Raw genomic sequence first — 72089 nt, forward strand, 5'->3', positions numbered from 1 at the left:
GATTTACTTCTTCTTTTCCGATTTAGATTCCTTTTATTTTCTTTTCTTCTCTGATTGCTGTGGCTAAAACTTCCAAAACTATGTTGAATAGGAGTGGTGAGAGTGGGCAACCTTGTCTTCTTCGTGATCTTAGTGGAAATGCTTTCAGTTTTTCACCATTGAGGATGATGTTTGCTGTAGGCTTGTCATATATGGCCTTTATTATGTTGAGGAAAGTTCCCTCTATGCCTACTTTCTGCAGGGTTTTTATCATAAATGGGTGTTGAATTTTGTCAAAAGCTTTCTCTGCATCTATTGAGATGATCATATAGTTTTTATCCTTCAATTTGTTAATATGGTTTATCACATTGATAGATTTGCGTATATTGAAGAATCCTTGCATTCCTGGAATAAACCCCACTTGATCATGGTGTATGATACTTTTAATGTGTTGTTGGATTCTGTTTGCTAGTATTTTGTTGAGGATTTTTGCATCTATGTTCATCAGTGATATTGGCGTGTAGTTTTCTTTCTTTGTGACATCCTTGTCTGGTTTTGGTATTAAGGTGATGGTGGCCTCGTAGAAGGAATTTGGGAGTGTTCCTCCCTCTTTTATATTTTGGAAGAGTTTGAGAAGGATAGGTGTTAGCTCTTCTCTAAATGTTTGATAGAATTCACCTGTGAAGCCATCTGGTCCTGGGCTTCTGTTTGTTGGAAGATTTTTAATCACAGTTTCAATTTCAGTGCTTGTGATTGGTCTGTTCATATTTTCTATTTCTTCCTGATTCAGTCTTGGCAGGTTGTGCATTTCTAAGAATTTGTCCATTTCTTCCAGATTGTCCATTTTATTGGCATAGAGTTGCTTGTAGTAATCTCTCATGATCTCTTTTATCTCTGCAGTGTCAGTTGTCACTTCTCCTTTTTCATTTCTAATTCTATTGATTTGAGTCTTCTCCCTTATTTTCTTGATGTGTCTGGCTAGTGGTTTACCTATTTTGTTTATCTTCTCAAAGAACCAGCTTTTAGTTATATTGATCTTTGTTATCATTTCCTTCATTTCTTTTTCATTTATTTCTGATCTGATTTTTATGATTTCTTTCCTTCTGCTAGCTTTGGGGGTTTTTTGTTCTTCTTTCTCTAATTGCTTGAGGTGCAAGGTTAGGTTGTTTATTCGAGATGTTTCCTGCTTCTTAAGGTGGGCTTGTATTGCTATAAACTTCCCCCTTAGAACTGCTTTTGCTGCATCCCATAGGTTTTGGGTCGTTGTGTCTCCATTGTCATTTGTTTCTAGGTATTTTTTGATTTCCTCTTTGAATTCTTCAGTGATCACTTCATTATTAAGTAGTGTATTGTTTAGCCTTCATGTATTTGTATTTTTTACAGATCTTTTCCTGTAATTGATATCTAGTCTTATGGCGTTGTGGTCAGAAAAGATACTTGATACAATTTCAATTTTCTTAAATTTACCAAGGCTTGATTTGTGACCCAAGATATGATCTATCCTGGAGAATGTTCCATGAGCACTTGAGAAAAATGTGTATTCTGTTGTTTTTGGATGGAGTGTCCTATAAATATCAATTAAGTCCATCTTGTTTAATGTATCATTTAAAGCTTGTGTTTCCTTATTTATTTTCATTTTGGATGATCTGTCCATGGGTGAAAGTGAGGTGTTTAAGTTCCCTAATATGAATGTGTTACTGTCAATTTCCCCTTTTATGGCTGTTAGTATTTGCCTTATGTATTGAGGTGCTCCTATGTTGGGTGCATAAATATTTACAATTGTTATATCTTCTTCTTGGATCAATCCCTTGATCATTATGTAGTGTCCTTCTTTGTCTCTTTTAATAGTCCTTATTTTAAAGTCTATTTTGTCTGATATGAGAATTGCTACTCCAGCTTTCTTTTGGTTTCCATTTGCATGGAATATCTTTTTCCATCCCCTTACTTTCAGTATGTATGTGTCTCTAGGTCTGAAGTGGGTCTCTTGTAGACGGTATATATAGGGTCTTGTTTTTGTATCCATTCAGCCAATCTGTGTCTTTTGGTGGGAGCATTTAGTCCATTTGCATTTAAGGTAATTATTGATATGTATATTCCTATTCCCATTTTCTAAATTGTTTTAGGTTCGTTATTATAGGTCTTTTTCTTCTCTTGTGTTTCTTGTCTAGAGAAGTTCCTTTAGCATTTGTTGTAAAGCTGGTTTGGTGGTGCTGAACTCTCTCAGCTTTTGCTTGTCTGTAAAGGTTTTAATTTCTCCATCAAATCTCAATGAGATCCTTGCTGGGTAGAGTAGTCTTGGCTGCAGGTTTTTCTCCTTCATCACTTTCAGTATGTCCTGCCACTCCCTTCTGGCTTGTAGGGTTTCTGCTGAGAGATCAGCTGTTAACCTTATGGGGATTCCCTTGTGTGTTATTTGTTGTTTTTCCCTTGCTGCTTTTAATATGCTTTCTTTGTATTTAATTTTTGAGAGTTTGATTAATATGTGTCTTGGCCTATTTCTCCTTGGATTTATCCTGTATGGGACTCTCTGTGCTTCCTGGACTTGATTAACTATTTCCTTTCCCATATTAGGGAAGTTTTCAACTAGAATCTCTTCAAATATTTTCTCAGTCCCTTTCTTTTTCTCTTCTTCTTCTGGAACCCCTATAATTCGAATGTTGGTGTATTTAATGTTGTCCCAGAGGTCTCTGAGACTGTCCTCAGTTCTTTCATTCTTTTTTCTTTATTCTGCTCTGCAGTAGTTATTTCCACTATTTTATCTTGCAGGTCACTCACCCGTTCTTCTGCCTCAGTTATTCTGCTATTGGTCCCATCTAGAGTACTTTTAATTTCATCGTTGTTATTTCATCTTTATTTCTTCTAGGTCCTTGTTAACTGTTTCTTGCATTTTGTCCATTCTATTTCCAAGATTTCGGATCATCCTTAGTATCATTATTCTGAATTCTTTTTCAGGTAGACTGCCTATTTCCTCTTCATTTGTTAGGTCTGGTACATTTTTATCTTGCTCCTTTATCTGCTGTGTGATTTTCTGTCTTCTCATTTTGCTTATCTTACTGTGTTTGGGGTCTCCTTTTTGCAGACTGCAGGTTCGCAGTTCCCGCTGTTTTTGATGTCTGTCTCCAGTGGCTAACGTTGGTTCAGTGGGTTGTGTAGGCTTCCTGGTGTAGGGGACTAGTGCCTGTGTTGTGGTGGATGAGGCTGGATCTTGTCTCTCTAGTGGGCAGGTTCACATCTGGTGGTGTGTTTTGGGGTGTCTGTGGCCTTATGATTTTAGGCAGCCTCTCTGCTAATGGGTGGGGTTGTGTTCCTGTTTTGCTAGTTGTTTGGCATAGGTTGTCCAGCACTATGGCTTGCTGGTCGTTGAGTGAAGCTGAGTGCTGGTGTTAAGATGGAGGTCTCTGGGAGATTTTTGCCATGGAGCTGGGAGGTCTCTTGTTGACCAGTGTCATGAAGTTGGCTCTCCTACCTCAGAGGCAGAGCCCTAACTCCTGGCTGGAGCACCAAGAGCCTTTCATCCACATGGCTCAGAATAAAAGGGAGAAAAAGTAGAGCGAATTAGTAGAAGTATGAGGAAAGAAAGAAGGAAAGGAGGGAAGGAAGGAAGGAAGGAAGAAAGAAAGAAGCAAAGAAGGAAAGAAGGCAAGAAGGAAAGAAAGGAGGGAGGGAGGGAGGGAGGAAGGAAGGAAGGAGGGAAAGAGGGAAAAAAGACAGAAAGAAAGAAGACACAGTAAGAATAAAATAAAGTATAATAAAGTTATTGAATTAAAAAATACTTTTTTAGAAAAAAAAAAGGGACGGATAGAACCTTAGGACAAATGTTGGAAGCAAAGCTATACAGACAAAATCTTACACAGAAGCATACACATACACCCTCCCTAAAAGAGGTAAAGGGGGAAAAATCATAAATCTTGCTCTCAGAGACCACCTCCTCAATTTGGGATGATTCGTTGTCTAAAGGAGGGAAGGAAGGAAGGAAAGAAAGAAAGAAAGAAAGGAAGAATGAAGGTAAAGTATAACGTTATTAAAATTAAAATTAACTATTAAGAAAAAAAATTTAAAAAAAAACCATGGACGGATAGAACCCTAGGACAAATGGTGGAAGCAAGACTATACAGACAAGATCTCACACAGAAGCATACACATACACATTCACAAAAAGAGGAAAGGGGAAAAAATCATAGATCTTGCTCCTAAAGTCCACTTCCTTAATTTGGGATGATTGGTTGTCTATTCAGGTATTCCACAGATACAGGGTATATCAAGTTGATTGTGGAGCTTTAATCCGCTGCTTCTGAGGCTGCTGGGAGAGATTTCCCTTTCTCTTCTTTGTTCTCACAGCTCCCAGGGGCTCAGCTTTGGATGTGGCCCTGCCTCTGCGTGTAGGTCGCTGGAGGGCATCTCTTTTTTGGTCAGACAGGACGGGGTTAAAGGAGCCGCTGATTCGGGGGCTCTGGCGCACTCAGGCCGGGGGGGAGGGAGGGGCACGGAGTGCGGGGCGGGCCTGTGGCGGCAGAGGCCGGCGTGACTTTGCACCAGCCTGAGGCCTGCCGTGCGTTCTCCCGGGGAAGTTGTCCCTGGATCCTGGGAACCTGGCAGTGGCGGGCTGCACAGGCTCCGCGGAAGAGGGGTGTGGAGGGTGACCTGTGCTCGCACACAGGCCCCTTGGTGGCGGCAGCAGCAGCCTTAACGTCTCCCGCCCGTCTCTGGGGTCCGCGCTTTTAGCCACGGCTCGTGCCCGTCTCTGGAGTTCCTTTAAGCTGCATTCGTAAACCCCTCTCCTCGCGCACCAGGAAACAAAGAGGGAAGAAAAAGTCTCCTGCCTCTTTGGCAGGTGCAGACTTTTCCCCGGCTAGCCGTGGTGCACTAACCCCCTGCAGGCTGTGTTCACGCAGCCAACCCCAGTCCTCTCCCTGCACTCCGTCGGAAACCGAAACCCGAGCCTCAGCTCGCAGCCCCGCCCGCCCCGGCGGGTGAGCAGACAAGCCTCTCGGGCTGGTGAGTGCCGGTCGGCACTAACCCTCTGTGCGGGAATCTCCCCGCTTTGCCCGCCGCACCCGTTGCTGTGCACTCCTCCGCGGCTCCCAAGCTCCCGCCTCCGCCTCCCGCAGTCTCTGCCCGCGAAGGGGCTTCCTAGTGTGTGGAAACTTTTCCTCCTTCACAGCTCCCTCCCACTGGTGCAGGTGTCGCCCCTATTCTTTTGTCTCTTATTTTTATTTTTTTTTTTTCTTTTGCCCTACACAGGTACGTGGGGAGTTTCTTGCCTTTTGGGAGGTCTGAGGTCTTCTGCCAGCCTTCAGTAGGTGTTCTGTAGGAGTTGTTCCACGTGTAGATGTATTTCTGGTGTATCTTTCTGTAGCTTGGACTTTTCCTGGGCTAAATCCAAGGTACTAGCGGGGCTGTGTTCCTTTCTGGAGATTCTAGGGGAGAGACCTTTTAGGGTTGGTGGAGTTCTCACCTCACATCACTCTGATCTTGGGAATTGGTTTTTAATTCAAATTTGAATCTTTGTAGCAGGTGGAAAGAATTTACTGGATGAGAAGAATAAACATTACTTGATAGTAGCCTACATATGCAAGAGATTAAACAGTATGGCTTCCATTTACCATGACAACTTGGAATGTGCATGAACAGCCTGAAATACTTGAGCAAGAGCTTGCACTCTTGGTGGAGGTCGTGTTCTCCATATGATCCTGTTGAGTTTTCTAAGTAGGGGCATACCAGAAACTGTCTAGCACAGTGGTGAGGAGGGCTGGTTCTGCTATTCACTAGTCTCGTGACCTTAGCAAACTATTTTCAGTCTTTGACCCTTAATCTTTTCATCTGCAAAATGGGGACAATAATATTGTGTTGGCCAAAATTTTCCTTTGGTTTTTAAATAAAAATATATGACACATTTTTTTGATTTTCACAAAGAACTTTATTGAACAACTTATTCAGTGTTTTGTTCTACTACATTCTGCCATTTTTCAGGCAACTTCATAATTCCTTCTTCCCAAAACATTGTATCATTTTGAGCAAAGAACTCTTCCAGGTGCCTTTTACAGTCCTCCAGGGAATTGAATTTTTTTTTCGATTTAGAGAATTTTGTAAAGACCTAAATAAATGGAAATCCAAAAGTGCAATGTCTGGTGAATACGGCAGATGAATCAGAACTTCCCAGCCAAGCTGTAACAGTTTTTGCATAGTCATCAAAGAAACATGTGGTCTTGTGTTATCCTGATGGAAGTTTATGCATTTTCTGTTGACTAATTCTGGACTCTTTTCATGAGTGCTGCTTTCAGTTAGTCTAATTGGGAGCAGTACTTGTTGTAATTAATAGTTTCTTTTTCCAGAAGGAGCTCATCATAGAGGACTCCCTTCCAATCCCCTCATATACACAACATCACCTTCTTTGGATGAAGACTAGCCTTTGGTATTGTTGGTGGTGGTTCATTTCCCTTGCCCCACAATCTCTTCCATTCCACGTTATTGTACAGTATCCACTTTTCATCACCCTTCACAATTTGTTTTAAAAATGGAATGTTTTTGTTATGTTTAAGTAGAGAATCACATGGAGAAATACAGTCAGGAAGGTTTTTTTTTTTTGCTTAACTTATGTGAAACCCAAACATCAAAGTGATTAACATAACCAAGCTGTTGCAAATGATTTTCAACGCTTGATTTGGATATTTTGAGTATGTCAGTTTATCTCTCACGTGGTATAACATTGATTGTTCTCAATTAATTTCTCTATTTGATCGTTATCAACTGCAACTGGTCTACCCGACCGTGGAGCATCGTCCAGCTAGCGAACTCCAGCACGGAACTTCGCAAACCACTTTTGACACGTTCAGTCACAGCACCTTCTTCATACACTGCCCAAATCTTTCTTTTGTGTTTCAGTTGCTTTTTACCTTTCTTGAAATAATAAAGCATAATATGCCAAAAATGTTGCTTTTTTCCTTCCATCTTCAATATTAAAATGGTTACCCCAAAATTTACCAATTTGGATAAGTTTTTTTTTTTTGTTTTAATGCACGCTAATATGACAGCTGTCACAATACAATCTAACAAAATTGTTTCAAATGAAGTTAAAGACAGCAAGTGCCAGCTTATGGAAAAAAACGAACGAACCTTCTGGCCAACCCAGTAATAGCTACAGCATGTTGTTGTTCAGTGCATTAAATGAAATAATCTGTGTAAATGATTTAGCCCAGGGCATGGTACATAAGTGCTCAATCAGTGTTGTTTAGGATTATTACCATATGCACCACTAAGTGGCTACTGAGCACTTAATTTGTGTCTGAATTTGAATCCTGGCCCAGGCACTTCAATATCTAAAAGATCTTGGGAAAGGTGCTTGTCCTCTCTAAGCCTCTGTACCTATATCACAAGGTTATTGTCAGTATAAAGTGAATTAATACATATAAGGAATCTAGAATAGTGTTTGGCCCCTAATAAACACTCAAAAATTTTTAGTTATCATCATCATCTTCTTCTTCATCATCAAAGTCCTCTGTCATCAAGGATCATTATCTGGTCCCTGCTCTTCACTACATACCCATTATTCCTTTGATCTTGTTAAATGGCAACAATAACCTATATCTAACTAAATGACTAGGCTTTTATTTTTTTAAGTTCAACTGCCATAATAGCTATAACCACACATTAAACAATTTTTAAAAGATAATGTCAATATGGTACAATGCTCTTACCGAATAACATTTATTTCTTTTAAATATAGAAATGTCTTTCTGCCATTCTACTTGATCATATAATATGATATACAATTTAATTTTTCATTACAGAAAATTTCAAACATATACAAAAGTAGTGAGAGCAGGATAATGCACCCCATGTACACATCACTCAGCTTCAACAATTATTAACACATGGCCAGTCTTTGTCATCTTTACACCTACTCATCCCTCACTTTTGGATTATTTTGGAGTGTAAGATAGAATTATTATCAAAAACACTATTATTTTTAGTGCAAAAATAAACCTCAGCTTTAGACCTTATCATAAATATTATGAATTTCTAATGTGTGAATCTTAGTCTTTGAGGTTTCACTGGCAAGGGAATAATTCTTACGATGGAGAATTTTGTTGTTGTTGGATAGTAAACCACTTTTCCTAAGGCCCCATGACTGTTTTACTGCTGCTTCCTATAGATGCTTCCAGGTGTTTGGGGGTTGGGGGGACATCTCTTATAGCTTCCAAGAAACCCAGTTAGAACCCACTGTGCAACTTACAAAGGATGATTCACCTGATCAGGAGAATACCTGATCAGGAGCCACCTGATCAGGAGAATATCCCAGACTCACCGTCTTGGGAAAATGCAAAGGGCAGCTCTTGCAGAAAGTCTGGCTAAGCATAGAAATTTGATTTTTATGGCCACCTACCTCCACCATCTCATGAGTGGTTATCACACAGGTTCATCTTTGATCAGTGGGGTAAAGTTGGAGGTGTGGAGGAGTGGAGACAATCATGGTTGTGCACAGTTAGCATGTTCTCTGCTTCTGGCCCTGGATTTATTAGGATGGAATTTCACAGATTTTTCCAGAAATATCCTGCCCAAGGCTTTCTCCCACTGCTTCCTGGCCTTTCTCTTATTTCTCTGGTTCCCAAATCATGTGCTCTATATCCAAGTATAGGGATTGAACCTGTAGACATTTTTAGAAAAGGGTCTAATTATCCTGTCCCCACTTTTTCTCTTCATTTATTCAGAAGCAACCCACTAAGACCTTAATTTTGAATTCAAGTCAGTTACATCAGAGGGGAAGGGGAGTGGGTTCTGGGCACAGGGAACATTCTGAATAAAGCAGAGACATGAAACTGGGCAGATTTAATTTGAAAAGCTAAAGGAATTTCAGAAGGTAAGGGTTTCACACAGGGGTGATGTGTGACAAAGGTCTAGTGCTAGTCTAAGGAGATTCGCTGGAGACAAATTTTACAGGACCTCATAAACTTTATAGAGATTCTGTACTTTTTTCTAAGGACAACAGGAAACTCCCAATTTCCTCCATAAACATTACAGTGAAATGTGAGAAAGAATAGTCTTATGGAGTTGCTTGATAATTTTGCTTTTTGAGAAAGGCAGCTCAAAAAATTGAAATAGAATTTGGACCCATTTGTATTAATATCCTTCCCCTCCTCCCTCTCTTTCTTCCTTCTCTTCCCTCCCCCTTCCTTCCTTCTTTCCACTTCCTCTCATCCTTCCTGCCTCCTTCCTCCCCTTTCCTTCCCCCTCTGGCTCTCCCTTTCTCTCTTCTTTCTCCCCTTCTTTCTCCCTATCTCACCACACCTTCTTTCCTTTCATTGTTTTCCACTGACAGCTACTAAACAAGCAACCTCTCCTGCCTCCTTGGGGAATGTGTACAGCTGCTCTCTGCTGTCCTGAGGCCTCAGTATCCATTCATCCTTCCCTGCTGAAGGAAGTTGCATTTTTATTGGCCCTGCAATTCTTGGCAAAGAAGCCAATAAAATGGAGATAACAATTCCCAAATCCTAGTCTGCAGGAAAGCTTTGCCTTGTCAATGAGAGATTAAAAAATAATGGCTAGGGCTTTGGTAACACTGGCTGCAGCCAACTTTAAAAAGTCCATATCAGACCATTGGGGCTTTTCTTCTTTATTTTTAAGGTTTTTTTTTTTTTTTTTTTTTTTGAGGGAGGAGTTTTTTTTTAATGACTCTAATCCTCCATAAGGCCTTGGATTTCCCTGATTAAATTTTATGGTTTGGAAATGAAAGGAGAAAAGTAGGCACATGGTTGTTGACTCCTGAATTTAATCATCAAAGAGTCCCCTTTGCGGTCATCAGATTACAATTAGATTGCACTTTGTCAAAAGCAAATAGAATGGTTATATCCTAGAGTTCAAAACCTGTGAGAGATTTCTGTTCCCCAATTCCCTTCCAGGGGCTTGAGAGAGGACCCTGCACTACTGGCCACTTTTCCCACTGTGAATTTAAAAGTCTCCAGAGCACCAGGTCTTTGGATTAGCATTTTCTGCTCAACTGCTTACTCCCTGGATGGGTGAATGCCATCTCCTCTTAAAAGTGTCCTGTCTCTCACTATTATGCAAGTGGTTACAGACTCTGAAAAGAGACAGTTTTTTTTTTTAATTGAGTATGGTTGATTTATAATAGTGTATTAGTTTCAGGTGTACAGCAATAATAATTCAGTTTTGGGTTTTTTTTTTGCAGGTTATATTCCATTATAGGTTATTACAAGATATTGGGTATAATTCCCTGGTTAATCAGTAAATCCTTGTTGCTTATCTATTTTATGTATAGTAGTTTGTATCTGTTAACCCCATACCTCTGATTTGTTTCTCCTGTCTTCTTTGTCCCCTTTGGCAATCATTATATGTGGGATCTAAAAAATAATACAAATGAATATATACAAAACAAAAACAGACTCAAAGACATAGAAAACAAACATATTGCTTTCTTTAATGACTATAAATGAATCCTGCTGACAAGATATCAGGAGGAAATAAGAATAGGTGAAGTAGAGGCTTCCCTGGTGGTGCAGTGGTTGAGAGTTCGCCTGCCGATGCAGGGGACACGGGTTCGTGCCCCGGTCCGGGAAGATCCCATGTGCCGCGGAGTGGCTGGGCCCATGAGCCATGGCCGCTGAGCCTGCGCATCCGGAGCCTGTGCTCTGCAACGGGAGAGGCCACAACAGTGAGAGGCCTGTGTACCGCAAAAGAAAAAAAAAAAAAAGAATAGGTGAAGTAAAAATATATTTTTTATTTGTGGATGGGGATTTTAAAGTTTATTTCTTTACATTGGTCAAAAATCCTGATACACAATATCTTATCTCCTTTCAAGTCCCAGATCCCTCTCCTCTAGGAATTCAGAATTCTAACACCCAACACCCTCTCTTTCCTCTCAAGCACACAGACAGGCCACATAAGAAACAGGGATGAGTAAGGAAGCTGGGATTAGGCAGCTCGAGTGAGCAGTGGGAAATAAAGACCACAGGATATGCTTGGCTAATGAGATGCCACCACCAGTCAGCTCCACCATGACCAGGCAAGAAGGAAGACCCCAGTGTGAGGCCAGAGCTTCCAATGCTTTCAAGAGAAGCTAAAAATCTTGATTACTAGTACACAAAATCTCTCACTGTTTCAATAGGGGCTCTTTTTTTTTCAGCACCATGCAGGCCAAACAAAACCTACTTGTGGGTGAGATCTATGGGCTACCATTTTGTGACCTTTGATCTGGAGTAAGCTTTATTTACAACGATTCATTTGTCACAAAGTTGTCTATATTTTTATTTAAATATTTCATATATTCAAATGTCCTCTCTCATTTATAAGATCCTTTAAGGTAGGAAATATGTTTTTCCTCTTATACTTCGCAGAATATCTTTTGTAGGATTGGATCCAGAATTGATTCTCTGCTAAAACAAAACAAAACAATAAAAACCACAGCAAATTGTGTGATTAGAAGCCTGGAGTACACTATTAAGTGATCTTTATGTGGTACACCGAAGGACAGAGGGGTGGTAAGAATATGATTTTCTATATCCTCTGGTGTTCTCTTCATCTGTGAACTTTGGAAATCTAGTCCATAATTATTAGTTTCGAATTCTCCTTTAAGAGACATTCCCTGTAAGTAAAAGTTCTGATTTCCTGGCTTGTGGATCTTCAGGCTACTACAGTACATCTTCCACTGCTGTTCCATATAGCAGTACTTTCCTAGAGCAGTAGGCACTGGAATCACCTAGAAACTTATGCCACATGCCCAGGTTCATCTTGACAGGCCTAGAATGGAGCACAGGGAGCTATATCTTGAAAAAACTCCCCAAGTGATTTTGCTGCACCCCTGGGGAGGAGGCCAGCTTCCAGTGTCTAAACCATAGCTTCATGCTTTCTTGGGAAGAGGCATTGTGGGTTTTGGGCTTCTGACAATCAGAAATGAACTACCTAAAGGATGTGGTCTCCTTAGTTCTCCCAAATGGGTAACATACAAGATGAAATTCCTAAGTGGCTTTAGCTCCTCCTATTTCCTGCTTCCACCCCAACACTTAAGCCCTGTTATACACATTTGTCTGCAATAGCACAGAGCCCAATAATTCAAATGACAAACAAGATGATGTGGGCTGCTTGTGTGTGTATGTGTGTACCTTGAATTTTTTTCTGGGTCTCAGTTACCTAAAACAGTCATCTGAATATTAACAAATATATATATTTAAAAATTTTCACTGGGAAGTTAGAATTCACTTTCCTACCCAACTGCCTGAGGCCAGTTTATTGTCTCCAGGCCCAGTCGTGTTCGCACGCCAGGTGGCATTAATTTCTGTCTCCTTTGATCTTCTACAGTTCACATGGTTTGCTTTATATCATCAGTTATGCCAACTACTTTGCAAGTCACCTGGGGCACATGGAATGTCTTATCAATCACTGCTCTTCCTTGCTTTCTCTCTTTCTCAATATGTCTGTGCCCAACAAAGTACTCTGCACTATGCAGATGCTCATTAAATACCTGTTTGTTTGGTGGATGTTTGCATGTGATTGTTGTTGTCCCTTCCAAACATGTAGAGATAACCCATGGTTTCTCACAGGTGCTCAATAAGTACTGTGAATAGACACCCTCAGGCCATTGGGAAATGTAGAGGGGTAGAATTTAAGGTATCCTTTATTCAGAGCTGTGGGATAAATGATACCACGATCACATGGTGGGTCAGCAGCCTCACAGCTATTGGAACTAACACCTCCGCATTTCATGTTCCCAAGTTCTTTCCCTACAGCTGGGGATAAAAGCATTGGCTCCAATGTCAGGTGGCTCCAACCTCTTCTTACCTCGAACAAATCACATATCCTCTCTGTGCCTCAGTTCCCTTTTCTATAAAGTAAATTGAAGTTTCTTATAGAATTTCATGGGAGATCAAATGAGTGGATGCATATTAAGTATGTGGCATAGGACCTGGCATTTAGTAAGCACCTCGCCAGTACTGTTATTAAGTACCAGATTTTACCAGGCTCTGTGTTAGCCTAATCCCAGCCCCTGAAATTTCCCCTTTCCTTTATTATTATCTCTATTCCACCTTGCACTTAATTTAAATGCAATACTTTGCTTTTCTTGCCAGTTCCAAAGCCCAAAATGGTGTGTTCCGCATGATATAACTGATTATTTCAGAGAGGGAGCCTGACTTCAGGGATCAGAAAGACCCACCAGGATTAGGTACCCTGAGTTAAGTGGCTGATAGTCAGAGGGAAAGATTCAGGGAAGGAATGCCCTTGCTAAAACATCAGACCAAGGGAATGAAACATCAGAGCTGACAAAACCACTGGTCAAGTTTTGGGGTCAGGTCAAACTGAAGGGAAGCACCTCAAGCCATGTCACAGGTTTGGATCCCAGATGGAGTTGCTCTGTGGACCTGGCAGCCTGAATCTAATCCCTGTGGTCACTCTATAGTTGGACAACACCTGGAGAGTCTCAGGGATCAGATGCAAGGTTTGCTGCCTGGTTCCACCCAGCCTGGTCAACTGGTCCCAGAGAAACCTTTCTGTATCATGGAGACTATTCAGTGACTGATAACTGGTCAGACAATGGCCTCAAAAGTTAAACATTTACATTCCATGAAAATAAAATTGAACTATCTCCCTTGACATAAAAGACTCTGCAAGATAGGCCTTACTCATCTCATGTCACGCTACTTCTTCAGAGACTGTACTCTGGTAGAATGAATAACTGCTCGGTCTGGAGCATGCCAGCCTCATGAGCCTTGACACGGGCTTCTCTCTGCTGGAGCTCACCTCTCCCTCTTACCACATCTTTGGTCTCTGTTAAAACCTCTAAAGTAAGTAAAACCCTTCACCTGTCTCTGCCAAATCATTCTATTTCAACACCTTCCTTTTAGCCATTAAGCAAATTCTATCCCAGTTTGTAAATACATGTATATATATATATATATATATATATTATTTATCTCTTCACATTTTTTTCTGTTACCACACTGGAATAGAAACCCTATAACCAAAACTGCAGGATCGGCTTTATTCACCATTGTATCCCCAGAGTATAGCCTGGCTCTTAGTGCTCAATTTTAATGATGAGTGAATAATTTGCTTTTTTTAATATCAAGAACTTGGAACTATAGGCACTGTATCAGCTGGGAAGGTACAAAGGCATCATTCTGCTCTCAAATCTTAACTGCTTCACTTATGCTTCTTGTTTGCCTGATTACGATGCACAAGGTCAGTTAGCTGAGGATGTTGCTTTGTTTAAGGGAACACATCCAATCAAGGCAGAATGCAAAGGGTATTTCTCTTAAAAAAGAAAAAATCCAGTCTAAGAATAAGATAAATATTTTTGAGGAAATGGCAGCAAATTATCTAGATTTTCAACTTGAACTCCCTAGTTCCCTGAAGATCTTTTCCCCTTAGCTAATGGATTAACTTTAATAGCCCACCATAAAGCAATAGCAGCAAACTTCTTCGGTGGTAAATGTCCAACCTTCTTTTCTAAAGACACCGGGGGAAGGAAATCGTGCTCTGAAATGGAGCCAGCAGTTACACTTGCTGGGCTAAGAGTTACAAGGGCCATCTAGCCTCCTGCTTCAGGGCAGAAGTTGGTTACCAGCTGGGCTCAGAAGAGATTGCTCCAAGCCCCCTGCCCTGACATTGCACAATTAGGTTCATTTCAGTAAGGACTTCTGCCTTTTTTTTCATACCATTCCACACTGGCTACTACTCTCAGAGGCCAGATTCTGGGCTGGATGGACCATTGTTCTGTCTCCACTGGGGCAATCCCTGTGCTTTGATGGCCTTAAACAAACTTGCTGGGAGATAAATGGGATTCTAAGAGGATTTTGAGATAAATTCTCACAGTTATGAAGATAAAAAACATTTGACTCCAGTTTTGATATAAGCAGTGGTCCCAAATATTTAAAGTAATTTGCTTCATTTATTTTCTCAAATATCTCTGTACATGATAACAAATGCAGTTTGCTCTGCTTGGAGCAATTTCTCCAGTTGGTCCTCAGAGGTTCTTCACTAGGGCTTCCGTAAGCTGATTCATCTGTACAAGTGAACATAGGTGTATTTTCTTCTTTTGGATGCTTATTCAATCCATGACTGTTTTCCCTCCTCCAATCTGTACTGTGAATTTAAGTTAAAATATCCCTATCAACACATGGTTTTCAGCATGTGCTATTTAATATGAAAACCAGCATGGAAAACCAGCTTTTTGCTAAGTGAATTTTGTTAGGTACTTGAGGCCTAAGTGACACCAGAATTTTAAGACAAACCGTAAAAGGTAATTGATTCTGGTTAACTTTGCTTTGAGATCCTAGGTTAATTAATTCACTCCCCAAATGGGTTGGTACATATCGTGTGCTGGTGCTGTCAGTGTCTGCTCTCACTGAGATGAGATGGCATTCTAATATCAGAAGACTGTCACCCACTCCTAGGGCTACACCCAAGACAAATGAAAACATACATCCACACAAAAGTGTTTACACAAATGTTCATGAGAGCATTATGAGGAATAGCCCCTTTTCCCCAAAAATAGAAAACAACCCATACACCTATCCACTGATGGATAAACAAAATGTGATATATCCATACAATGGGGTATTATTTAGCAAAGAAAAGGAACTAAGTACAATTGACCCTTGAACAACATGGGTTTGAAACCTGTGGGTCTACTTACATGTGTAATTTTTTTTAATAGTAAATACCACAGTATTACACAATTTGCATTTGGTTGAATCCATGAATGCAGGACCAAGGATATTGAGAACTCGCATACATGGAGAGTTAACTATAAGTTACATGCAGATTTTTGACTGTTCTAATAGTTGGCAATCCTAACCCCCACGTTCTTCAGCGTCAACTTTACTGATATATGCTAAAGGATGTTGAATTTTGAAAAGATTATGCTAAGTGAAAGAAGTTGAATGCAAAAACACATGTATGATTCTATTTATATGAAATGTCAAGAGTGGTCAAATCTACAAATCTGTGGTAGGGACAGAAAGTAGGTTAGTGGTTGCCAGGGGCTGTGAGAAAAAGAAATGTGTAATGACCGCTAAGGGGTATAGGGCTTCTTTTGGTGTGGGGTAAATGTTCTGAAATTAGATAGTGGTGATACTTGCATAACTTTGTGAATATACTAAAAACCACTGAACTGTACACTTTAAAAGTGTGAATTTTATGGTATGTGAATTATATCTCAATAAAACTGTTGTAAACAGTAAGATACTCAGTAAGCAAGGAAATAGATAGCAGAAACATTAGGTAGTGAAATAAGCTCCATGTAACCAGATGGAAAATGACCTGGAAGGAGATGCTGTTTTGGATCAGGGGGTCAGGAAGGACATCTCTGAGATGACATTGATTTGAGAACTCAACGGGGAAAAGGGTCCTGTTATGTGAAGCTTCTCGAGGAGGTGCATCACAGGAAGAAGAAACATAATTAGTGTATTTAAAGCCTGCAAAAAGGCCAGTGTACCTGGAGCAGAGTGAGAAGTGGTGAGAGAATGATTCAAAATCAATTCAGAGATGTAGGCAGAGGCTAGATCTGGCAGAGCCTGTAGAATATGGCCTGCTTTAACGGGAAACCACTGGTGAATTTTAAGCAGTGGTGAGACATAATCTTATTTACATTTTTAAATAGACAACCATTTGTGCTGTGTGGAACATGGATTAGAAAGGCAGAGAGTGGCTAGGAGTTCTTGCAGTATTCCACATCAGAGATGAGGTGGCTTAGACCAAGATGAGAGCAGATAAATCAGGCAGGCCGATCTAGAAATGTTCAGAGGTATAGCTGATGGGACTGAAATAGATTCATGATTCAAAAAGATTTTATTGGCTGTAATAGAAAGCTAAACATACATTCACAAAGACAAGCACATGATTTTCAGAGCAGCACTGTTACTAATAGCACCAAAAGAGAAACTACCCAAATGTTCACTAACAATAGCACAGCTAAGTACATTGTGGGGTATTCACACAGCAGAATACTATACTAGCAACGAGAATGAACAACTGTTAAGGGAAAGAAACAAGACACCAGACTCCATTTAATATTATCTCATGTATACAAAACTGGAAAACTGGTTCAATCTACAGTGTTTGAAGTCTGAATAGTGGTTACTCATGCTGGGGTGGTGACAGGAAGAGGGCCCAGAGGCGAGCTTCTGGAGGTGTTGGTAGTGTCCTTTTTTGGGGTTTTTTTTTTTTTTTTTTGAGTGCTAGTTACATGGGTTGCTCTGTTTTTGAAAATTCATCAAGCTGGAGACTTGATTTTTCACTTCTGTGTATGTATATTCTACATCAATATAAAGTTAAATAATGAGCCCAAATTGACATGTACATATTTATGAGGGATTTTGATATTTCTGATTCTAGACTCAAAAAGTACCTGGAGTTAAAATGACTTGAATCTATAGCATGTAGACAATATTTGAGAGTTCTTATCTTGGTATGATAATATGACATGGCTACCAATACTATCCTGAATGTAGTTTTGGCTCCATTAATAATGGAGTGCTATGCCTTCTGGGCATTGTTCCTACATTTCCTCAGCCATCATGACCATCTTCCTTGGTGCATACATTTCTAGGCTTAGGGACCTTCTTGTGGATATTTTATAAAGGACTCTTGATTTGGGAATGAGGCTAATAGTTTAATACTTTAATTTATTAATCTATTTATTCATTTGTTTATTTCTTTTATTCCATTTAATAAATTATTACTAATTAATGAGTATCTACAATATGCAGATACTGTGTTGGTGCTATGGAGACAAAGGTAATGAAGACATTGTCCCAAATCTCAAGACAATCCTATTTTCATATAGGTGAGACAGGTAAATGAATAATTATATTGCACAGTGGTAGAGGGCAATCAAGTCCAGTGTTCATGTTAATTTGATATCATAAGGTAACAATATCTAATAATTAGGACCCCTTCTGTACTCTATGATTTTAATATTTTATATTTGACTTACTCCTGGGTTGGGGGATTGGGTTAACTATTATCCCTCCCATTTTACAGATGGGAAACTTTTGGACAAAAATTAAGGAATTTATCCAAGGTCACCAAACATAGGTGATGGTTGTTCTCAAGCCTTTTGCCTTGAAGTCCTCACTGTTCCCTGGAGACGAGGAGGCCTTCCCAATAACTCTGAGCACCTCTTATCTCCTTGGAGACAAATACACAAAACACTGTATTGATTGTTTTATCAGTTTCTAGCAGATAAGAATTGGTGCTGAGAGTAATTCAAAGTATTAGCTCTTCCCTGTGAGGCAATTTATTGTGCTTGTGACAAGGCAGAGCCCAGGGAACCTAGAGATTCAGAGGGTTTTATTGTAAACCCTTGGAGTCAAGACAGTCTCCTGCTCTTTAATGGAGACAGATCAGGGCTGCAAACATGACAACCTACTGCTCTCACTCTAAGCATGGCTTGGGATTCCAATTCCACTCACCAAGAGACAAAACAGGAAAGAAATTGTAAGTAAGGCTGACAATAGTTCTGGGTTTTAAGGCCATTTGGGCCCAGGGGAGACCATGTCTTAGAATACTGTTACTTTTCTTACCAGATTCTTAGTGACCTTTAATTTTTATCTTCAAGCAGAATATTTCTCAGACTCTCAGTTTAAAAACTTTCTGATCAAAGGCGTAGTATGAAACAACCTTATTGAGTGGTACTCTGGTAAATTGAAATAGAGTAGGGGATTAGAGGTCTGTCTCCTAGGGCCTCATCTCCCCACAGTAGACAAGTAGGTGGTACAAATGTGGTTTCAGAGCTACTGCTAGGTTTCTTGGAGCTCAAGTCACAAACCACTGTAAACCTAGTAATTTAACAAGCTTTAAATAGTCTTGGAACTAGTCTTCTGTCTATTAATTCTAAATATTTTTTTTGGTTCATTGTTCTAGACTCTCGAAGCACATTCATATACCTACTTTGTCCATTAGCTACCTTTCAAATAAGTATCTGAATGCTATGCTTTATATACATTATCTCATTTAACCCATTTCTGGCCTCAGCTGCCAGGGCAGGGCAGGGTGCCTCAAGCCAGACTGGATTTAGGGCAAGCTCGCTGGTCTCAACTTAGTTGCCTTCTGTGTCACTCTCTCAGGCAGAGAAGAAACTCAGGACATCATTCCACAAGCCTCCTTCTGACTGACGTTATCATGTCGCAGAGTATATCTTGTCGTGACACTATAGGTTGTGCTGAAAACCTGATAGGGAAGATCACTTGCCTCCCAAGTGTGGGGCAGGGCAGAAGCTTTCCAACCTCAGAGTGACTCTCCTGGAATCAGACAGCTGATCTCTTCCTGGGGAGGATCTTAGGTAGGGGATTGCTGAGCACAGAGTCCATATCTGCCGTTCTTTCATCATCCCTGTCCCCAAAGACATAGGCTTCTCTGGTCCCTTGTCTTTCCTATTTCACCTTTCACAAGGTTCTCTCTCCAGACTCCTGGGACTATTTGGTTAAATGAAACACAAAACATAAGGGAATTCCTGTCAGGAGACATTTCCTTAGGCCATTCTATCCCTCACCTCGTGTTCTCTACAGGCACGTCACTGCCCTGATGCCTCAAGAACCTGGCCAGTAATTCCCAAACTTTAATACAAATCAAGGACTTTGGGATTTCTTATATGTGCTGACATCAGGATGTCTCCATAGAGTTTATTTAACGCAGTAGATCTGAGTTAGAGCCCAGGAATCTGCATCTTGGATAAGGATTCTCCCTCTCCTCTCCCCCGAACTCCCCAAACAGGTGATTCTTAGGTATGATTTTATAATTTATTTATTTTAACATCTTTATTGGAGTATAATTGCTTTAAAATGCTGTGTTAGTTTCTGCTGTATAAGGAAGTGAATCAGCTATATGTATACATATATCCTCATATCCTCTCCTTCTTGTGTCTCCCTCCCACACTCCCTATCCAACGCCTCTAGGTGATCAAAAAGCATGAAGCTGATTTCCCTGTGAAATACAACTGCTTCACACTAGCTATCTATTTTACATATGGTAGTGTATATAAGTCCATGACACTTACTCACTTCATCCCAACTTACCCTTCCCCCTCCCCATGTCCTCAAGTCCATTCTCTACGTCTGCATCTTTATTCCTGTCCTGTCCCTAGGTTCTTCAGAACCATTCTTTTCTTTTTTTTTTTTTTGGTTCCATATATATGTGTCAGCATATGGTATTTGTTTTTCTCCTTCTGACTTCAATCTGTATGACAGACTCTAGATCCATCCACCTCACTACAAATAACTCAATTTTGTTGCTTTTTATGGCTGAGTAATATTCCATTGGATATATGTGCCACATCTTCTTTATCCATTCATCTGCTGATGGACACTTAGGTTGCTTCCATGTCCTGGCTGTCGTAAATAGAGCTGCAATGAACATTTTGGTACATGACTCTTTTTGAATTATGGTTTGCTCAGGATATATGCCCAGTAGTGTGATTGCTGGGTCATATGGTAGTTCTATTTTTACTTTTTTAAGGAACCTCCATACTGTTCTCCATAGTGGCTGTATCAATTTATATTCCCACCAACAGTGCAACACACACTCCACACCCTCTCCAGCACTTATTGTTTGTAGATTTTTTGATGATGGCCATTCTGACCAGTGTGAGATGATATCTCATTGTAGTTTTGATTAGCATTTCTCTAATGATTAATGATGTAGAGCATTCTTTCATGTGTTTGTTGGCAATCTGTATATCTTCTTTGGAGAAATGTCTATTTAGGTCTTCTTACCATTTTTGGATTGGGTTGTTTGTTCTTTTGATATTGAGCTGCATGGGCTGCTTGTAAATTTTGGAGATTAATCCTTTGCCAATTGCTTCATTGGCAACTATTTTCTCCTATTCTGAGGGTTTTCTTTTCTTCTTCTTTATGGTTTCCTTTGCTGTGCAAAAGCATTTAAATTTCATTAGGTCCCATTTGTTAATTTTTATTTCCCTTTCTCTAGGAGGTGGGTCAAAAAGGATCTTGCTGTGATTTATGCCATAGAGTGTTCTGCCTATGTTTTCCTCTAAGTGTTTTATAATGTCTGTCCTTACATTTAGGTCTTTAATCCAGTTTGAATTTATTTTTGTGTATGGTGTTAGGGAGTGTTCTAATTTCATTCTTTTACATGTACCTGTCCAGTTTTCCCCACACCACTTATTGAAGAGGCTGTCTTTTCTCCATTGTATATTCTTGCCTCCTTTATCAAAAATAAGATGACCATATGTGCATGGGTTTATCCCTGGGGTTTCTTTCCTGTTCCATTGACCTATATTTTGGTTTTTGTGCCAGTACCATATTGTCTTGATTACTGTAGCTTCGTAGTAAAGTCTGAAGTCAGGGGGACTGATTCCTCCCCTCTGTTTTTCTTTCTCAAGATTGCTTTGGCTATTTGGTGTCTTTTGTGTTTCCATACAAATTGTGAAAATTTTTGTTCTAAATTTGGGGAAAATGCCATTGGTATATTGATAGGGATTGCATTGAAAGTGTAGATTGCTTTGGGTAGTAGATTCATTTTCACAATGTTGATTCTTCCAGTACAAGAACATGGTATGTCTCTCCATCTGTTTGTATCATCTTTAATTTCTTCCATCAATGTCTTATAGTTTTCTGCTTACAGGTCTTTTGCCTCCTTAAGTAGGCTTATTCCTGGGTATTTTATTATTTTTGTTGCAATGGTAAATGGGAGTGTTTCCTTAAGTTCTCTTTCAGATTTTTTATCTTTAGTGTATAGGAATGCAAGTGATTTCTGTGCATTAATTTTGTATCCTGCTACTTTACCAAATTCATTGATTAGCTCTAGTAGTTTCCTGGTGGCATCTTTAGGATTCTTTGTGCATAGTATCATGTCAGCTGCAAAATTGATTGATTTGTGTATATTGAAGAATCCTTGCATTCCTGTGATAAACCCCACTTGATCATGGTGTATGATCCCTTTAATGTACTGTTGGATTCTGTTTGCTAGTATTTTGTTGAGGATTTTTGCATCTATCTCCATCAGAGATATTGGCCCGTAGTTTTCTTTTTATGGGACATATTTGTTTGGTTTTGGTATCAGGGTAATGGTGGCCTTGTAGAATGAGTTTGGGAGTGTTCCTCCCTCTGCTACATTTTGGAAGAGTTTGAGAAGGGTATGTGTTACCTTTTCTCTAAATGTTTGATAGAATTCACCTGTGAAGCCATCTGGTCCTGGTCTTTTGTTTTTTGGAAGATTTTTAATCACAGTTTCAATTTCAGTGCTTGTTGTTGTTATGTTTACATTTTCTATTGCTTCCTGGTTCAGGCTCAGAAGGTTGTGCTTTTCTAAGAATTTGTCTATTTCTTCCAGGTTGTCCACTTAATTGGCATATACTTGCTTGTAGTAATCTCTCATGATCCTTTGTATTTCTGCAGTGTCAGTTGTTACTTCTCCTTTTCCATTTCAAATTCTGTTTATTTGTCTTCTCCCTTTTTTTCATGATGAGTCTGGCTAATGGTTTATCAAATTTTTTATCTTCTCAAAGAACCAGGCTTTACTTTTATTGATCTTTACTATTGTTTCCTTCATTTGTTTTTCATTTATTTCTGATCTGATCTTATGATTTTTTCTTTCTGCTAACTTTGAGGGTTTTTTTTTTTTTTGTTCTTCTTTCTCTAATTGCTTTAGGTGTAAGATAAGGGTGTTTATTTGAGATTTGTCTTGCTTCTTGAGGTAGGATTGCATTGCTATACACTTCCTTCTTAGTACTACTTTTGCTGCATCTCATAGGTTTTGGGTCATCCTGTTTTCATTGTCATTTGTTTCCAGGTATTTTTTGATTTCCTCTTTGATTTCTTCAGTGATCTCTTGGCTTTTTAGTAGTGTATTGTTTAGCATCCATGTGTTTGTATTTTTTACGATTGTTTTTTCCTGTAATTGGTATATAGTCTTATAGCATTGTGGTCCGAAAAGATACTTGATATGATTTCAATTTTCTCAAATTTACCAAGGCTTGATTTGTGACCCAAAATATTATGCGTCCTAGAGACTCTTCCATAAGCACTTGAGAAGAAAGTGTATTCTGTTGTTTTTGGATGGAATGTCTCATAAATATCAATTAAGTCCATCTTGTTTAATGTATCATTTAAAGCTTGTGTTTCCTTATTTATCTTCATTTCAGATGATCTGTCCATTTGTCAAAGTGGGGTGGTAAAGTCCCCTACTATTATTGTGTTACTCTTGATTTCCCATTTTATGGTTGTTAACATTTGCCTTATGTATTGAGGTGTTTCTATGTTGGGTGCATCAATATTTAAAGTTGTTATACCTTCTACTTGGATTGATCCCTTGATCATTATGTAGTGTCCTTCTTTGTCTCTTGTAATAGTCTTTATTTTAAAGTCTATTTTGTCTGATATGAGAATTGCTACTCCAGCTTTCTTTTAATTTCCATTTACATGGAATATCTTTTTCCATCCCCCCCCCTTTCAGTTGATATGTGTCCCTAGGTCTGAATTGAGTCTTTTGTAGGCAGCATATATATGGGTCTTGTTTATGTATCCATTCAGCCAGTGTATGTCTTTTGGTTGGAGCATTTAATGCATTTACATTTAAAGTAATTATCTATATGTATATTCCTATTAACATTTTCTTAATTGTTTTGGGTTTGTTATTGTAGGTCTTTTCCTCCTCTTGTTTTTCTTGCCTAGAGAATTTCCTTTAGCATTTGTTGTAAAGCTGGTTTGGTGTTGCTGTATTCTCTTAGCTTTTGCTTGTCTGTAAAGGTTTTAATTTCTCCATCAAATCTGAATGAGATCCTTGCTGGGTAGAGTGATCTTGGTTGTAGTTTTTTCCCTTTTATCACTTAAAATATGTCCTGCTACTCCCTTCTGGCTTGCAGAGTTTCTGCTGAAAGATCAGCTGTTAACCTTTTGGGATTCCCTTGTATGTTATTTGTTGCTTTTCTCTTGCTGCTTTTAATATTTTTTCTTTGTATTTAATTTTTGATAGTTTGATTATTATGAGTGTTGTCATGTTTCTCCTTGGATTTATCCTGTATGGGACTCTCTGCTCTTCCTGAACTTGATTGACTATTTACTTTCCTATAGTAGTGACATTTTCAACTATAATCTCTTCAAATATTTTCTCAGTCTATTTCTTTTTCTCTTCTTCTTCTGGGACCTGTATAATTTGAATTTTGGTGTGTTTAATGTTGTCCCAGTGGTCTCTGAGACTATCCTCAATCCTTTTCATTCTCTTTTCTTTATTCTGCCCTGTGTTAGTTATTTTCACTATTTTATCTTCCAGGTCACTTATCCATTCTTCTATCTCAGTTATTCTGATCTTGATTCCTTATAGAGAATTTTAAATTTCATTTGTTGTGTTGTTCATCATTGTTTGTTTACTCTTTAGTTCGTCCAGGTCCTTGTTAAAAGTTTCTTGTATTTTCTCCATTCTATTTCCAAGATTTTGTATCATCTTTACTATCATTACTCTGAATTCTTTTTCAGGTAGACTGCCTATTTCCTCCTCATTTGTTTGGTCTGCTGAGTATTTCCCTTGCTCCTTCTTCTGCTGTGTATTCCTCTGTCTTCTCATTTTTCTTAACTTACTGTGTCTGGGGTCTCCTTTTCACAGGCTGCAGGTTCGTAGTTCCCATTGTTTTTGGTGTCTGCCCCCAGTGGGTAAGGTTTTTTCAGTGGGTTGTTTAGGGTTCCTGGTGGAGGGGACTGGTGCCTGTGTTCTGGTGGATGAGGCTGGATCTTTTCTTTCTGGTGGGCAGGACCACATCTGGTGGTGTGTTTTGGGGTGTCTGTGAACTTATTATGATTTTAGGCAACCTCTCTGCTAATGGGTGGTGTTGTGTTCCTGTCTTGCTATTTGTTTGGCATTGGGTGTCCAGCACTGGAGCTTGCTGGTCATTGAGTGGAGCTGGGCCTTACCATTGAGATGGAGATCTCTTGCTAATTGATATTATGTGGAGCCGGGAGGTCTCTGATGAACCAATGTCCTGCACTCGGCTTTCCCACCTCAGAGGCTCAGGCCTGACACCTGGCCAGAGTACCAAGACCCTGTCATACAGAACTCAGTATAAAAGGGAGAAAAGAAAAAAAAAAGAGAAATAAATAAAATAAAATAAAGATATTAAAGTAAAACAATTACTAAAATAAAAATTAAATAATATTTTTTTTAAAAAGAAGAGAGCAACCAAACCAATAAAATATCCACCAATGATGACAAGCACTAAAAACTACTAAATAAATCAGGACAGACAGAACCCTAGGACAAATGATAAAAACAAACCTATACAGAGAAAATCACACAAAGAAACATATACATACACATTCACAAAAAGAGAAAAAGGAAAAATATATATATATATATATAAGGAAGAGAGCAACCAAATCAATAAACAATCCACCAAAGATAATAAGCTTTAAATACTAAACTAAGATAAACATAAAACCAGAAACAAATTAGACACAGAAAGCAAACCATAAGTTTACAGTTATTCCTAAAGTCCATCACCTCAGTTTTGAGATGCTCATTGTCTATTCAGGTATTCCACTGATTCAGGATACATCAAGTTGATTGTGGAGATTTAATCCACTGATCCTGAGGCTGCAGAAAGAAATTTCCCTTTCTCTTCTTTGTTTGCACAGCTCCTGGGGTTCATCTTTGGGTTTGGCCCCACCTCTCCATGTAGGTCACCCTCTGGAGTCTGTTCTTCACTCAGACAGCAAGGGATTAAAGGAGCAGCTGTTTTGGGGGCTCTGGCTCACTCAGGTCAGGGGGAGGGATGGGTATGGAATGCAGGGTGAGCCTGAGGTGGCAGAGGCCAGTGTGACATTGCAACAGCCTGAGGCACGCTATGTGTTCTCCTGGGTAAGTTATCCCTGGATCACGGGACCCTGGCAGTGGTGGGGAGGGGAGGTGTGGATAGTGACCTGTGCTTGCACCCAGGATTGTTGGTGGTTACACAGCAGCGTTAGCATTTCATGCCCATCTCTGGTGTCCACACTGATAGCCATGTCTTGCGCCCATGTCTGGAGATCATTTAGGTGGTGCTCTGAATCCCCTCTCCTTGCACATCCCAAAACAGTGGTCTCTTGATTCTTAGACAGTTCCAGACATTTTCCCAGACTATCTCCCAGTTAGCTGTGGTGCACTAGCCCCCTTCAGGCTGTGTTCACGCAGCCAACCCATCATCTCCCTGGGGTCTGACCTCTGAAGCCCGAGCCTCAGCTCCCAGCCCCCACCCTCCCCAGCAGGTGAGCAGATAAGCCTCTCAGGCTGGTGAGTGCTGGTCAGCACCGATCCTCTGTTCAGGAATCTCTCTGCTTTGCCCTCTGCACGCCTGTTGCTGTACTCTCCTCCGTGGCTCCAAAACTTCCCCCCTGCCCACACTCCCGTCTCCATCAGTGAAGGGGCTTCCTAGTGGAAGCCTAGAGGAAACTGTGGAAACTTTTCCTCCTTCACAGTTTCCTCCCAGAGGTGCAGGTCCCATCCCTATTCTTTTGTCTCTGTTTTTCCTTTTTTATTTTGCCTTACCTAGGTACGTGGGGAGTTTCATCCTTTTGGGAAATCTGAGGTCTTCTACCATGGTCTAGTAGGTGTTCTGTAGGACTTGTTCCACATGTAGATGTATTTTTGATGTATTTGTGGGGAGGAAGGTGATATCCACGTCTTACTCCTCCGCCATCTTGAAGGTCCTCTCTAGGTTTGATTTTAGAGTCATACTTTGAAAAACACTGTTAGGCCCTGGAGAGCCACTGCCATTACATCTGTAAGAAGCTCTCACTGTTTGGGGGAAATTTATTGAATAATGTTATTGATGTAAAAATATAGACAAACATTTTATTTCACATAAGGAGAAAGTGTTGTGTGTAAATGTGAATTTGCACAGCACCACTAGACTTACCATTTCAAATTTAGTGCTTGGATTATGGAATCAAGGTAATTTGATAAAATTAATTATTTTCATGTCTCCTCTCTTCACTTTGGTGTTATGAAGATGAATTTTATATTTTGGAGCCATCTCAGACCACTTTATAGAGAAACTATACAATAGCATTTGACAGTTTGTGGTTGACTTATTCAGAGTCTTTGCTGTGCATGGCAGGGGCAGCCTCAGCATCACTGTTCAAATCAGAGAACAGCAGGTTGAAACGCTGCTTTCCTGGGGGAGTCTCCTGATCAGAACCTAAACTTCCTCCCTCGACCACTCCTTAAGAGTGGGACGTAGACTGAGACCAACACCTCACTTGGCAACTTGGTTAAATTTGTTGACTTTGCAAATAAGAAATATGAATTTAATTCAGCTTTCTTTTCTCAACCAAATAAGTGTACTGGATAATGCAAGCTAACTCTATGAAGAATAACTGTCATCATTATTAAGAAAATGACATGTCAATTTTGTTGACATGTCTTTGCTTTGTCAAAATAATCACTTTGGAGTAGAAATCTAAAAGCTGAGTTTGTTGGGGATCTCATTACTTCATTGTCACAGTCAATGATATTACCAGAAGAAAGTGTTTTCTATAGCTCTTGGTTAGAGTGATTCACTCTGCTAATAACAAGGGAGGATCAAAATTGCAGCCTTAGATTGGAATTTACCCTGTGCTTACACTGGATGTTCTATTGCCAGAAGTTGGAAAAGCTAAGATTACCATAAGCTTAATGGGGCCCATTTAATCCATTTCATTTCTTGAAGATAGAATCATCTAAGAGAATCATTTAAGAGATCCATAGGAAATTTCCGTCGCAAAGCAGACCCCTTCAGGTAAGGAGCTAATGTTTAAATTCAGGTGTAGGACCAGTTATATCATATCATTCTGTTCCTTAGCCAAATTGCTTGCATTTCTGTAAATATCAGGGTAGTGTTGGAAGTACATTTGATAAGGAGTTAGATCGAGAAGTAGTCCACTTCCTGCCATTTAGGAAGTATAATCTTGAGGAAAAGCCTTCCTCAATTTAACTCTTGTTTACAGTAGCAGCATTTAAGAGCATTAAGTTTTGATTCAATAGAACTAGATTCAAACCACAATTTCTCTTAGGTTGCTTTTGAGAAAATACCTCAAATTCTTAAAGCCACGGCTCTTCTATAAAATGGGGATAATAATAGTAGCTACCTCTCAGTGCTGTTGAAATGATCAAATTAGCCAATATGTGTAATGTGCTCAGAAAAGTGGCTGACATAAAGTAACTTTCAGCAAAATTTAGCTAGTATTGGCTATTTCAGAGGTTATAGCCTCCTCTGTAAACATGGAATAATAAAACCCCCTTGCTTAATTTCCTTTTTGGTTTATATAAATAAGCAATTACATAAGTAAATGGGTTTTGGAAAGAGTAAAGAGCTGCATCATTGCTATTTTTTTTTTTAGTATTAGTATTGGGGCTGCTTGGCAGAAGTAGCCTTGTGGCAGATTCTGTGTATCTCCCCAAGAGAGAAAAATATATTAACTCTTCAGTTCCATTAGGGCCCAAGACAAGAATATGAATACCCAGAAAGCAATGGGCAAGGGAACATCTGATATGAGAATGGCATATAGGTTAGTGTCTACTTGCCACTACTGTTGGAGGAATTCACAGTGGTCCAAGGGGTGATCAGAATGATGTTCCTGTATAGAGAAGAGGGATAAGGGGAGGGCTCAAATGAACAGGAGCCATGGTAAATGACAGATGTTTTCTATGGAGATTGCTGGTATAGAGCTTCTTGGCCTATTCTGAGCTCCTACCAGCAAAATTGTGCCATCATAATAGTCTGATTTTCCTTCTTTCTAATTTTCAATTACTACACTTATGCCCCTCCTTCCAAAGTCTATTTCTTTTTCCTTGTCTAGCCTCCCTGAATCCTCTTAATTTGAGGTTTAGAGGAAGTTACCAATACCTTAGTGGGGAAATTAGTCCTGTGTTTCTAGTATTATTAGCAATTTAAAAGCTTCTCTAAGGGTAAAAAAATTCCAAAGACTGAATTAGTTATGTTAACATTTTAAGAGATAAGGATAACCAGTTCTGAGTACTTTACTGATGCTGTTCAAATCATAGGTATCCAGAGAGTTCTGTGTTATTTATGCCAAGGACCAGCTTTCTTTAGAGTGGAGGGAAAATGAGAACAGGAAGCTTTAGCACTAAGTGAGACTTTGTTTGGGGATCTTTTGTTATTACTGATCAATAAATAAGGTCAAAGTTACTCATTTAAAACAAACTAAACTCTCATGTAAATTCTAGTAAACCTTGCTATGTGACTCATTGCATTTTCCCTCATTCAGAATTCATTTTCTTCCATACCTATATTTGAATTCAATTAAAAAAAAAAAGACAGCTTGCTTAATCTTTCCCACAAACTGATACGGTGTATATCTGAGTGAACGGGACAATTTTCCTTATAAATTATGTATAAAATCCTCAACTGCTGTTTCTCCCTCAGAGACTCAAAGAAAATTCTATTTCTCTTAGTTTATTTTTTCATGGTTCTTGGGATATTCATTTTAGATTTTCCATTCATTTTTATAAATGTCTTATTTATTCAAGTTCTTCATAGAGGATAGTAATACTGCGCATTGCTGATTGTATTACTCTGGACAGGTTACAATATCTCTTCTGGAGCCAATACACTAATTGATTTTAAAGTTTCTGTAAATGTGAGGAGGTCTTCTTACAACACAGTGAAGAGGGGGACATGTGGTCCAGTGGGAAGACCCTGGTCCTAACTGAGCCATGGGACACTTTGATTCTAGTCTGTCCCCCATCCTTCCTCACCCTGAGGATGTCTCTGGGCCTAGGTACCTTCATCTACAGCATGAAAACACCTTTACTGCCCTAAGGCAGCATGAGGTAGGCACTGGAGCTATAGATCTCAATGTCTCTTTTAGTCTTAAAGTGTAGGATTCCTTCTAGAAAATTCTTCTCTAGTTCCTTTTGATCTCTTTTAGATGTTTGTCATGATTCTGCTCATAGATACCCTAGACAGACACTGTTTTAGTCAGAATCCTCAGCAACAAAAGTCAGAGATGAGAAGGGTAGCAAAGAGATATCCTTTGCCTTGGTAGCAAAATGTCCTTCAACCATGGTTCGAGGTAATGGGTGACTCTGGAGGAGGGAATCTGGGCTGGTGTGAAGGACTGTGTGATGAATATGAGGAGCTATAGGTCAGTATTTACTGGGCTATCTTCATCTCAGTTTGTGGCCATAGCTGACTTTGCTTTCATTTTCCTCACTGAAATATCTTGTTATTTTATATTTTCTTCATTACCAAGAAACAAAACAAAAAAAAATCTAGTTAGAAAACAAAAACAAAACCTAGTTTATAATCAGTGCCTTTTCCTGACTTTCTTGGCAATATCTTTTTGTTTTTAATTCATGAGGTAGATTTTTATATGCTGATGAGTGAGAATCGTTGACTTGGCTGTTGTTTAGTTTTCCAATTCCTCTGAAACAAATTCCAGATCTTAACATTTGTCTTGGCCAACCTCTGTTACTTGCTTTCAAGACATTTCATAACATTAACTCCAAGCCCACTTGGAGATGCTGTACTCTGCTCCTGTCTATTGTCTTGGTCTAGCGGTTCCAAAAAAATCCTGGCTGATTATTTCTCCAAGCTAGCCTGTCTATGAATCCCCTTGTCTCACCCCCACCTTCCTGCAAAAACAAACAGATATAGAGCAGTTGGCAAGTTGTGGCCATGGAAGTTGTGAATAATTTTCCCAGTCCTATTTGAATTATTTGAGGCCAGTAGGGTATAAGACATAACTTTTCATGGAGAATCTAGGAAACTTGAGACCACAGAAATTTGTCAAGTTAATATACTGATTCACAGACATATCAAGGCAAGAAAGCTGAAAAGAGGAGTCTAAAGAAGGTGATTCTAGAGTTGGGATTTAAGGGCCAAGAAGAGAAAAAGAGATGAAGAAACAGGTTTCAAACCAACCTAAATAAACTTGAACTTAAGTCTCAAAGAAAGTCAAAAATCCATTCAGCAGATTATTTTTGCCCTTCCATGCTAGACAACTCATAATTGTCTTAACTTACGGGGTAAAATGGAAAAAGAGCAAAATAAACTAATTTGGAGTCTGTGGAGCTACCCCTTCTCCACAGCCAGCACGCCGCAAAGGAGAATGCGAGCCACTGTGCAGATGCCCCAAATTCCCTAAGGCACAGTCCTCACCTGAGAAACAGGAGGAACTTGAATAGGGAGGGAACCATTCTCTGCAGTTCTTTGAGCTCTGATATTCCTTCATTCTTTTATCTTCATGTGCTCACTGTGTGGAGAAATTTTGCAATTGTGTTCCTTAAATCCAGAAGTCCTTTTCTACTTCTGAATCTGCAAATATAAACATAGTCATAAAGAGGAAACAGGTTATTCACTTTCCTATGTACCAAAGATGAGAAGAAATAATTTGAGATTCAGTATGGAGGCAGTTAAGTCATATTTTAGTGAAGGTTTTCCTGACAGAATTCCATGGTATGAAATAGATTTTTCCAGTGCAGCTGGAAAACAACAACAATATATGGTTCATCTGCCTGGGACATTCAAGAGACAGACCTACTGAAGGTAGAAAAGTGGAGGAGATGGATGTCCAGGTGAAGGACTAATAATTCATAAGCCCAAGAAAAAGCAAAATCAAAAACAAAAGCCAGTTTCTGAAATATCTCATGTTTTGAAGATGGGGGCCATTCCTTCTGTTTTGGAGGATCTGCAGCTTCTCTCTCAGGAGTTGACATGCACATAGTAAGTATTTTTAAATGATGCTTTGAATTTATTACCAGAAACTGTCAATGATAAATTACATCACATTAGACCAAAAAAAAAAAAAAAAAAAAAAAAAGAATCCAGGAAATGTGTCATGGATATCTGAGGTTTTTTGCGGGGCCTCTCCTTTTCCTTTGCAGGGTCCTCTTCTATAGGGCTGCTGGCAGAAGGCTACAGCTTTAACAGCCTCAGGCCGTTTCCTCAAGTTTCAGCTTCTGTAGCATCTCTGATGAATGCGTCTGGACTGGGGCAGGAGGCTCAGTAGCGTAATGGCACTAACATTTCTCTGTCACATTTTAAGTCATAGCTAGGTGGTGTTGCCCTTTCTTATTTCATGGATTTGCTTTCTCCATTTGTTCTTAGTTGATTAGGAAATTGCTGAACACAGAACTTTTCCTTGTCTATAAATATCACCCAAGTTACGCAGCATGGGGAGAGAGCTGCTATTTGTTTGGTTCACCGACTTCGGGACTTTTTTGCAAATTAAAGGATTTGAGGGGATCTAATATGGCCATATCATCAGATAAATCTCTAGGGTCATCTTCTCCCCTCGGTGGTTTCATTTAAGTTAGTGTAATAGAAGGTGTACTCGGGCATCCAAGGACAGGAATTAGTCCTCTCTTAGTAACCAGATGCCACTGTGTGAGGGATAAGCCTCATTTCTGAGTGTGGAGACTTGCTTTTTGTATTTCAGGATTTCAAATTGTTATGCTCTACTGTGCAACACGGTTTCACTTCTAGAGAACTTTAGAAAAGGAATTGCTGTTTTTTATTGACACTCCTTATCTGACAGATAGTGGGCTTTTGAGATGTATCTGGATTTCAGGGTTGATATTTGGGATGGATGAAATTGAGTAAGTCTAATGAAAAATTTGTTGCATGCTCTCTGTGTAGTCTCAGGTCTGTACTGGGTTTTTTGAAGATGGGAAAAGTCTCTCTATGAAAGAAAGTTAAAATTTAGTTAGAAGCAAAATCCTACGTATGGGAAACCACAAAGTAGGCAGAAGTAGTCACAGAAGCGCTTATCTATGTGGTCACAGATGGGAGGGATCACAGAAATCCAAGAAGCACCATGATTAGGCTGGGGAAGTGGCCCCTAAGGAATTAGTTATATTTTACACATTTCCAGCTGATTGACAGCCCACATATTATAAGAAAATAAGATTATCTAAAATTCTGAAAACTGTTTCTAATTGTACCCTTGCAACTATAACCATTTGAAGTTCTTCAGAAGTTTTATCTCCTTTACAAAGCCTTTGTCTTGAAAAATTCAAATAACTCTGCTTTTTCCCCTTCCTAAGAGTATCTTATGGTTTGTTTCTATACATTTAGGCTTTTGTTTCAAGAAGACAATCTGTGTAAAGCAGATGAATGTTTGACTCATACCAAATTTTTATAGTCTCCACTATTATAATTTACTAATTTCTTCTTGGTACATTATTGATTGGGGTATTATTTTTGCCTATGCAGATCAATACCTATTTATTGTTTCTACTGAAGGAGCAGTACTTTTCTAATCATAAGGAAGTACACAAAAAGTGCCATCAAGGAGTTTAATGGGGAAGGAAAAACAATGGATGTAAAAAAATTGATAGATAAGTAGTTAGCTATTTGAATAAATAGAGTCCAAAGTGTTCTTGGAGACCGTAGAAAATAGTAAAAGCCATAATGACTAGAGAATTAAAGAATGAAGAATTTGGGCTTCCCTGGTGGCATAGTGGTTGAGAGTCCGCCTGCCGACGCAGGGGCCAGGGGTTCGTGCCCCGGTCCGGGAAGATCCCACATGCCGCGGAGCGTCTGGGCCCGTGAGCCACGGCCGCTGAGCCTGCGCGTTCGGAGCCTGTGCTCCGCAACGGGAGAGGCCACAGCAGTGACAGGCCCGCGTACCGCAAAAAAAAAAAAAAAAAAGAATGAGGACTTTGCTGAACTTTTAAGTGTTGGTAGAATTTAGAGAGGCAGAAGGGGTACGGCATGTGACTCCAGGTTTTAGAAGAGCAGCTGGGCCTGTCAACAGTATTCATTAAGCATCCAGAAGGCATATTGATGGGCATGATGACAAGAAAAACAAACAAACAGGGAGAGTGAGAAAGGAGCAAACATTTATTAATTAGGAGTTGGGTGGAGTTATTCCCATTTTACAGAAAAAAAAACCAACTGTGGCTCAGAAAGAATAATGGCAGAGCTGGTTTCAAGACTGAATTCCTATACCTTTGAAACCCTGCTTATTTTGTCCCCCATGCTGCCTCCCAAGACATTTTGGCACACCCTGTGGACCCTAAAAATAAAATGGTGTTTCAGATTCAGACAATCCTGCATTTATTCACCTTTGGGACAGAAGATGCCGACATAGAAAATTACCTCACAAGGCAGCCCATTATAGTCAGAATAGAAGGTTAGACAGATTCATGGGCCCAGGGTCATCAAAACAGGTAGGGATTGGGTTGGGCAGCAAGGAGATGGAGCTCAGAGGATGACGTAGGACCAGACTAGATTTTAACACATTTTATCTCAGCCCAGAATGGTGGCCAACACAGGAATTTATGAACTTTAATAATCCAAGTCCTGTACAGAGCAGCCAGTCTTGTCTGCTGCTCCTGGTCTTCCAACTACGAGCCTCAGATAAAACCCAAACAAATAAGTTTAGGTAATGCAGGAGAAAGCAGTACACTTAGGAAAAATCCACGTGCCCAGAAAACAGATTCTTGAGAGCCTGTTTATCTGCCCTAATCAGGTCTGGAAAAGGGGGGGGGGGATTGCTGTAATGGAAATAAGTAGAATAGGCAGTTTTATGCCTTAAGTATTTATATCATCTATTAAAGATATTGCTATAGTCCCTATTCAGTGATTTGCTGGGCAGTTAAATTCAGACTCCAGTTCAGTTTAAAACCCTGAAGTGGTTGTTTTACATAATTTATGTCACCAGGATTCTTTTTGAACTACAATCTGACCTTCACAGGGTGAGGCAGAGGCTGCAATCTGAGGCCTACCTTGGTTCAGCGGGGCCCCTACAGGAAGATCACCAGGCCTGGTTTCTTCATATTGAAGTGTCAACCCCAAGCCCAGGGCTGCATTGAAAAGGCAGATTTATTTGGAGTATCGAACTTGGTTATGTGTTAATGTTAGCATTCATCACTAGACAGCTTTCTATGTGTATATGTCTTGTCTCTACAGTTAGGCTATAAACTTCAAAAAGGTGGGCACACATCCTATGTCAGATCAACTGGGTTAGTTTTTGTGCTCATCAGATCTTCAATAAAGCTTTTCTTGGTTCATTTGTAAGGACAAGAGGTGCGAGAGGTACCAGGAAGAGAAAATGTTACACTATGCATACTTAGATTTTCCTTTATAATTAATCTGTTTTCCTCTCATATCCTCCTTCCCTCCCCAAACGTACATAGCACTCTCATCTACCCCATTTAACTGTCTTAGTTCATTTGAGCTGGTATAACAGAATCATAGACTGAGTAGCTAATAAACAACAAATTTATTCCTCCCAGTTCCAGAGTCTAGGAAGTCAAGTCAAGGCTCCGGTAGATTTGGCACTTGGTGAAGGTCTGCTTCCTGGTTCATAGATGGCCATCTTTTTGTTGTGTCCTAAAATGATAGAAGGGCAAGTGAGTTCTCTGGGGTCTCTTTTATAAGGGCACCAATTACATTCACAAGGGCTCTGCTCTCATGAACTAATTACCTCGCAAAGGTGCCACAATCGATACCATCACATTGAGGATTAGTATTTAATATATGAATTGGGGGGGGGGCACAAACATTCAGCTTATGGCATAACTTTATTCATATAGTACATATATACTTTCTTAGCTTTTCACCCCTATCTCTCTGCCTATTCAAATTTCTTTCAGTTGTTTGAGCTGGTGGATATGTGTTGTTTGTGTCTGCTCAGGACCCCTCTTTTTATTAGTTGCCTTATTATTAACTGCCTGTTCTCCATCCCATGGGCTATGAGGAGACTCAGTCGTATTGCCTCATCCACTCTTGGCTTCAGGGATAAGCATTTGGCCAGGCTGTCATACCCTGGCCCTCTGTCTATGGTACTCTGTTCACAGGATGATCTCACAGCCAGACAGACACAGTAGGCATGCCTCCAAGAGACTGGGTAGGTGGAAACAGGAGAGGGAAGATGTCTTTGTCTCTGGGGTCATAAACATTAAAGATTGTGTGCTCAGAGATTGGACTGGTCCTGTTTCTGTCATATGAAGAGAGCTTCCAGAGAAAGAAACAAACTCTGAGGAAGTGAGTGCTGAGACAGGGATAGAGATGGAGAGTGTGAAAGTGTGACAAAAAATGAGGATATCATTTGAACACTTGGATCCAGACATGCTTGAAACCAGCAATATTCCTGGAGTTTTGGTTAAACAATAAATTCCTTTTTCAGTTTGATTTCTATCATCAGAGACCAAAAGATTCCTGACCATTTGTGTCAAATTTTATCTGTTTTCTCCTTGTAGCCTTCCCTGATTATAAGGTTCCTTTCCTTTTTAGCTTGCTATCTTAATGGAATTCTTTACTGTTTGTATTGAAATTGTCGATGTTTTCTACAAAATCCTCAAGTTCTAGGGACAGTGTTTTCTTGACCGCTTGTCTCAAAAGTCTGGTGCCTGACATGGGGTAGGGTTATATAACAGGTGTTCAATAAAGATCTGGCTGTTTCCTGAAAGAAAGACATAGAAAAGTTAATACTATTTCTAAAGTATTTTATCAGTCTTTCTATGACCTAAGAATGTCAAAATCCACCCCTATAAGTCCTAGAACTGTGTGAAATTGTATGATGATGATGACTGCTCTCCCTTACTTCCTATCCTGCATTCTAGGTTTTGTTTTCTCTCCCACACATTTGCCAGCAAGCTTTGATCCTCATGACGTGATGGTGTCCCTAGATCAGATAGAGCAGGCTAAGCTACTAGCTTCATCCACTGTCACACCAAACGAATCTTACACCTGGGTTATCACACTAAGAGGAGGCTATCCTAAAATTCAAACACAAGCAGAATGAAAACTTGGTCCTGTACAGTTATTTGTTTATAATCTAAGGAAAACAATTTGTTTTTTCCTTCTATATTACATTCCTTCCAGATACAAGCACAGAGCTGATACCCACTTTTATGCCTCTAAGCCATGATGTTAACTAACCTTTAAGTGCTGGATTTTAGAGGACAGAGCATTTCACATGCAGAGTTGCCCAAGATAGAGCTGAGGGTCTATAAGTGAATATGTCTTTCATTTCTCTCTTTCCCATGAGTCTCGTGGAAAAGACATTTTTTAAATGGTGGATTGAAGTGTTTCTCTCACACTTTTTAACTATATCACTGATAGGCAGTGAACAAGGAGGGGGTAATTGAAATGCTTTGAAGGCATTTAAAGGCCCCAGAAATGCCTGCAAGACTATTCATGTAATTCAGGAAAACATGTCAATATCTTCTAGATTAATTTTTACATAACACATTTTTACATTTTGGTGCATTTTATTTACTGGCACTCACCATCAGTCACTCCTCCACGCAGTTATACACTTCAGTGATTTGTGTGAAGTTTACTGTTTCAGAGCACCATTGACTATTTTTATGAATTAGCAGTAATGGTTAGAAATTTACTGTCATATATTGATGAAATCAAGAATAAAGAGGTAAGGCAGTAAGGCAATATTACATAGCTGTTAACAAAGTGGGCTCTAAGTCAAAAAAAACAGCCACAAAAAGCCACATATTGTATAATTTCATTTTTATGAAATGTCCAGAATAGTCAACTCCAGAGAGACAGGAAGTAGGTTGGTGGTTGCTAGAGGCTGTAGGTGAGGAGTGACAGCTAATGAGTAGGGGTTTTTGATGGGTGATGAGATGTTTTAAAATTGATTGTGGTCATGGTTGCACAACTTTAGTGAATAGACTAAAAAAACATTGTACATGTTAAATAAGTAAAGTGGATGGTATGTATATTAGTTTACTAGGGCTGCAGTAACAAAGTATCACATACTGGGTGGCTCAGACAACAGAAATATATATTTTCTCATAATTCTGGAGGCTACAAGTTCAAAATCAAGGTATCACCAGTATTGGGTTTTTTTTAAGGCCCTGAGGGATGAATCCATTCCAGGCCTTTCTCCCTGGCTTGCAGATGGCTTTCTTATCCTCCTGTGTGTACACATCATCTTCCCCCTGTACCTACTTGTATACAAATTTCCTCTTCTTATAAGGACAACAATCATTGAATTAGGGCCATCCTAATGACTGCATTTTAACTTAATCTCCTTGATGAAGTCTTATCTCCAAATATGATCACATTCTGAAGTAGCAGGAGTTAGAACTTGAACATATGAATTTTGGGGGAGATTACAATAAATTCCACAACAGTATGTGAATTATATTTCAAAAATGCTCTTAATAAAGAAAGGAGGGAAGGAAGGGAAGTCTCAAGTCAGGCATCCTGGGTTCAAAACCTGATTTTTTAAATGCCCAGTGACTTTGAGCATGTTACCAAGACTCTCTGTGTCATATTTTCTACATTTGTAAAATGATAATAGTAGCAATACTTACATCATAGAATTATTAGGAAGATTAAATAAGTCAATACCCTTAAGACGCCTTAGAGTATTGCTTGGCACAGAGGAAACAACAAATACAAGCTAGCTGCAATTACTGCAAGTAAGGGTAAAGGTAAATTGAAATTATCTTATGAAGAAGAAAGAGAAATCTGATGGTTAAGGCATGAATATGCCTCTCTCCTGATGGTAGCTTATTTTTCAAAACTTATTTATGGAGGTTTGAAAATAATATCTTCCAATCTAGGGTTGGCATTCTTTGGGACTATCCATTAATTTATTCAACCTATATTCATCACACACCTATTAACTAAAGACTGTATTAGTGACATTTTACACACCTTACATTTATCAGGACAGATATTATACTATTAGTTTTGCTTATCTTTTCTTACTCATTATATCTTTTTAGGATTTACTTTCTTCAGGTGTCAGTAAAATGCTTAAAATTGTGTTTTGTTTGTTATGGAGAATATGCATGGGAGGAACACTTTCTAGTTTTCTGCTAGGATATGTTTCTCAATCAAAATTTAAAAATTCCTTTCTGATTGATGGTCAGCAGTTGTGTTCTCACGTCTACCAGACTCCACTTCTGTCCTGAAGAAGAGCTGTGGGAATTAACAGAAATGTTTGAAATATTAAAAAGTCTCAAGGCAGCCTATTTGAGTGTGCATTCATCAACTCCTTTCCCCGACACACCAGGGTTATATAGTCCTCACTCCCTTTGTTCCAGAGCACATGACATCATGGCCCCCTCTTATTGATCCACTAGGTGCTCCTAACCCCACAAAAAACACATAAATCCAGCTTAAAGGCTAGATTTTATTTCTCCCCATTTTCATATATCTTTCCCACAAGCTTACTGCAAAAATCTGCCCTCTTTTCCTACCTTCCTTTATACCTTCTATTTTTGTTTCAAACACACTGTTATTTCCTTTCTAAAATTGTTCTCAAGACAATTCTAACACCCTAAAAGCAATTTTTTTAAAGTTCTGAAAATGTATATGGTGTGGCTATATGTATACTAAGATTTGATTTAAAAGGACCTTCTATTTGTTGTTTTAAACTACTTTATGTTACTCTATACCCATTTCAGTTTTGTGTTATATTTTAATTCATTAGTAAATATTAACAGAGTCTAGTACTTTGCTAGATATCTGTAGATGAAGAAAATGTGCATAAAATACTGTCCCAATCTTTAGGGAGCTTACAGTCTAGTAAGGAAAATAAGAGAAATATATATAATACATAATATAAGGCATATGTGAGAGGTGTCATAAATGAGATATACAGGCATTTCTTTGGAACAAAACATCAAACCCTATCTGGTACACAGGAATAAAAGCTTGTTATGGACGGATCCATCCAAATGTACTCCTCTAAAACTCACTCCTACATCTCCTTTAATTTCCTATTATCTGGAACACCATCATGGAAATAATAGGGATGTTAAACCAAACTGTAGGTCTAATGAGAATAGAGATGAAATTATTCTTTGGAGTGAAATAAATAAACAAAAATAAACCGATCTCCTATAAGAGAATGCCCCAGGAGGTAGCTTACTAATGAAAACAATGATTTCCAAGGGGTTGTGCATTTCAAAAGTTTTGGCACAAAGTGCTAGTTTCTCAGAGGCTTTTCAATCGAAGAAGGAAACAATATGATTAGATGACTTCAGCCTTGCTTTCATCATCTGAAACCGAAGGAAACGATGAGGACAATTACCCACTCCCCACTGCACCCCTCCCCCAAAGTGAAAACTTGGTTGGGAGCAGTGTGGCACAAGCTTGATATAACTAATTGGGGCAAATATTCAGCACAAGGCATGGGAAATTAACCACCAAAGTCTCATTAACATTAATGGAAATTGCACAGCTAATTTCCTCCCCATTGTGTGCAATACTTACTTCATAATGTTTATCCTGACATTCTACAACTTGCAGCAGAAAGCAATGATTTAGGGGCATGGGGTTAAAAATTCTGTTGGGTCTCTTGTCAAATCCTCCTCACCCTTGTTCATGGACTGGGAGGATGACCTCTGGATGCTCTCTTTGGCTTAGTGTGTGTATATGTATATGTATTACCACACTGCAGGTATCCATACAAAGTTTGTTCTGACACTTTTTCTAGAAATCAAAGAATTCCAAACATAAGATATGACCAGTCTGGAAGGAGTGGTTTGACTGGAGTATCTGAAAAGACATCTGCTAGTATCCTTTCTGTCTCTCTCTCCATCTTCACATGCCACCCCACTGTGGTCAGAATCTCTCACAGCTACAACCTCTCCAGGCAGCATCAAGCTCTCTGTCTGTTTCATTGCAAAGGTGTTTAGTGCACCTGTGGAGTCATATTATCCAAATCTTTTATTTTTCAACTTACTACTTTCCCAATGAGTGGGAAGATTTCACATTTTTCTAACTCCATTTACTTCCTCCTGCCTACAACTGTCTTATCTACATGAGGTTTGGGGCCACACCATGTAGTTGCTGCTAACCCTGTGGTCTGTGGTGAACACCTGGTTTGGTGTGCCTGGGACTTGGGGCCATCCTGGATCACTGTATCAGTTTGACCCATGGAGGGGCTTGAGTCAGTCAAGCAGGCACTCCACGCCTACAAGACTAACTCCAATAAAAACTCTGGACACGTTGAGTAAAGAAGACAGAATAAAAGAAGTACATAGAGTATAATTCCAGTTATATGAATTTCAAAATAAAAATGACCAAATTGTAGTATTCAGAGAGAGCATTCATGTAGTATTCATGCTTAAGATAAAAACTACAAATACACACTAAAATGTGATTATATTTAAATCAAGATAGTGGTTACTAGAGGCACAGAGCAGGGACTAGAAGGGATTGGCAAGGGCTTTCTTGACCTAGGTGGTCATTACATATTTATTTTGTAATAAATCTTTGATAATTGAAAAAACTTGTGTACTTATTTCACAATAAAAATTAAAATGTGTACAGTGAAATACATGAATACACAGACCTCTCCCTTTCTAGTTATTTTCTTTTCTTTCTTTTTTTTTTTTTTACATCTTTATTGGAGTATAATTACTTTACAATGGTGTGTTAGTTATTGCTTTATAACAAAGTGAATCAGTTATACATATACATATGTTCCCATATCTCTTCCCTCTTACGTCTCCCCCTCTCCAACCCTCCCTATCCCACCCCTCTAGGTGGTCACAAAGCACCGAGCTGATCTCCTTTTGCTATGCAGCTTCTACCAACTAGCTATCTATTTTACATTTGGTAGTGTATATATGTCCATGCCACTCTCTCCCTTTGTCACAGCTTAACCTTCCACCTCCCCATACCCTCAAGTCCATTATCTAGTAGGTCTGTGTCTTTATTCCTGTCTTACTCTTAGGTTCTTCACAACATTATTTCTTTTTTCTTAAATTCCATATATATGTGTTAGCATACGGTACTTGTCTTTCTCTTTCTGACTTACTTCACTCTGTATGACAGAATCTACATCTATCCACCTCATTACAAATAGCTAAATTTTGTTTCTTTTTATGGCTGAGTAATATTCCATTGTATATATGTGCCACATCTTCTTTATCCCTTCATCCGATGATGGACACTTAGGTTTTTTCCACCTCCGGGCTATTGTAAATAGAGCTGCAATGAATATTTTGGTACATGACTCTTTTTGAATTACGGTTTTCTCAGGGTATATGCCCAGTAGTGGGATTGCAGGGTCATATGGTAGTTCTATTTGTAGTTTTTTAAGGAACCTCCATACTGTTATCCATAGTGGCTGTACCAATTCACATTCCCACCAGCAGTGCAAGAGGATTCCCTTTTCTCCACACCCTCTGCAGCATTTATTGTTTCTACATTTTTTGATGATGGCCATTCTGACTGGTGGGAGATGATATCTCATTATAGTATTTATTTATTTGTTTATTTTCCAGTATGCGGACATCTCACTGTTGTGGCCTCTCCTGTTGCAGAGCACAGGCTCCGGATGCGGAGGATCAGCGGCCATGGCTCACGGGCCTAGCTGCTGCATGGCATGTGGGATCTTCCCAGACCAGGGCACGAACCCACGTTCATGGGTCCCCTGCATCGGCAGGCGGACTCTCAACCACTGCGCCACCAGGGAAGCCCTCATTATAGTTTTGATTTGCATTTCTCTAATGATTAATGATGTTGAGCAGTTTTTCATGTGTTTGTTGGCAGTCTGTATATCTTCTTTGGAGAAATGTCTATTTAGGTCTTCTGCCCATTTTTGGATTGGGTTGTTTGTTTTTTTGTTATTGAGCTGCATGGGCTGCTTATAAATTTTGGAGATTAACCCTTTGTCAGTTGCTTCATTTGCAAATATTTTCTCCCATTCTGATGGTTGTCTTTTGGTCTTGTTTACAGTTTCCTTTGCTGTGCAAAAGCTTTGAAGTTTCAATAGGTCCCATTTGTTTATTTTTGTTTTTATTTTCATTTCTCTAGGAGGTGGGTCCAAAAGGATCTTGCTGTGATTTATGTCATAGAGTGTTCTGCCTTTGTTTTCCTTTAAGAGTTTGATAGTTTCTGGCCTTACATTTAGGTCTTTAATCCATTTTCTTTCTTTTTTTTTTTTTTTGTGGTACGCGGGCCTCCCACTGTTGTGGCCTCTCCTGTTGCGGAGCACAGGCTCCAGACGCGCAGGCCCAGCAGCCATGGCACACAGGCTTAGCCGCTCTGCGGCATGTGGTATCTTCCCAGACCGGGGCACGAACCCATGTCCCCTGCATCAGCAGGTGGACTCTCAACCACTGCGCCACCAGGGAAGCCCCAATCCGTTTTGAGCTTATTTTTGTGTATGATGTTAGGGAGTGATCTAATCTCATACTTTTACAGGTACCTGGCCAGTTTCCTAACACCACTTACTGAACAGGCTGTCCTTTTTCCACTGTACATTCCGGCCCCCTTTATCAAAGATAAGTTGACTATATGTTCGTGGGTTTATCTCTGGGCTTTCTATCCTGTTCCATTGATCTATCTTTCTGTTTTTGTGCAAGTACCATACTGTCTTGATTACTGTAGCTTTGTAGTATAGTCTGAACTCAGGGAGACTGATTCCTCCAGCTCCATTCTCGGTTCTCAATATTGCTTTGGCTATTCCGGGTCTTTCGGGTTTCCATACAAATTGTGAAAATTTTTGTTCTATTTCTGTGAAAAATGCCAGTGGTAGTTTGACAGAGATTGCATTGAATCTGTAGGTTGGTTTGGGTAGTAGAGTCATTTTCACAATGTTGATTCTTCCAATCCATGGAAGATACTTCTCCATCTAATTGTACCATCTTTAATTTCTTTCATCAGTGTCTTATAATTTTCTGCATACAGGTCCTTTGTCTCCTTAGGTAGGTTTATTCCTAGATATTTATTCTTTTTGTTGCAATGGTAAATGGGAGTGTTTTCTTGATTTCACTTTCAGATTTTTCATCATTAGTATGTAAGAATGCCAGACATTTCTGTGCATTAATTTTCTATCCTGCTACTTTACCAAATTCATTGATTACCTCTAGTAGTTTTCTGGTAGCATCTTTAGGATTCTCTATGTATAGTATGATGTCATCTGCAAACAGTGACAGCTTTACTTCTTCTTTTCTGATTTGAATTCCTTTTATTTCTTTTTCTTCTCTGATTGCTGTGGCTAAAACTTCCAAAACTATGTTGAATAAGAGTGGTGAGAGTGGGAAACCATGTATTGTTCCTGATCTTCGTGGAAATGCTTTCAGTTTTTCACCATTGAGGACAAGGTACGCTGTGGGTTTGTCATATATGGCCTTTATTATGTTGAGGAAAGTTCCCTCTATGCCTACTTGCTAGAGGGTTTTTATAATAAATGGGTGTTGAATTTTGTCAAAAGCTTTCTCTGCATCTATTGAGATGATCATATAGTTTTTATCCTTCAATTTGTTAATATGGTGTATCACGTTGATTGATTTCTGTATATTGAAGAATCATTGCATTCCTGGAATAAACCCCACTTGATCATGGTGTATGATCGTTTAAATGCGCTGCTGCATTCTGTTTGCTAGTATTTTGTTGAAGATTTTTGCATCTATGTTCATCAGTGATTTTGGCCTGTAGTTTTCTTTCTTTGTGACATCCTTGTCTGGTTTTGGTATCAGGGTGATGGTGGCCACGTAGAATGAGTTTGGGATGTTCTTCCCTCTGCTATATTTTGGAAGAATTTGAGAAGGATAGGTGTTAGCTCTTCTCTAAATGTTTGATAGAATTCGCCTGTGAAGCCATCTGGTCCTGGCCTTCTGTTTGTTGGAAGATTTTTAATCACAGTTTCAATTTCAGTGCTTGTGATTGGTCTGTTCATATTTTCCATTTCCTCCTGATTCAGTCTTGGTAGGCTGTGCATTTCTAAGAATGTGTCTATTTCTTCCAGGTTGTCCATTTTATTGGCATAGAGTTGCTTGTAGTAATCTCTCATGATCTTTTGTATTTCTGCAGTGTCAGTTGTCACTTCTCCCTTTTCATTTCTAATTCTATTGATTTGAGTCTTCTCCCTTATTTTCTTGATGAGTCTGGTTAATGGTTTATCTATTTTGTTTATCTTCTCAAAGAACCAGCTTTTAGTTTTATTGATCTTTGCTATCGTTTCCTTCATTTCTTTTTCATTTATTTCTGATCTGATTTTTATGATTTCTTTCCTTCTGCTAACTTTGGGATGTTTTTGTTCTTCTTTCTCTAATTGCTTTAGGTGCAAGTTTAGGTTGTTTATTCGAGATGTTTCCTGTTTCTTAAGGTAAGATTGTATTGCTATAAAATTCCCTCTTAGAACTGCTTTTGCTCCATCCATAGTTTTTGGGTCATTGTGTCTCCATTGACATCTGTTTCTAGATATATTTTTTTAATTTCCTCTTTGATTTCCTCAGTGATCACTTCATTATTAAGTAGTATATTGTTTAGCCTCCATGTGTTTGTATTTTTTACAAATTTTTTTCTGTAATTGATATCTAGTCTCATAGCATTGTGGTCGGAAAAGATACTTGATACAATTTCAATTTTCTTAAATTTACCAAGGCTTGATTTGTGACCCAATATATGATCTATCCCAGAGAATGTTCGATGAGCACTTGAGAAATATGTGTATTCTGTTGTTTTTGGATATAATGTCCTATAAATATCAATTAAGTCCATCTTGTTTAATGTATCATTTAAATCTTGTGTTTCCTTATTTATTTTCATTTTGGATGATCTGTCCATTGGTGAAAGTGGGGTGCTCAAGTCCCCTACTATGAATGTGTTACTGTCGATTTCCCATTTTATGGCAGTTGGTATTTGCCTTTTGTATTGAGGTGCTCCTATGCTGGGTGCATAAATATTTACAATTGTTATATCTTCTTCTTGGAGTGATCCCTTGATCATTATGTAGTGTCCTTCTTTGTCTCTTGTAATAGTCTTTATTGTAAAGTCTATTTTGTCCGATATGAGAATTGCTACTCCAGCTTTCTTTTGGTTTCCATTTGCATGGAATAACTTTTTGCATCCCTTTACTTTCAATCTGTTTTTTTGTCTAGGTCTGAATGGGATCTCTTGTAGACAGCATATATATGGGTCTTGTTTTTGTATCCATTCAGCCAATCTGTGTCTTTGGTGGGAGCATTTAGTCCATTTACAGTTAAGGTAATTATCGATATGTATGTTACTATTCCCATTTTCTAAATTGTTTTGAGTTCATTATTGTAGGTCTTTTCCTTCTCTTGTGTTTCCTGCCTAGACAATTTCCTTTAGCATTTGTTGTAAAGCTGGTTTGGTGGTGCTGAACTCTCTCAGCTTTTGCTTGTCTGTAAAGGTTTTAATTTCTCCATCAAATCTGAATGAGATCCTTGCTGGGTAGAGTAGTTTTGGCTGCAGGTTTTTCTCCTTCATCACTTTCAGTATGTCCTGCCACTCCCTTCTGGCTTGTAGGGTTTCTGCTGAGAGATCAGCTGTTAACCTTATGGGGATTCCCTTGTGTGTTATTTGTTGTTTTTCCCTTGCTGCTTTTAATATGCTTTCTTTGTATTTAATTTTTGAGAGTTTGATTAATATGTGTCTTGGCATATTTCTCCTTGGGTTTATCCTGTATGGGACTCTCTATGCTTCCTGGAATTGATTAATTATTTCCATTCCCTTATTAGGGAAATTTTCAACTATTATCTCTTTAAATATTTTCTCAGTCCCTTTCTTTTTCTCTTCTTCTTCTGGAACCCCTATAATTCAAATGTTGTTGTACTTAATGTTGTCCCAGAAATCTCTGAGACTGTCCTCTATTCTTTTCATTCTTTTTTCTTTATTCTGCTCTGCAGTAGTTATTTCCACTATTTTATCTTCCAGGTCACTTATCCATTATTCTGCCTCAGTTATTCTGCTATTGATCCCATCTACAGTATTTTTAATTTCATTTATTGTGCTGTTCATCGTAGCTTGTTTTATCTTTAGTTCTTATAGGTCCTTGTTAAATGTTTCTTGCATTTTTTCTATTCTATTTCCAAGACTTTGGATCATCTTTATTATCATTATTCTGAATTCTTTTTAAGGTAGATTGCCTATTTCCTCTTCATTTGTTAGGTCTGGTGGGTTTTTATCTTGCTCCTTCATCTGCTGTGTGATTTTCTGTCTTCTCATTTTGCTTATCTTACTGTGTTTGGGGTCTCCTTTTTGCAGGCTGCCAGTTCCTAGTTCCCATTGTTTTTGGTGTCTGTCCCCAGTGGCTAAAGTTGGTTTAGTGTTTGTGTAAGCTTCCTGGTGGAGGGGACTAGTGCCTGTGTTCTGGTGGATGAGGCTGGATCTTGTCTTTCTGGTGGGCAGGTCCACGTCTGGTGGCGTGTTTTGTGGTGCCTGTGGACTTATTATGATTTTAGGCAGCCTCTCTGCTAATGTGTCGGGTTGTGCTCCTTTCCTGCTAGTTGTTTGGCATAGGGTGTCCAGCACTGTAGTTTGCTGGTCGTTGAGTGAATCTGGGTGCTGGTGTTGAGATGGAAACCAGTGGGAGATTTTTGCCGTTTGATATTATGTGCAGCTGGGAGTTGTCTTGTGGACCAGTGTCCTGAAGTTGTCTCTCCCACCTCAGAGGCACAGCACTGACTCCTGGATGTAGCACCAAGAGTGTTTCATTCACATGGCTCAGAATAAAACGGAGGAAAAGTAGTAAGTAAGTAAGTAAGTAAGTAAGTAAGAAAGAAAGAAAGAAAGAAGGAAAGAAAGAATGAAGGGAGGGAGAGAGGGAGGGTTGGATTGAGGGAGGAACAGAGGAAGAAGGGAAGGAAGGAAAGAAAGAAATAATATAAAGTAAAATAAAATAAGATAAAATAAAGTTATTAAAATAAAAACTAATTATTAAGAAAAAAATTAAAAGGAAAATAATAAAAACAAAAAAAAACATCAACCAAAAAAAAACCTGACAGAAATAACCCTAGGACAAATGGTGGAAGCAAAGCTATACAGACAAAATCCCACACAGAAGCATACACATACACACTCACAAAAAGAGGAAAAGGGGAAAAAATCATAAATCTTGCTCTCAAAGTCCACCTCCTCAATTTGGGATGATTTGTTGTCTCTTCATGTATTCCACAGATGCAGGGTACATCAAGTTGATTGTGGAGCTTCAATCCGCTTCTTCTGAGTCTGCTGGGAGAGATTTCCCTTTCTCTTCTTTGTTCTCACAGTGCCCAGGGCTCAGCTTTGGAATTGGCCCCGCCTCTGCATGTAGGTCGCCTAAGGCGTCTGTTCTTCTCTCAGACAGGACGGGGTTAAAGGAGCCACTGATTCGTGGACTCTGGCTCACTCAGGCGTGGGGGTGGGAGGGGTTACGGAGTGCAGGGCAAATCTGCAGCAGCAGAGGCCGGCGTGATGTTGCACCAGCCTTAGGTGCACTGTGCATTCTCCCGGGGAAGTTGTCCCAGGATCCCAGGACCCTGGCAGTGGCGGGCTGCACAGTCTCCCTGGAAGGAGTATGTGGATATTGACCTGTGCTCGCACACAGGCTTCTTGGTGGCGGCAGCAGCAGCCTTAGTGTCTCATGCCCATCTCTGTGGTCCGTGCTTTTAGCCGCGGCTCGAGCCCGTCTCTGAAGCTCCTTTAAGCAGCGCTCTTAATCCCCTCTCCTCGCGCACCAGGAAACAAAGAGGGAAGAAAAAGTCTCTTGCCTCTTCGGCAGTTCCAGACTTTTCCCCAGACTCCCTCCCGGCTAGCCGTTGTGCACTAACCCCCTGCAGGCTGTGTTCACGCCGCCAACCCCTGTCCTCTCCCTGCGCTCCAACCAAAGCCGCAGCCTCAGTTCCCAGCCCCGCCTGCCCCAGCAGGTGAGCAGACAAGCCTCTCGGGCTGGTGAGTGCTGGTCGGCACCGGTCCTCTGTGCGGGAATCTCTGTGCTTTGCCCTCCGCACCCCTGTTGCTGTGCTCTCCTCCGTGGCTCTGAAACATTCCCCCTCCACCACCCGCAGTCTCCTTCCGCAAAGGGGCTTCCTAGTGTGTGGAAACCTTTCTTCCTTCACAGCTCCCTCCCACTTGTGCAGGTCCCATCCCTATTCTTTTGTCTCTATTTATTATTTTTTCTTTTGCCCTATCCAGGTACGTAGGAACTTTCTTGCCTTTTGGGAGGTCTGAGGTCTTCTGCCAGCGTTCAGTAGGTGTTCTGTAGGAATTGTTCCACGTGTAGATGTATTTCTGGTGTATCTGTGGGGAGGAAGGTGATCTCCGCATCTTAGTCTTCTGTCATCTTCCCTACGATCTCTCTAGTTATTTTCTGATGACAATTTTATGAAATGGTAATTAGCACCATCTTAATTTTTCAAACGAGGTTCAAACCATCTTTTTCCATGTTTCTGTGTTAGTCTTACATGTGACCATGGTGGTAGAGAGAGTTTAATATGTTAAAATGAGTATAAAAATAAAACTTAACAAGTTATAAATAACTTTGATTCAGTTTTGGAAAAGTAGTAACATATCAAGTTTCCAGTCTTGCCTTGCAGGGTTTTTGCCAGAAGTATTTGTTACCCAACCTGCCTTGACTGAAGGACTCCTGCCTCTGTGACGATATGCTACTTACCTTGATCCTGCTTCAAGATCAGTACAGGAAATTCACTGGCGAGAGCTCTGCCAGAAGCATTTACTCTGAAATTGTAATATGAGTAACTATGTCCACACACTGAAAACTTGGACTCTTCTTATTAAAAACCCAGGCTTCCAGAGCTTGGGTGTGTGTTACCTAATGAAAAGTGTGACCTTTCACCAGCAGGACGCTTGCTGGTCTCTCCCAAAGGGTTTCCTGAGAGAACAAACCATCGGCAATGCTGCCTTATTCAGTAGGCTTCAGAATAATAACAGTAAACATGGTTATACCCTGGCCTCATATACTATCATTTCTGTGAACCACCACAGGTGTCCTAAATCCACTCTCTCATTGCTCCTCCTTTGGGCACTCTGAGCAAAATGGCTTCTTTACCTCTATTTATGTATAAACGTCAGAATGTGGCCTTAGTGCCTGTGTAAGTTTTGACCTTCACTTACTGACTCTGTCTCACAAACTCCTCAGATAATTAGTAGCTCATCTCTGAACCATCCTTGAAGGTAAAAGTGCTGTTAAAGCCCTTAAAAAAAAAATTACTGACACCTTAGGTTTTAGTAATAAAATGGTATCAAACAAATGTGTTACTTACAGATGAATGAGAAACCCATTTTTTTTTGTTTTTTTTTTTTTTGCCAAAACACTTTCCAAATAATCTAGGGTCATTGCTTTCCCTATCAGTCCCTCATGGTGACAGTTAATAGGTTTCTGACTTCAGGTTGAAGATCCTTCCGGGGCAGAGGCAATTAGGCTTCATTCAACCCAATTTGATATCATCAGGACGCCATTGAACGTGAGATTTTATGCCCGCAACCTGTAGATAGCAATAGAGAAGGATCAAGAGATGAGTTCAATTGATAAAATTTCCACTTTTCATTGTCTTTCTCTTCCAAACTGAGTTTAGAAAAATCTAGTCTTAGTCTCTGAGGCAATCTAAGACTCAACTGTGTCCTTGCCCTCCTTTCAAAGACCCTTCTGCAGCTCCTGGCTCAGACGTGGTGCCCACCTCCTTTGTCTGCACGAGGATACATGCTGCTTTATGAGCCACTGAAAGGATCAAAGTGACCCTGCACTCATGGAAGATTTATATCATTCATGCACATATTTAATAAAGGCTGGGATTTGATAGTTCTTGACTATTCTAGGTTAACTATTGCATTCAAGTGTTTGGGCTTGAAGGAATAAAATAAAGAAAATGCTGGTGTTAACACTTACATAGACCAGTTTCTACTACTTGGTCTAAATTCAGATAATTTCTTATTTTCTGTGACATACACTAAGGATATTGTTCATTCCTTACCATCCTATACTCTTGTTCATATATTGTACTGATTTCTTTATTGAAAGTGTGTGTAGATGTTTAATATTTAAAAATTAGAACTCTTGTTTATGGTATACTAGATTCAAAGATTTAGAGCCAAATATCTTGAATCTAGAAGAGGAAACTTTAATTTTAAATAAATTCTTATCTTGTGATTATTTTAGTGAGGACTGCATTAGCAATATTAGCTTTTATCTTACTATTAAAATGATGCATAATCATAAAGGTAGGGTTAGTTGTCTAGTGGAGAGACTGTCCTCTCACTGATCTTCCTGGTATTTTTCTCAGAACATATGAATTAAAAACATCTCTGAAGACACAGAGTATCCCAGAGCCAAAGCATGCTTTCAGAAAGGGGAGAATTAGCCTTTTCTCAGCCCACTTATTAAAACTGGAGACTTGTCTGTTTACTAATTTCTAATCCTTCCTGTACCAGCAGCTATGTCTGTATGCAACTCTCAGGTGCCAAACTCATTGGGCAGAATTCCTTCTCCAAATTTCTTTTTTTGTAACTTCCTGTATCTTCTGAGTGAGTGAATATGCAGATCTGGGGCAGAACTTGGCCATCTTTAGCAGCTCTTGTAAAGGGGTCAGATCAGCCTGCCTGGGAGGCTCTCTAATTGGAGGTTTATGGTAATGTAATTGTTTCCCACCTGCAAGGCAGCTCTCAGCACTCCAAGCATGCAAGAGGAGAGAAAGCCAGGTTGATGGACAGGCAGTCCCAGCCCAACCTTGCCTGTGTTGGAATGGCCCAAGGTCAGCCCATCTGGTGACCTCACAGCTCCAAATTGGCGTTGATTGCCATCGGTGCTACTGCAAGAGGCTGCCAACACAGGGGCTTTGATGTAGTCTTGGAATCAAGATCTTTCTCCAGATAACAGGGAAAAGTGAGGAAAAGGCAAGCCCACTCAGGACATGCTGAGGAGTAGCCTTTCTTTGAAATGACGTGGGGTGTGACTATCCGGGAGTTACTGAGGCCTAAGGAGAAAGTGATAAATGTAAATGTCCAGGCACTTAGAGGGGAGGACTCAAGTCAGGGTTTTTAATCTCACTTCTGGTGTTAGGGAGCTATTAACCAGTTTACTGAGGGGTCAAAGTACAGAGGGATTTCACACGTGAAATAGTCTTTGTTTTTCTAAATACTTCCTTCAACTGTTCTCTGTCTCAGCTCCCTTTTCGTTGGGTAGCAGATCCCCAAACTTTATTGTCACGTTAAATTATTAAAATTAATCCAGTCCAGGGCTTCCCTGGTGGCGCAAATGGTTGAGGGTCCGCCTGCCGATGCAGGGGACACGGGTTCGTGCCCCGGTCTGGGAAGATCCCACATGCCGCAGAGCGGCTAGGTAGGCCCGTGAGCCATGGCTGCTGAGCCTGCGCGTCTGGAGCCTGCGCGTCCGGAGCCTGTGCTCCGCAATGGGAGAGGCCACAACAGTGAGAGGCCCGCATACCACAAAAAAAAAAAAAAATTAATCCAGTCCAGTTTAAAACCCCAGTTTATTCTTCTTTCCTCGCCTTCCCACTGCCTTCCCAGAGTCTTGAACTGTGGCTCCGAAGGACTTCTGAGTGAGATGGGGAAGGTTTTCTCCACTTTCAGTCCTAGCCCAGCTCTGAGTCTGTCTCCCTCCTGGCTGAGAACTTGGTAGAGAGATCGGGGAGGCTGATATTCTCTTCTGACATGGGTCACACAGTCAGAGGGGTGGAGACAGCTGTCTCTAGTGTGTTCTGAGTCTTTAAGCTTCTGTTGCTTTCTTCAGGGGGAGATTTATGCCCACATGGTATATGTGGCTTCCAGGGGGATGGGTCCAGTTTCACCCTGACCCTTCTTCTCACTAAATAATCCTATCAGGGACTTCCTTGGTGGTCCAGTGGTTAAGACTCTGCGCTCCCAATGTAGGGGGGCCAGGTTCGATCCCTGGTCAGGGAACTAAGATCCCACATACTGCAACTAAGCCCACACGCCTCAACTAGAGAAGCCCAAGAGCTGCAACGAAGACCCAGTGCAGCCAAAATAAATAAATATAAATCGAAGTTGTTAAAAAAACTAATAATCCTATCACAGAATATTGGCTTTTCTACCTTTGATCTGTCTGTGCCTCCAACACAGCTCCTGCTAGATGGTAGCTTTCTCCAACCCACAGTTCCCTGTGTAACCCCACTGCTCCCATATCCTTTATTAAGGTCTGTCCCTCTTTGCATCAGCTCCAGAAACCACTGAGGAATTCTTTTGAACGCTCCACCAGCAAATGGAAATCTGAACGGCACTCTCGGCCTCTATTTCTTTCTTCTCATCTTCCAAATTCTCTAAAACAAAAGAAGACACAGGTCTCAATGTTGACATCTGCCCTCAGGATCCAGGGACAGCTTGTGAAGCTCTCTCAGGAATTTTTCCCCAAGTAAACCCCACCCACTTTGCCCTTCAGCAATACAAGAGCAGACCCAAATATGCACATCTTCTTTCTTTTCTTTCTTTTTTTTTTTTAACATCTTTATTGGGGTATAATTGCTTTACAATGGTGTTTTAGTTTCTGCTTTATAACAAAGTGATTCAGTTATACATATACATATGTACCCATATCTCTTCAACCCTCCCTATCCCACCCTTCCAGGCGGTCACAAAGTACCGAGCTGATCGCCCTGTGCTATGCGGCTGCTTCCCGCTAGCTATCTACCTTACGTTTGGTATGTATATATGTCCATGACTCTCTCTCGTTTTGTCACAGCTCACCCTTCCCCCTCCCGATATCCTCAAGTCCGTTCTCTAGTAGGTCTGTGTCTTTATTCCTGTCTTACTCCTAGGTTCTTCATGACATTTTTTTTCGTAAATTCCGTATATATGTGTTAGCATAAGGTAATTGTCTTTCTCTTTCTGACTTACTTCACTCTGTATAACAGACTCTAGGTCTATCCACCTCATTACAAATAGCTCAATTTCGTTTATTTTCCTATCGCTGAGTAATATTGCATTGTATATATGTGCCACATCTTCTTTATCCATTCATCCGAAGATGGGCACTTAGGTTGTTTCCATCTCCGGGCTATTGTAAATAGAGCTACAATGAACATTTTGGTACGTGACTCTTTTTGAATTATGGTTTTCTCAGGGTATATGCCCAGTAATGGGATTGCTGGGTCATATGGTAGTTCTATTTGTAGTTTTTTAAGGAACCTCCATACTGTTCTCCATAGTGGCTGTACCAATTCACATTCCCACCAGCAGTGCAAGAGTGTTCCCTTTTCTCCACACCCTCTGCAGCATTTATTTTTTCTAGATATTTTGATGATGGCCATTCTGACTGGTATGAGATGATACCTCATTGTAGTTTTGATTTGCATTTCTCTAATGATGTTGAACATTCTTTCATGTGTTCGTGGGCAGTGTGTACATCTTCTTTGGAGAAACGTCTATTTAGGTCTTCTGCCCATTATTGGATTGAGTTGTTTGCTTTTTTTGTTATTGAGCTGCATGAGCTGCTTATAAAATTTGAAGATTAATCCTTTGTCAGTTGCTTCATTTGCAAATATTTTCTCCCATTCTGAAGGTTGTCTTTTGGTCTTGTTTATGGTTTCCTTTTCTGTGCAAAAGCTTTGAAGTTTCATTAGGTCCCATTTGTTTATTTTTCTTTTTATTTCTATTTCTCTAGGAGGTGGGTCAATAAGGACCTTGCTGTGATTTATGTCATAGACTGTTCTGCCTATGATTTCCTCTAAGGGTTTGATAGTGTCCGGCCTTACATTTAGGTCTTTAATCCATTTTGAGCTTATTTTTGTGTATGGTGTTAGGGAGTGATCTAATCTCATACTTTTACATGTACCTGTCCAGTTTTCCCAGCATCACTTATTGAAGAGGCTGTCCTTTCTCCACTGCACATTCCTGCGTCCTTTATCAAAGATAAGATGACCATATGTGTGTGGGTTTATCTCTGGGCTTTCTATCCTGTTCCATTGATCTGTCTTTCTGTTTTTGTGCCAGTACCATACTGTCTTGATTACTGTAGCTTTCTAGTATAGTCTGAAGTCAGGGAGCCCGATTCCTCCAGCTCCGTTTTTTGTTCTCAAGATTGCTTTGGCTATTCGGGGTCTTTTGTGTTGCCATACAAATTGTGAAATTTTTTGTTCTAGTTCTGTGAAAAATGCCAGTGGTAGTTTGATAGGGATTGCATTGAATCTGTAGATTGCTTTGGGTAGTAGAATCATTTTCAGAGTGTTGATTCTTCCAATCCAAGAACATGGTATATCTCTCCATCTATTTGTATCATCTTTAATTTCTTTCATCAGTGTCTTATAATTTTCTGCATACAGGTCTTTTGTCTCCTTAGGTAGGTTTATTCCTAGATATTTTATTCTTTTTGTTGCAATGGTAAATGGGAGTGTTTTCTTGATTTCACTTTCAGATTTTTCATCATTAGTGTGTAAGAATGCCAGATACTTCTGTGCATTAATTTTGTATCCTGCAACTTCACCAAATTCATTGATTAGCTCTAGTGGTTTTCTGGTAGCATCTTTAGGATTCTCTATGTAGAGTATCAGGTCATCCGCAAACAGTGACAGCTTTACTTCTTCTTTTCTGATTTGGATTCCATTTATTTCCTTTTCTTTGATTGCTAAAACTTCCAAAACTATGTAGAATAAGAGTGGTGAGAGTGCGCAACCTTGTTTTGTTCCTATTCTTAGTGGAAATGCTTTCAGTTTTTCAGCATTGAGGATGATGTTGACTGTGGGCTTGTCATATATGGCCTTTATTATTTTGAGGAAGTTCCCTCTATGCCTACTTTCTGCAGGGTTTTTATCATAAATCAGTGTTGAATTTTGTCAAAAGCTTTTTCTGCGTCTATTGAGATGATCATATGGTTTCTCTCCTTCAATTTTTTAATATGGTTTATCACGTTGATTCATCTGCTTATATTGAAGGATACTTGCATTCCTGGAATAAACCCCACTTGATCATGGTGTATGATCCTTTTAATGTGCTGTTGGATTCTGTTTGCTAGTATTTTGTTGAGGATTTTTGCATCTATGTTCATCAGTGATTTTGGCCTGTAGTTTTCTTTCTTTGTGACATCCTTGTCTGGTTTGGTATCAAGGTGATGGTGGCCTCGTAGAAGGAATTTGGGAGTGTTCCTCCCTCTGCTATATTTTGGAAGTGTTTGAGATGGATAGGTGTTAGCTCTTCTCTAAATGTTTGATAGAATTCACCTGTGAAACCATGTGGTCCTGGGCTTCTGTTTGTTAGAAGATTTTTAATCACAGTTTCAATTTCAGTGCTTGTGATTGGTCTGTTCATATTTTCTGTTTCTTCGTGATTCAGTCTTGGCTGGTGGTGCATTTCTAAGATTTTGTCCATTTCTTCCAGGTTGTCCATTTTATTGGCATAGAGTTGCTTGTAGTAATCTCTCATGATCTTTTGTATTTCTGCAGTGTCAGTTGTTACTTCTCCTTTATCATTTCTAATTCTACTGATTTGAGTTTTCTCCCTCTTTTTTTTTTAATGAGTCTGGCTAATGGTTTATCTATTTTGTTTATCTTCTCAAAGAACCAGCTTTTAGTTTTATTGATCTTTGCTATCATTTCCTTCATTTCTTTTTTCATTTATTTCTGATCTGATTTTTATGATTTCTTTCCTTCTGCTAACCTTGGTTTTTTTTGTTTGTTTGTTTGTTTTGTTCTTCTTTCTCTAATTGCTTTAGGTGCAAAGATAGGTTGTTTATTTGAGATGTTTCCTGTTTCTTAAGGTGGGCTTGTATTGTTATAAACTTCCCCCTTAGATCTGCTTTTGCTGCATCCCATAGGTTTTGGGTTGTTGTGTCTCCATAGTCATTTGTTTCTAGGTATATTTTTATTTCCTCTTTGATTTCTTCAGTGATCACTTCGTTATTAATTAGTGTATTGTTTAACCTCCATGTGTTTGTATTTTTTACAGATCTTTTCCTGTAATTGATATCTAGTCTCATAGCATTGTGGTCAGAAAAGATACTTGATACAATTTCAATTTTCTTAAATTTACCAAGGCTTGATTTGTGACCCAAGATATGATCTATCCTGGAGAATGATGAGCACTTCAGAAAAATATGTATTCTGTTGTTTATGGACGGAGTGTCCTATAATTATCAATTAAGTCCATCTTGTTTAATGTATCATTTAAATATTGTGTTTCCTTATTGATATTCATTTTGGATGATCTGTCCATTGGTGAAAGTGGGGTGTTAAAGTCCACTACTATGAATGTGTTACTGTCGATTTCCCCTTTTATGGCTGTTAGTATTTGCCTTATGTAATGAGGTGCTCCTATGTTGGGTGCATAAATATTTACATTTGTTGTATTTTCTTCTTGGATCAATCCCTTGATCATTATGTAGTGTCCTCGTTTGTCTCTTCTAATAGTCTTTATTTTAAAGTCTATTTTGTCTGATATGAGAATTGCTACTCCAGCTTTTCTCTCATTTCCATTTGCATGCAATATCTTTTTCCATCCCCTTACCTTCAGTCTGTATGTGTCTGTATGTCTGAAGTGGGTCTCTTGTAGACAGCATATATATGGGTTTGTTTTTGCATTTATTCAGCCAATCAGTGTCTTTTGGTGGGAGCATTTAGTCCATTTACATTTAAGGTAATTATCAATATGTATTTTCCTATTCCCATTTTCTTAACTGTTTTGGGTTCGTTATTGTAGGTCTTTTCCTCCTCTTGTTTTTCTTGCCTAGAGAAGTTCTTTTAGCATTTGTTGTAAAGCTGGTTTGGTGGTGCTGAACTCTCTCAGCTTTTGCTCATCTGTAAAGGTTTTAATTTCTCCATCAAATCTGAATGAGATCCTTGCTGGATAGAGTAAGCTTGGTTGCAGGTTTTTCTCCTTCATCACTTTAAATATGTCTTGCCACTCCCTTCTGGCTTGCAGAGTTTCTGCTGAAAGATCAGCTGTTAACCTTATGGGGATTCCCTTGTGTGTTATTTTTGTTTTTCCCTTGCTGCTTTTAATATGTTTTCTTTGTATTTAATTTTTGACAGTTTGATTGTGTCTTGGTGTATTTCTCCTTGGATTTATCCTCTATGGGTCTCTCTGTGCTTCCTGGACTTGATTAACTATTTCCTTTCCCATATTAGGGAAGTTTTCAACTAGAATCTCTTCAAATATTTTCTCAGTCCCTTTCTTTTTCTCTTCTTCTTCTGGAACCCCTATAATTCAAATGTTGGTACACTTAGTGTTGTCCCAGAGGTCTCTGAGACTGTCCTCAGTTCTTTTCATTCTTTTTTCTTTATTCTGCTCTGCAGTAGTTATTTCCACTGTTTTATCTTCCAGGTCACTTATCCGTTATTCTGCCTTAGTTATTCTGCTATTGATCCCATCTAGAGTATTTTTAATTTCATTTATTGTGTTGTTCATCATTGTTTGTTTCATCTTTAATTCTTCTAAGTCCTTGTTAAATGTTTCTTGCATTTTGTCTATTCTACTTCCAAGATTGTGGATCATCTTTACTATCATTATTCTAATTCTTTTTCAGGTAGACTGCCTATTTCCTCTTCATTTGTTAGGTCTGGTGGGTTTTTATCTTGCTCCTTCATCTGCGGTGTGTTTTCCTGTGTTCTCATTTTGCTTATCTTACTGTGTTTGGGGTCTCCTTTTTGCAGGCTGCCAGTTCCTAGTTCCCTTTGTTTTTGGTGTCTGTCTCCAGTGGCTAAGGTTGGTTCAGTGGGTTGTGTAGGCTTCCTGGTGGAGGGGACTAGTGCCTGTGTTCTGGTGGATGAGGCTGGATCTTGTCTCTCTGGTGGGCAGGTCCATGTCTGTTGGTGTGTTTTGTGGTGTCTGTGGACTTATTATGATTAGGCAGCCTCTCTGCTAATGGGTGGGATTGTGTTCCTGTTTTGCTAGTTGTTTGGCATAGGGTGTACAGCCTTGTAGCTTACTGGTCGTTGAGTGAAATTGGGTGCTGACATTGAGATGGAGACCTCTGGGAGATTTTCGCCATTTGATATTATGTGGAGCTGGGAGGTCTCTTGTTGACCAGTGTCCTGAAGTTGTCTCTCCCACCTCAGAGGCACAGCAGTGACTCCTTGCTGCAGCACCAAGAGCCTTTCCTCCACACGGCTTAGAATAAAAGGGAGAAAACGTAGAGGTAGCAAATTTGTAGAAGTAGGAAGAAAGAAAGAAAGAAAGAAAAAAAGAAAGAAAGAAAGAAAAAAAGAAAGAAAGAAAGAAAAAAAAAAAATAGAAAGAGATAAAGAAAGGAAGGTAGGAAAGAAGTAAGGAAAGAAGGAAGGAAGGAAGGAAGAAGAAAAGAAGGAAAGAAGGGAAGAAGGAAAGGAAGGAGGGAGGGAGGGAGAGAGGAAGAAAGGAGGGAAGGAAGGAAAAAAGAAAGAAAGAAGGAAGATAAAGTAAAATAAAATAGAGTAAAATATAATAAAGTTATTAAATTAAAAAATAATTATTAAGAAAAATATTAAAAAAATACAGATGGATAGAACCTTAGGACAAATGGTGGAAGCAAAGCTATACAGAAAAAATCTCATACAGAAGCATACACATACACACTCACAAAAAGAGGAAAAGGGGAAAAATCATAAATCTTGCTCTCAAAGTCCACCTCCTCAATTTGGGAAGATTTGTTGTCTAAAGGAGGGAAGGAATGAAGGAAGGAAGGAAGGAAAGAAGGAAGGAAAGAAAGAAAGAAAGAAAGAAAGAAAGAAAGAAAGAAAGAAAGAAAGAAAGAAAGAAAGAAAGAAAGAAAGAAAGAAAGAAAGAAAGAAAGAAAGAAGATAAAGTAAAATAAAATAATTAAAATTAATCATTAAGAAAAAAAATTAAAGAAAAAAAAAAAACGGATGGCTAGAACCCTAGGACAAATGGTGGAAGCAAAGCTATACAGACAAAATCTCACACAGAAGCATACACATACACACTCACAAAAAGAGTAAAAGGGGTAAAAATCATAAATCTTGCTCTCAAAGTCCACCTCCTCAATTTGGGATGATTTGTTGTCTATTCATGTATTCCACAGATGCAGGGTACATCAAGTTGATTGTGGAGCTTTAATCCGCTGCTTCTGAGGCTGCTGGGAGAGATTTCCCTTTCTCTTCTTTGTTCTCACAGCTCCCAGGGGCTCAGCTTTGGATTTGGCCCCGCCTCTGCATGTAGTTTGCTGGAGGGCGTCTGTTTTTCCGCTCAGACAGGACAGGGTTAAAGAAGCCGCTGATTCGGGGGGCTCTGGCTCACTCAGGCTGGGAGGAGGGAGGGGAACGGAGTGTGGGTCGAGCCTGTGGTGTCAGAGGCCGGTGTGACATTGCACCAGCCTGAGGCTCTTCATGCGTTCTCCTGGGGAAGTTGTCCCTGGATCCTGGGAACCCGGCAGTGGCGGGCTGCACAGGCTCCCTGGAAAGGAGGTGTGGATAGTGACCTGTGCTCGCACACAGGTTTCTTGGCAGCGGCAGCAGCAGCCTTAGTGTCTCATGCCCGTCTCTGTGGTCCGTGCTTTCAGCCGCGGCTCGCGCCCATCTCTGGAGCTCCTTTAAGCAGCGCTCTTAATCCCCTCTCCTCGCGCACCAGGAAAAAAAGAGGGAAGAATACGTCTCTTGACTCTTCAACAGCTCCAGACCGTTTCCCTCCCGGCTAGCCATGGTACACTAACCACTTCAGGCTGTGTTCATGCAGCCAACCCCTGTCTTCTCCCTGCGCTCTGACCAAAGCCCGAGTCTCAGCTCGCAGCCCCCCATCCGCCCCGGCAGGTGAGCAGACAAGCCTCTCGGGCTGGTGAGTGCCGGTCGGCACCTATTCTCTGTGCGGGAATCTCCCCACTTTGCCCTCTACACTCCTGTTGCTGCGCTCTCCTCCGCGGCTCCGAAGCTCCCCCCTCCGCCACCCACAGTCTGCGCCCACGAAGGGGCTTCCTAGTGTGTGGAAACCTTTCCTTCTTCACAGCTCCCTCCCACTGGTGCAGGTCCCGTCCCTATCCTTTGTCTCTGTTTTTTTCTTTTTTTCTTTTACCCTACCCAGGTACTTGGGGAGTTTCTTGCCTTTTGGGAGGTCTGAGGTCTTCTGCCAGCATTCAGCAGGTGTTCTGTAGGAGTTGTTCCACGTGTAGATGTATTTCTGGTGTATCTGTGGGGAGGAAGGTGATCTCCGCATCTTACTCTTCCTCCATCTTCCCCTCCTCCCCCCGCATCTCCTTTCTTGAAGGCACCCCATTCTCTATGGATGGTTCTCTCTAGACTCGCCATAGTTGGTGTTTTTAAGAGGAGCCACCCTTCCAGGTTTACACTGAAAAATATGTCTTATCAGAATAAATGTGCTTAGTATCTTTAGATGGCTGTTTCCAAAGGGTTGTCCAGGGTGCTATCTTTATCAGAATTCCCTGATGACCTTGAAAAATGAAAATTCCTGGACAAGTCTGCAGATTTATCAGGGCTGTATCACACCCTGGAATATCCATTTTTAACAAGTCTTATGCTAGGAAGCTTTGCACCATATTCTAGTAAGTGAAAGATATAGAATTAAGATACCACTGCACCGTTATCCTTGAGAACATGGAACACTGATTCTCATCTCTCACTTAGCATTAGAATCATCCATGGGACATTTAAAATATACTTCTGATTAATCAGAAAACATATTAAAGAAAATAGGTGCTATCATTCTCTTCCTCAAATCCACTTGCAATTGTTTTCACTACTTGTTCTTTTCTGAATTTCAGTGATTTTTGACTGTGGCTTCTCTCTCCTAGACTTTAATCTCTTAGAATGCAGAAGTAATACTATCTGTTATTTATTTAACCATAATTTGTGAAACTTTCTGAGAAATTAAGTGACCTCTTTTTGTGGGTATGTGTGTGTGTGTGTGTTTTTCTCTATCTCTCTTTCTGTGTAATTGTCACCTAAGAATGAAAATGTCATTTTCCTCTTTCACTTTACAAGATAAGCAGAAAGCCCTTTGAATCCTTGATTTCCGGGGCTTCCTTGACTCATGTAGCTGTTACCAGTTTTTTATACTACAGGGCAAAGAAGAGGGCATCCTCCTATTTCTGTTCTGGTGGCAAAGGCTAATGATTGGATTAATATTGCTTTCTAGAGGATGTTTGGAGAGTAGCCATAGTATTTTTGACATTCAGTGATGGAGGTACAGAAATGTTAAATATCTGGAAATGTTCAGGGCAATCCTGCAAAATTAAGTTTACCCTGTTTTCTGTATGACTTTCAGATGATCCATAAATTTAAACAAAACAAAACAAAAGAAAGCAAACCCTTGTGTGGAACCTAGAACCACATAAATTTTAATTCTAAATGCTAAGTGTTTTTAAGGTACATAGAAGATTTGACTTCTTATTGTTTTCCTGGTGAACTGAACTGTGTTTTCTTAATCTGAAAGTATCTTGGAGTGTTTGATTAAACACTTGGAGTGTTTAGATCATTTATATTTAATATAATTACCTGTATATTGAGGTTTAAATATACAAACTTATTCTTTGCTTTCTATTTTCTTGACTATTATATGTTTCTTTCTTCCTTCCTTTTTTAGCCTTTCTTAAAAATGACTAAGAATCTATGTATTGTCTTATTAAATTCTAGTATAAATTAGCATTTTCTTCATTCTTGAGACAATGCAAGGGATTTAGGATACTTTTACTCCAATTATATTCCTCTCATATTTTTCTATTATTTTCATGCAATTTAAAATTTTCTAAAATGTAGTTATGTATATTATATATTATGCATTATATATTGTGTATATACATACCCATATATTTACCCTGTCCAATGATCTTTATTTCTTCTAAGGGGAATCACTTTTCTTCTGCTTTTAATATTTCATTTATGATTATTATACCAGTGACAAACTTCACAGTTATTGATTCTCTGAAAAAATTTACTTGGCCTTCATTTTTGAGGCATTACTTTTTCCTCACTGGATATAGAATTCTAGATTGTCATCTCTCTCTCTCTCTCTCTCTCTCTCTCTATATATATATATATATATATATATATGTATATATATATATATATTTAAAAATTTTCCCACGACCTTGAAGATATCACTTCATTGTTTTCTGGCTTCTTTTATTTATTTATTTATTTATTTATTTATTTATTTATTTATTTATTTGAGAGGTCAGTTATTACTCCCTTGAAATTAAAAGGTCCTTTTTGTTTATATGCTTTTAAGATTATTCTCTTTCTGTTGTTTGCCTTTAAGCAGTGTACTATAATAATAATTATTATTTTTTTAGTTGTTTTGTTTAGATGTCATTATCTTTCTTGAGGTTTACAGTAATTCCTGAACTTTGATATTTTTTAGTTTCAGTTTTGGAAAATCCTCAGTTATTGTCTCCGAATATTGTTTCTTATCCGTTTTAACTCCTTTTTCTTTGTGAGATTCCAATTATAAGCATGTAGACCTATAACAATAACTCATATGTCTCTTATGCTCTATTCTGTATTTTTCACCTTTTTATCTTTCTTTACTGTAGTCAGAATATTTTCTTCTGAGCTATCATCTAGTTCTCTAAATCTCTATTCAGGTAAGTCTAATCCCTTTTTAAACCAATTCTTCAAGTTATTGATTTCAGGTTTTTGTATTTTTACCTTTAGTATTTCAATTTAATTATATTTCATAGTTTTAGTTCTTTGTCAACATTATCAATTTTGTATTTTAATTCCTGGAATATTGCAATCATAAAAAAAACTTAAGGTCTATTTTGGTGACTATTATTTTGATTCTGTATAGATCTAGTCTTATTTTCTATTTGTTTCTCTTCATTTGTGTTCATGCCATATCTTCTAAATGTCTGTTTTGTTGTTGTTGTTTTTAAGTGCCAAAAATTATGTATGAAAAAAGGGTAGATTGATGTGCAGTTCTGGTTTCTGTTCTATTATTTGAGGTAGCTGTGGTGGTGGGGATGACAAGAAGGTCATCACAGATCAACTGATATCAGTTAAAGATTGAACTGATTGAAGGTAACTTCAGTCCCTGAGAAGGCTAAGCTATTTCTGACTCACTCATATCAGAAATATGGGGCTTTGCATTTTAACATTGCAATTGCAAACCTGGGGTGTTTAGCAGGGCTCCGTGTCTTTGAAGGAGTTATCACTGTGATTTTTGTCCACTAGATTATATGAGTTTACTGAAAGTTCTGCTTGGTTTCTCAGCTTCTCAACCTCTTCTTTCTAAATTGACAATTAACTTAAGGAGGAAACTGGCTCCAAGATGCTGGAGTCATTCCGTAAGCTTCACTCCTCTCCTGGATCTTGGCTTCACAATTTGACACTGACATGGTAGCTCTCCAATGCTTTCCAAATGATAGTTTTAATTTTTTCTTGTTATTTTCAACAGTAAATTTATTCTGAAACAAATCTATGCTGCAATTACCAGAAGTAGATTAAACATAAGATATTTTTAATGATTTTTAATAGTCACTGAATTTTCCAGTATCATAATCCAAAGAATTAGGCAAAATGCACAATCTGAGGGAACAGTCCCCACAAGACTACCCTCCTGCCCTCACTCAGACAGCAACCACAAATTCAAGAGTCCCAGGACCACCTTCATTTCAAACTGGCTGGCTGCAGATTTGGGGGTTCCCACAAACTCCCTCAGGTTTGATCACTTCATAGAAAAATTCACAGCACTCAACAAAGTGGAATACTTATAGTTTTATTTTAGCAAAAGGATACAAATTAGAACAAGCCAAAGGAGGAAACACATAGGGCGAAGTCTGGGAGGGTTCTAGATGCAATGCTTCCATGTCCTCAGGGGTGCGTTACACTCCTGGCATCAATGTGGGACAACATGCACAGAGTATTGACCACCTGGAAGGTTCACTGTCAAGAGTTTTTATTGGGGTTTTATTATATAGGCATAATTTACTGAAAGATTGCCTATATCATTGAACTCAATTTCCAGCCACTCTCTCTTACCCAGAGGTCTAGCTGATATCATGTGGTTCAATCCTCTAATCATATGGTTGGTCTTTCTGGCATGGGCTGTCCCCATATGAGTCATCTCAGCATAAACTATCAGGTGTGATCCAAGGGGCCCACCATGAATAACAAAACACTCCAATCACTCAGAAAATTCCAAGGATTTAGAGGTAGAACTGGAGACAAAGGCCAGACCTCTCTTTGGGCTGAGATCAAATTCTTTATTACACAGTGAAGTATTGTGGGAATTGAGAGAGAATTTCAGTATATTTTCTTCAGAATGTTACCATTACTGACTAAAATTAAGCCTGAGGTATTTGTTTGCCAATACAATGCAGCTGTACCAGTCCACATTTGTGATTGTTAAAGTCATAATGATTCCTTGTGGTGGTCCAATCACCTGGATTCTTTCCTTGTGCTGTCTAGTGAAATCAGATTAAGGCACTAATGTATTAAAATATTATTTTATCATAAGGTATTTTTCCTCTATTTTTTTTTTATAATACAAATAGGGCATTTCTTTCTTTCTTTCTTTCCTTTCTTTCTTCCCTTTCTTTTTTTTTAAATCACATGAATATGTAGGGTATAAATTTTATCTCAGGATAATAAATTATGCATTACCAAATATTTATTATAAAATTGATGCTATAGACCTGCTAGGGTTGTGAAACACCAGTTCAGGTCATTTTAGGTAGAGACAGGAGGGGACTAGATTATTGGAGAGATGTTCAAGTACAGAGGGGAGTACTTATCTCCAGAAACTGACTTTCTTAAGATTGAGAAAGGAAACTGGGATTTGTTGGTTCTGCTTGTGGTAGAGGTCCACTTGCATGTGCTGTGGACTGAATAAGACACTAGATGGGAGATGTTTGGACCTGATGAATGACCATGTGGCCAGGCACAATTACTGCAGGCTTCAGAACAGGAGAAGGGTTGCCTGCAGTCAACCTTGCACTGAGAGTTATAGCTGGTAACAGAGCCACTGGCCTTTGGTATCTAAAGAGGTTGATGATCAGAGTGTTTCCCCTATTTCCTGGACTTTTTAACCCTCTTGGTTTTATCCGGACGTCAGAGGGTAAAATCAGTTCATAGAACATGGCTGCTAATGGATCTTGCGAAGCATGACAAATGAAAGCTTGAAGCCAGATTGACTTGAATTGGAAAAATATGGAAATGTAATAAAATGCTATGAATTTATTTGTGCCATTATGTATCTCACTTTGGATTCATGCAGGAAGTGTGTAGAATATAAAGGAATTGACCCTTCTCTCAGTGAAACTTAGTGTCCAATAGGAAACAAGATTATATCATATATACCTACCCTCTTCCCCCTCCACACACCCCTTCACACAATTTAAGTGGTATATATATACCAACATTGTATAAAAGAAGGTGTTGAATACAGGCTGGGAAGTTTAAATGGACCTGTTTTTATAAATCTTTGATTTTATTCCAATACACTTAGTATACAAGACACTGACTGAAGGAATGAGTGAAAAGATGAAGGAACAATCAGACTTCCCATCTTCATTTGAAATAAAGGAATTTTCCTTGTGTTGTAATCTCCATATATTACTTCAAAAAAAAAAATAGGAAGATAATGATCCAGAATCTATTTAACTATAATCAAGGGAAAGTACAGATATTTATAACTGGGATGAATGAACAAAAAGGGGTGGGGGGAAGGGAATATAGGCAATGTGAACAAAAAACAACACTGATGACAGGAGAAAAAACAAATCAAAAGAAAAAAATTATACATTTATGAGGTTTTCTTGATGTCACAACTAGGCAAGCAATGCTATATAAAATATTAAGCAGCTTTAATGCTGACTGAGAAAATTTATGGAGTCTGAAGTACCTCTCTTAAATCATACCCACTGCTTACCTCTGTTTCTCACTCTTTAACCAAGCTTCTCTGAGAGCTTTAGATGTGCTTCTTTTTTTTCTTTCTTTCTTTCTTCAGATTTTGTGCAAAGGCTAACATTTTCAAGAAATGAAGATCACCAGGGAGAGAGTATTAGACAGAGAAGATGGTTATTTCCATGAGAGGGTGTGCTCAAGTTGCTGTTGGTTGGAGCTATTTTAGATGCTGAGCTTGTTATCATATGAAGAGAAAGGTATTTTGTTCCTTCATTCCCTCCCATTCGATTCTTCCATTTATTCTTTCAACAATTATTTACTCAGCAACTCCTAGGTTGCAAATAATGTCTTGGAAGCCATGAGGGATGGAATGTTACAGGAAATGTATTTTCAGTCTTCAGAATCTTTCATTGCATTTGGGAAAGATAAAAGTTGTATACAAACAACTAATATATTAAGTTATGAGATAGGTGCTTATTTAATTGAATTAAAGAGTCTTCAGGGAGAGGGAAAGGAGGGAATTGTCTTTTATTCATGACATCTTTTATTCAATCATCCATTAATTTCAGAAAAAAAATATTGATTAACTCTTATGTACCAGCCTTCGTTTAAGCAATTTCCAGGAATTTACATTCTAAAGGAGAAGACTATAACTGATAATAAATAGTATAATTTTAGATAATGATAAGGCTCTGAAGGAATGAAACAGGTAGGAAATTTGAGGATGGTCATGAGGGAAACAATTTCACTTGAGACAGGGGAGACTTCTCTGAGAAGGTAACATATGAGTTGAAACCTAAGCCAGTGAAATAGCCGGCACTCACATTCTTTAGGAAGAACATTCCCACAAGTAGGGAGAGAAACTATAATGAGGCTTCTCAGGCAGGAATGAAGTTGGTAGATCAAGGAATGAGAAAGGAGAGTGGTGGGAGGTCAGGTTGGTTAGTCTGGATGGTAGGCAAAGCTTGATCACACAGGGGCTTGTAGCACAGAGGAGGGAATTTGAATTTGATTCTAAACATAATGGGAAGTTGGTGAAGGAATTTAAGAGGAATAATACAGGATTGGATTAGCATTTTTTTTTTTTTTTAATGGTACGCGGGCCTCTCACTGCTGTGGCCTCTCCCGCTGCGGAGCACAGGCTCTGGACGCGCAGGCCCAGCGGCCATGGCTCACGGGCCCAGCCGCTCCACGACATGTGGGATCCTCCCGGACCGGGGCACGAACCCGTGTCCCCTGCATCGGCAGGCGGACTCTCAACCACTGCGCCACCAGGGAAGCCCTGGATTAGCATTTTTAAATGGTCATTCTGCCAGCAGTAAGGAAAGTGATTTGGAGGCAACAAAGAAGCAGAGAGATCAATTAGTAGTTCAGTGAGAGATACTTGTTTGGACAGAAGCAGCTATCGTAGAGTATGAAGATTTCATGCATACTCTACAGCAGGAGTCTACAGGATCTGGTGGAGATTTACAGGTCCAGAGATAAAGAGTCGGGAGAAGGCAATGTGACCCTTGCTTCTGGCTTGAATAACTTGGTGGCTGGAGGTACTGTTTAATGAGTTAGGAAAAACTGAAGGAGTTTATTTGCAGAGATGATAAGCTTTAATATTTATGTGAGCTATTCAGTAAGAGCTGCTAGGTAGGGAGTGTGATATATGTGCTTGGAATTGACCAAAAATGTCTGATATGAGATTAAAAAAACTTCCATGGCATAAGCATATTGATGGCATTTAAAACCACGATAATTGAGCACTCTTTCAGGGAAAAAAAAAAGTGTAAAGATAAAGAGAAAAGAGCTCAAAGAAAATTCATGGAGGGGAGGGGATGGAGCAGGCAAAGGAGCCCAAAAAGTTGCAATGAGGTAGGAGAAAAACTAGGAAGGCAGCTTTTTGAAATTAAGAGAAAAGTGTATCTGAAGACAGAAGGCTTGATGAGTCCTATTGCTCATCCATTGGGTTTGGCACTTTGAATCTTCTTAGTCCCTTACTTCCTTGGCTCTTTTTGCTAAATGTTAGTCAATAACGAGATTAAAATGATGATATTTCAAGGTACACTTTTGGGGAGCATCTTTCCATTATTTGAGGCAGAAAGAGGGGGCATAGGAGTGTGGCAGCCATAGAGGAGAGTCTAAGTGACCTGGTACAGGGGTATTTGTCCATCTGGGCCCAGGATACACCCCTCATTGGTTATTTATTAAACTCCCCTTTGCTATTTAGTACTTCTAGAGCTACCTGCCACCTCCTCTCTGCCCCAGGGATGATCTGTATGGACTTAATCAATGAGCTGACTTGTGCGTGGCTTCTGGCTTGATCCAGCCAATGGGGAACCCTAGTAGGATATCAGACAGTAGGTTTGGGATACTTATGCAACCAGCCACCTCTGTGGTAACATCTGGGTCTGATTTTATTTTTCTAGCAGAAGTCACAGATCCTTTAAAGGAAGTCCTCTGTGTACAACTTTCTTTCCAGTTCTGCCATCTGCCCCTTACCCATCACTTCAGGCCTAAGGATGCAACAGGGCTATTGCTAACCCTGGTGTTCTTTTCTTTTCCCTACATCCTGTCTCCACTTTTGAAAATATTGGGTTGGCAAAAAAATTCGTTTGGGTTTTTCTGTAACATCTTACAAAAAACATGAATGAATTTTTGACCAAAGCAATAATTATTTTATGAAATTTCCTCAACTTATTCTGATTTAAATGTGCCATCTCTTTCTTGTTTGACACCAAAAAATACAGAATTTATGATCCAGTTGGACCATCCCATACTAACCAAGCTTGTGTCACAGATTCCAAGTGACACAGGAACACAGAGAAAGGGGAGGGCAGGTAAGAGTGACAAGGATTGGGAGGTCAGGGAAAGAAGGCTTACGTAGGAGGTGAGCTGAACCTGAACTCTGAGGAATTGTTAATGAGGAGAGGGTGTTAAACAGATATGGAAAAAGAATTCAAGTATGAATTCTCAAAGAAATACAAGAAAGATCACTAGGTAGCTGTAAGTATATATGTATATGTATAGCTGATTCACTTTGTTATAAAACAGAAACTATCACACCATTGTAAAGCAACTATACTCCAATAAAGATGTTAAAAAAAAAAAAGAAGTGGAATTTTAGATCCACTCAAGGTAAAATTTCTAACCTGGTCTTAACCTGTCCTCGCCAGACTGTACAGACTGTGTCCAAGCATGGTATAATAAAAAACATATTTTGCCTTTTTCCTGGTCCTGGCACAGAGCTCCTAAAATTCTTGGGATTTTCTGAATGATAGGAGTGTCTTCTTTGTTATTCATAACAAGCTCCTTTCACCACACCTGAGTTTCCACTAATAGTGACTCAGAGTAGGGCCTCTAGATGGCTTCAGCATAGAGGCTGGTCACCAGAAAGACCAAGCATGTGATTAGAGTGTGGGAAACTTCAGCTCTACCCCCTACCCTCTGAGATGGAGAGGAGGGCTAGAGACTGGGTTATAAAACTCTTGAACAGTTTCTGGGCTGGTGAACACACTGATGTGCTGGGAGGATAGAATGCTTGGAGAGGCAATGGAAGCTATGTGTTTCTCATCCCCATACTTTGCCCTATGCATCTCTTACATTTGGTTGTTCCTGAGCCTTATTCTTTATAATTCTGTGCAAAGTACTTTCCTGATTTCTATGAGTAGTTAAATAATTATAGAACTTGAGGAGGGTGTTGTGGGAATCCACAAATTTGTAGTTAGCTGGTCTGAAGTGTGGGTCACCTGGGAACGCCACTTGTGGCTAGCCTCTGAAGTCGGGGAAGTCTTGTGGGAGTGAGCCCTTTAACTTGTGGGATCTGATGCTAACTCCAGGTAGATAGGATCAGAATTGAATTTAATTGTTGGACACCAAGTTGGTGTTAGATAACTGGTTTTTTGGGAAAAAAAAAATACATTGAGACAAAGCAGTCACGATTTCTTTCTCTTTGCAACAAAGTACTCTGGATTCAAAACAGTCACAGGACCCATTTGTGCAGAATTTTCCCATGTCTCTCCTGGGAGGCTTTGAGCAGCAAATCCATCTTCAGAGTCAGCAACATGACCCAGCCTACAATGCTCCAGTCAGGCCATAAGGTCTGGCCCTCCTCTGGACACTGCATAACTCAGAGACATAACTGCTCTGTGGGCTGGTCACTCTATAGCACAAAATCCCACTAGGGAATAACGGAAGTTTAATGAGGATGAATATGACAAGTGTTTTCTTTCTTCTTTCTTTCTCTCTTTCTTTGTAAACTGGGAGGACTTTAGCTAATGCTCCATAAAAAATGGTTTAATATACAGTTATTACAAAGCTTCAGATTTTTGACAGATTAAGTGCTATTAAATCACCTTACTGGGAAGGCACTAAAAGGTCACAAGATTAATTAGTTCAGGCCATCTTCTCTTAGTCTTCAGCAACCAGCTCCTTTCAGGTCTGCCTTCCCTCACCAAGAAAAAGGAAGAAGAATAAAACTAAAAGGAACTGGAAATTATGACCCTCTAAATGTCTTCAGGATGGGAGGCTGTGAAGAACGGCACTGCCTTGTCATGGGAGACAGCTGGGTTTTTATCAGTTTGGAGGGCAATTTTCTATTTTATTTTTTTTCCCTCTTTGGTTGACTGTGATCCATAATGTTGCATTTTGCCCTTTAGGAAGAATTTTCCAGTTGACAGACTCAATAGCCATATCCTATCCCAGTGCTTGGGAAAGGCAGGAGAAAGGACTTAGCTGGATTCAATATTTCTAACAGTACAGTCACAGCTGATTTTTACAATTTCTTTTCTTTCTGTTGTTGTTAGGAGAACTAAACCTCAAATTTATATAGTAGATTGCTACTTTCATAAATGCAATTTTGAAGGTTCTGATTAAAAAAAAATAAGGCAATGCTTCCTATACATTAAAGATTACTGGTAAGAAGGAAGTGTATGGAATACTGTTACTGAAGCCTGTCAGGACTGATCAAGGACTACTAACAGCCATAGTAGTTGCTGTAATTTGAAAACAGTAGCAGTGTTTATTTTCTGTCTTTTTACTTGCCTGAATAACCCATTTACAAAAAAAACCTCAGACAGGAAAAAATAAAAGCCAGTCTGAGAAAACAGGAACATTATTTCTTACAATGGCAAACTTGGAAGTTGTTTTTTTCCATGCAGGTGAAAATGACACACAATTCTAAGCTATTTCTTTGTCCTTAACTAACCTGGCCCCTACTCTTAGTCAGTAAGTGTCCTGTGTGGCTCTGGGCAGGGCTCCGCTAACTCCAGGGTCCTTGGTCAAATAGCTTAGCTACAGCTGTACTGAATGAGCCCTGGGGGCCCTCAGCGTACACTTATTATATATGTACTGCTTCATACTGATCTGCTCCCTGCAGCTAATTTTTCATCCAGATCTTACTAGGGAAATCACACACTCACACTCTTGAACACACTCAAACACACACACACACACACACACTCAAACTCATACAAACATAAATTTTAGTACTCGCTTTTTTGTCTCCTTCTTGTTCTCTTTTTTTTTAACCTTAAAGCTTCAGAAGCTGTGGCTTGCTAGCTTGGAGGAGTTTCAACAGAAGACCCATTAGGAGTGGGCTGGGTGACATCCTTATATGTCCTTATATGGCCAGGGGTGCCGATTTTCAGTAAGTGTAACCCGACATCAGAGAAAAAGTAGAAGGTTCTGGATGATAGGTTGTTTTGAAGCAAAAGGAAAGGCACATAAAATAAACATCTTATTGTCTCCCC

At 39.4% G+C, this 72089-nt stretch overlaps 1 long non-coding RNA gene across 1 annotated transcript; it reads left to right on the forward strand.

The window, feature by feature from the left end:
* The first annotated feature begins 3473 nt into the window (after positions 1–3473).
* Positions 3474–59345, forward strand: LOC309970371. Its single transcript, XR_014326683.1, has 2 exons — positions 3474–3524; positions 59241–59345. It is a non-coding gene; the product is annotated as an uncharacterized lncRNA (long non-coding RNA).
* Positions 59346–72089: the final 12744 nt, after the last annotated feature.

Source organism: Leucopleurus acutus (genome assembly GCF_964270905.1).
Source record: "Leucopleurus acutus genome assembly, chromosome: 13".
In the NCBI taxonomy this organism is placed as follows: Eukaryota; Metazoa; Chordata; class Mammalia; order Artiodactyla; family Delphinidae; genus Leucopleurus; species Leucopleurus acutus.